The sequence below is a fragment of the Cryptomeria japonica genome, chromosome 1 (genome assembly GCF_030272615.1).
Source record: "Cryptomeria japonica chromosome 1, Sugi_1.0, whole genome shotgun sequence".
Classification (NCBI taxonomy): Eukaryota; Viridiplantae; Streptophyta; class Pinopsida; order Cupressales; family Cupressaceae; genus Cryptomeria; species Cryptomeria japonica.
In genome coordinates this window covers 586,616,117-586,688,205 of record NC_081405.1, presented here as the reverse complement: position 1 = coordinate 586,688,205, position 72,089 = coordinate 586,616,117, and the positions used below count along the sequence as shown (strand labels likewise).

Here is a 72,089-nt window from a genome sequence, read left to right as displayed (position 1 = left end):
TATAGGGTTTTGCCTTAGTCAAACCCCGCTTTGGTGATTTCCACTTCCATGAATAGCCAAGTTGTATTGTAAAAGTAGTGTGTGTGCAGACCTTGTGTGTGTGCAAGATCCTAAAATGCAAGTAAGCAAACTAGAGCAACCTAGAAAGTAAACCCTAATTGCTTGTAAATGATAATGTAAATGCTCCAAATCAAGATGCAAAGTGATCTAAAGCATGAATACAAATGATATAATGAGGCTTATGCAAAGACATGAAAACAACATGAAATCATACCCAACCCTAAGGGAGGGGTACAAGCCAATCTTCAGTCGGTGATCTCTTCTTGCTCTTCAATGTCTTCAAAGCCCTAAATGGATGAATTCTTGATGGGTGGATGTTGAATGTTGTTGAAGATTTCAAAGATCTTCTCTTTCGCTACATAGAAGGTCCTTGAAACCAAAATTCTCCTCCTTTCAAATGAAGAAAGAGAGCTCTTATATATGAAAACCTAGGTCTTAATTTCAACTTTTGGCCGACCTAGAGATTGAATCTCCTGCCAATTTCTTAGGGTTAAGCTTTATTTTATGATTGGATCGCGCTCCTAAAATTTCGGGAAAAATGTCTGGGACCGTGTGCACTCTGGGCACCATGGTCCCTACAACTTTTCACCAAATTTTCAGGGCCGTTAGATATGATGATTTTAGAGAGAATCCCGAAGTTATAAGTGATTTTGAGATGTTTTGACCCCCGAAATCAAGCCCCGAAGTTCAAAATAGGACCTAATTAGGGTTTTTGATTAAATGATGTATTGGAGGAATAAAATGAAAGGGGCACACTTTAATGAAAGGGCCCAACTTTATGATGTGGAAGATGATGAAATAGGACCTTAGACCTAATTAATTTAATTAATTAAGTGCTAAAGGGGAAATGCAATGCAAAATGCAAAATGTGCCAAGGCAGGTGCTAAACTAGGTGTGAAATTGTACCACCCTAGCAAGTGCATACAATTTATGATGCTACACAACTAATACTCTAACCAGTACTGAGAGGGGGTGAATCAGTACAAATAAAAACTTGCTTCAATATTTTGACACTCTTTGAACATAGATAACGAATTGTCTATATCATTGTACTTAACCATAGAAATGTCAGTTAGCAGAAATATTTCAGACAACTAAACCAGTAAAACAAAATTACTTCAAATAACATCCAAATTTTTTCAAATCTAGATAGCTATTTTACTAGTTTGATCATGCATGAGTTGCATTAGTAATATCACAACCATTAGCTCTGCATACATATACAATTGAATAAAAACTACTCAATCATCACATGAAAAATACACAACCCATGACACAAAGATTTTTCATGTGAAAACCGAAATGGGAAAAACCACGGTAGGCATGAATACCCTCAAGCTTGTTTTGAACTTTTTTGAAATCCACTCGATTAGGAGCCTAGTCCAGTTAAAAACTTTGCAATAAGGTTCTATTAGGAATCGATCTTGTTAGGGATCACCTGGTTAAGAGATGGCTATAAAACCTGTTAAAGGTTACCTCGCTAGAGGATTTAAAGAACTCAATGAGCTTGAGTCACCTGGTTAGAGGATTTGTAACAAGCTTGTTTAAGCTACCCAGTCAAGGGATTTTCCTTCTATTGAAAGGGATAGAAGACAAGAGGTAAGACTCTGATCTGATAACAACACTACTTTGCTAAGGTAGATCCTTTTCAGTTCCTCTCTTCTGCAATCATACTCTGCAGACTCCTCACCCTGGTTTGGCAAGTATCAAAACATGCGGACACACACACAAATTTTGCCAACACAAACTGTAGTCACATAAATCTATCCACTTAATTAAATGAATACTTAGTATTTATTTGATTATTTAACCATCAATTAATAATTAATTAAATTAATATTTAATTAATTCATCTTAACCCTCTTCTCCTATTAATTAAATAAATTATTCAATTTATTTGATTTAATTCACTTAACCAAATTCAGACCATTAATTAAATAAATAAATCATATTTGTTTAATTAAATCTTCTCTCACATTTAAATAAATCAATATTTATTTAAATCCCCCAAAATCCCACCTCTCACATTTAAATAAATTAACATTTATTTAGATCACCTTTATCCTCTACCCACTTGTATTTTCCTACAAAAGCAAGTTGCACAATTATTTTAAATAAATAATTTATTTAAATCACCTTTATCCTCTATCCACTTGTATTTTCCTACAAAAGCAAGTTGCACAACTATTTTAAATAAATTATTTATTTAAAATCCTATTTATCCTCACCCACTTGAAACCTTTAATGGTTTCCCTTAAAGTATTCAAACTTGATGGCTTTAAAGTCTTCAAACTTGATGGCTTCCTTCTATAGTCTTCTTAAAACTTTAATGGTTTTCCTTAAAGTCTTCAAGCCTTTAATGGTTTCCCTCAAAGTCTTCAAGCATATTAATGCTTTATCTTCATTTTTCTCATTTAAATAAATTAATATTTATTTGAATATTTATCCAAATGCAAATTACACCATTTAATTGAAATAAATGATTTTATTTTAATTGAAAATACCAAAATTTCTCCCACTTACATTTTCCTACAAAATCCACTTGCATGCCTAAACCCCTTCTAGAATTTTCTAATCACTTCTAAATAACCTAACCCCTTCTCTAAACTTTGTCACATTCCTAACCAAAAGGGAAGTCACTTCTCAAACCCTCAAAGTCTTTGATAACCATTAAAGGCTTTCAACCTTCAACCACTAAATGGCTCAAAGTCTTTGATAACCATTGAAGGCTCTCAATCTTCAACCACTTAATCCCCAAAGTCTCCAATAACCATTAATGGTTACCTCAAACCCTCCCACATGGTTAAAACATTTGTTTTGACTCAACCTCTACCCAACCCAAAGGTCTCATCAAGCCATTAATTCTTTGACCATGATTATCTCTTAAACATTTGCACAAAGGTTTATCCTTAGATTAACTCTTAATCTAGTGGGTAATCTTAATTTGGACTTGACCCTTAGCCTCTAGATAACCATGAGGTCTTCTCAGGCCTTTAATGCCTCCAACCTCTTCTCTCAACCCAATCCTATGTTGACACTTGTCACCATTTTATTGGTGCCAATTGTGCACATGGATCCCCAACTTTCAAACTTGGCCCTTGATTAAACCATTCAATCTTAACCCTTCATTTTCCCATTTCTTCTATAAATAGAACCCTTCTCCTCAAGCAAAAAAGAGAAGCATTAGAGTATTGTTGTTATACTAGCATTAGCATAGAGCTTTCTCATAGCATCACTATCTACACTTGCATAGCATTTTCTTATCATATTCAACTATCTTGAATCTCCATATGGCATCCATGGCTAGTGCTAAAAGCTGAGAGCTACACTCATTTGGGACTTGGAGAGGAGAGGAACAAGGGACGAGAAACTATGAGCATCTTGATTAGCTATTTTATTCTATGTTTATATGCTTTCTATTTCATGCTTAAGATCTCTCTTGATATGCCTGTTTAGGATAATCTTTTGTTGCTAACACTAACGTTCGTTTCTTGTGCTCTTGTGTGTGTTGCCATCAAACAGATTTTCTAATCCTTTTTGCAGAGCATCATTTGGTGAACCCGATGTGAATCCAAACACTAAAAAGATCAATTTTTTTAATTTTTTTTAAACCAATAACATGTTTGAATGTTGAAAATGTCACACAGGTTGCGCTTTTGACACTGTTTTGGTGCGTTTGACATTATTTTGGCACTATTCACCCTGTTTCAGTGCTTTTGCCTTCTCTGTCTTTCCCTTTCTTTTAGTGCGTTTGTGTTAAATAGCGCCTCCGTTCAAATGCAGACTAGTGCTATTATAACAAAACGTTGTACAAATCACCTTGTAACCAAAAAAACAAAACAAAAAACAAATTAGGCTTGTAGAAACCCACCAAATAGGCGGATTTTACTAACTATTTTTCTCTTTTGTGCAGATTTAAATTAGATTAAAAAGTAGATTTATATTTTTTACTAACTTGTTTTTGAAGTTGGTTTTAAAAATGAATTCACTTTTTATTTTGGTTTAAAATTAACTTCACATTTCAAATTTGGGCTTTTAAAAAAAAGAATCACACATTTGTTTGGGGCTCTTAAAAAGAATTTCATTGTTCCAAGGTAAAAAGAACCTCAAACTTATACAAAAACAACTTTATTTTTTTGCAAGTTAGGAAACAAACTTCATTTTGGTGCTTAAAATCAACAAGGCAAATTTTATTTCTTGCATCAAGATAAAACTCACAATCCACACTTCCATTTTTGGTGCAAATAAAATTCACAATCAACTTGTCTCATTTTTAAAGCAATTTTACTTCATGCAAACGTGTTTTTCATTAAGTTGACCAGGATTTTCAAATTCTAGTTTACTCAAACAATTGCCTTTGAAAATTAAAAAGAACACCATGATTGCTGGAGCAACATCTCCAAATAGTTAGATCACATTGCAATGATAGATTAAAAAGAACAAGTGTTTTTCGTGCTTGGCACACTTGTGCAAAGAGTTGGTCGAGTGGTCCTACTTCTAACACACACTATCCTCTCCCTTGGCTTTCGTGGTCCTAGGTGCAAGAGAAAAGTGTTAGTAACACTCAAAATTTTATCTTTTTAAGAGAGGCCTGCCAAGAGACACATCACTCTTGGGAATGACCTTGAGTGGTAAATCCTTCAAGCCGCTATAGCAATCCGGTGTGAGTGAAAGCTGTAGCCTTGGGTATAGCTGTTCCTACAGTGTAACTGGCCGAAAGGACAAATGGGCCCCACGACCAGTTACAAGGCTCTTAAGTGAGTCACTGCAGAATGAACTTATGTCCAAAAACATCGAACATGACTAAACACATTTAAGTAGTAGCCCACCCGTCCTATTGATTAAGGATATTTGTGATATAATTTAGTGCAAGAGCATAGATGGTTTTTCTCCCAATATACTCACCATACATATTTCCTTGAGTAGAAACATAGCTTTTTGAAAAGCCACTTGTGGCTTGATAAAAGTGGTGACTCCCCCATCATAGGGATCATCTATTTGTTATGCTCATGCAAGACTTAGTATATCACATCCTTACCTGCCACGGCGGGATTCATAAGGTATGTAGTACCAAAGTCGAAGAAATATCAAGATGTGGGCTAAATTTATCACAACTGGCCATTTGACCTTAGGGATAAAAAGTGTTTGAAGTGTGTTCATTTTAAAGACCAAGTGCAAATTGAGCTGACTTCAGGCTTTGGAAATACACCTTAAAATACATCTAAAGGAAGGGTCATATACAAGTCCAAGGATTGGGTTAATCTAGACCCATACTCATTTGTGCCTTTTAGGCAACATTCTTGTGTTTGTGAGCTTTCTTTGTTTTCTTGTCAAAGAAAAATCAGAAAATCACTTCCCAAAAACAAAGTATTCATCCAACCAAACATCTATCAAAACAACCACAAAACATCAAAAACAAGGTACAAACAACAAAGAGACAACTTTTATGACCATTCTTCACATCTTGCGAAAGAAGAAGTGTCATCAGAATATCAACTTGAAAAGAAGACCATTAAGCTCAAAGGCTTTGATCAAAAGGAGGAAATTTTTCTATATCAATCGACAAATCTTTGTCTCCCATAGAGTCTTTCTACATCGCATGCGTCTCTACCTTCAAGGCAAAACAAATGAATTTGATTCAGAATCCTTGAACCGTAGAGCTTTTATGCAATATAGAGCTCTGAGTTATCACAAAAATCAAGGAGGAAAGATTAATCCCAACTTTTTCCCCAACATCTACATCACCTACAACACAGCTTGAGAAATACCTCCAACACCTGAAAGAGAAGAGGTAGAGTTCGTCCCATTTGTGACACAAAGTTTTTATTGAAGTTGAAAACATTTTTCATCCATCATCTCACTCATACATCATCACTTCATCATCAATCCATCCCAACTCTCAAAACATTAAGAGGTTCTTGTCCCAAGTTCTCTTTTAGATATTGCTTGAAATCAAACACATCACATCACTTTTTAGATTGTTTCTACATCTAGGATAAGCTCATCCTAAGAGACACATCTACGCAGGTTAAAACTAGTTCATGAGTGAATCCTCTCATTACTAGGTAGTTAAATCTGTAACACATCTAAGATTTCTCTACACCTTATCACATCAAATCTTATCAAACAAGCAAGCAATTCAAAGAAGGAATTTCGGTAACATCTACCTTAAAAGTGTTAGAGATCCACGTGCAACACAATTCACCAAATCATCAATCTCTCATTTCATCAAACACTCATCATCATTTTCACACAATTTCAACAAAGACTCATAAACAAAATGGCTCAAACCCGATCACAGTCAAGACAACGAGAAATAGAAAGAGAAGAAGAAGAAGAGGAAAATCTCAATGAATTTCAAGAAGCACTTGGAGGAAATGCAGATGATGAAAACCCAAGTACTCCCACTCCTGCAACAATAGAAAGGGCTCAGCATAACCCTCTCTTTATCAGATTGTTTGATGAAATACTCAGGAGCAATGCGGATGCTCACTTCTTAAGACTCGCTCGAGAAGGAGCAAAACTACCCTCTGACTTTGATCTTGCCCAATTAAGACAAGCATCAGAAAGACAAAGTCGTCATGAAGAGGAAAGAGGTAGAGATCCCATCAGATATAACATTCCTCGAGGTAACCCACCACCTCCTCCTCCAAATGATATGGAAATGTTGTGGCAACAAATCAAGACTCTCGCCCAACAACTTCATAGTGGTGTCAAGATTAACCAATTCTCCCTCAATGACATCTATCCCTATCCTTTTGATAGGAATCTTTACATGCCACCATTTCCACGAGGATTCGAAACACCCAAATTTGAAAAATATAAAGGAAAGGGGGATCCCCGCGATCATGTCTGAGAATTTCATTCTGCTTGTCTCGAAGTAGCATATGAAGATACATACCTAATGCGCCTTTTCCCCCAAATCTTGGGAGGAACAACCACATCATGGTTTTCCCAACTACTAGGTGGCATTAGAACATTTGAGGAACTCATCCAGAAGTTTCTAGCTCATTACTCTCATAACATTGAACGCGACATTACCATGGCTGATCTGTGCAACACTAAACAAAAACCAGGTGAACTATTCTCAGTATTCCTGCAACGATGGCACCAAATGTCTAACAGACGTTCTCTTCAGTTACCTGAACAAGAACTAGTGGAAATATTCATTTCCAACTTAAACGAAGAAATGGAATTTCACCTGGATGTCAAAGACACAGACTCTTTTAATGATATGATCACCAAGGGTTTGAAATGTGAAAGGGCACTTATCAAGAAAGGACTCATCAAAATCTTTAATGAACCAAAAGATGGTCCTCGCCCACGCTTCAATAGTGATAAACCAAGCTTCTAGAATAAAAACAAGAATATCGTCAATGATGGGGTTGTGGATGCTAGGACTATACAAGATGCACAACCTATGGTTCGGTTTGCAGGACAGAATCCTCCACCTCAGAACAACACAAATGGTCCTACAAATCAAGGTTGCATCACATCTCACGATGAACCAAGACCTCGTCAGCAAAAACAAAAATGCACATACACTCCCTTAGGGGAACCCATTGAAACATCATTGCGACAACTCATTTCTCAAAATTTGGTCACTTTGCCTAAGCTATAAAACTATGAGCCTCAAGTCAAACTAGCATGGTGGAGAGATACTGAACATTGTGAATTCCATCAAGGAAGAGGGCACAAGACAAGTAATTGTCACCGATTGAAAGATCTCATTCAGGATCTTATTGATCGAGGAGAAATTGAAATTGAAGGACATAACCCTAAAACAACCAATAATGATCATTTAATGTTCAAAAATCCACTTCCATCACAAGATCAAAGGGATCCTTCCACTTCCAGGCGAGGCACTAATACCACTGATTATACGCAGGATGCGTATAATTACACTGTAAATCATGTGTATGATGCCAATGAACAAGTTGCAACTATAACCTTCAAAAATCCCAACTCAAATTGCAATGTTGTTACACGCCGCGGCAAAGTTACCATAAAGGCAGCTCCACAAGGCACCACCTCCATCCCAAAGCAGTACAATCTTGTGGAACAATTAGACAAAACCCCTACGCTTATATCCATTTTGGAGATTTTGCGTCTATCACCCTCTCATAAAACTATCTTGGATCAAGCACTCCAAGAGGCATCAGTCCCTACAAATCTGAATACGGACCAATTTCAAGCCATGGTTGGAAGTCTAAAGTCATCACCTTGTCTCACTTTTTCCGAAAGTGACAATTCTTCCTTCCAACAACCACATAATGCCTCACTCCACATCGAAGGATTTATTAACCAGCATAGGATCAAGCGAGTCTTGATAGATAACGGAGCAGGCCTGAACATTTGTACACTACAGTTGGTCACAACATTGGGCTATGTAGTAGAATCAGTGGATCCTCGTAAGAAGATCACAATCAAGGCCTATGACGATGCAGAGCGGTCATCCAAAGGAGCTGTGGTACTACCAATCCGAGTAGGCCCTGTGATAAAGCACATCATTTGTCAGGTTCTGGACCTTCCTCTGCCATATAATCTATTATTAGGAAGACCTTGGATACATGCCATGCAAGCCATTCCATCTACCTACCATCAATGTATCAAGTTCCCACATAACGGTATAGAGATCACAATTTTGGGTGATGCAAATTCCTTTGCATATTGCCATAATATCAACCATCAACCAGAGATTACCATTCCTAATAATAGAGAAGCCATTTCCTCCACATCATATATAAGTCCCGCCTCTCTTGCCCATTCAAACACCATTATACCCAAGCAAGAAAAGCTTATGATGAAGATAGCAGAGGAAGGTCCTGGGGAATACAACTTGATTCAACTCTTTTGTGTGGGACAAATGCCCACTTCTCCTAGAACTCATGGTAAACCACAGCAGGTACTCCAGCAACCACTAAACAAACCAGCATGTGCCTTGACGCCTTTCGTTCTTGGAAAGAGTCAAGAGGAGGAAACACAAGATGAGGACCTAGTGGAATGGATCTATAAGGATCCCATCACCACTGACATACCGCGAGTTACACTTCCTACAGACCAGTATGGCAAAGGCCTCTTCATTATGCAAAGAATGGGGTATGATGGTCAGAGTGCTTTGGGATATTGCAAACAAGGACGACATGAACCTCTACTGCCAGAATTCAAGCCCAAAGGAAATACAGGCCTCGGCTTTGAAAAAGAGATCTTCCCTAAATTAAAATTCAAAGGAAAACCCAACAAACCATTATGTCAGCCTACTGCCAAAAGGCCACCTTTCATTATCAAAGCGGCATCAAGAACCATCCCAACTGCCCCATCAAGGCTCAGAATCCCAACACAGCCATCACCAATGCCACTCATCCCACCAAACAAACCAGTAATCCCATCAGCAACACCATTAGCAGCAGCAACTGTATCAAAACCCACAATAGCATCTATGGCACCAATAGTCCCAGCAGAAGCAACAGAGTCAATATTACCGATACTTCCTGTACTAGATTCCTTGATCCCCATCAATCTTCCTACAGCACCGATCATTACAAAGGTACGTCACCCAATCACACCTGCAGTATTTAACTCAAAGGACATCCCAGTATGGTATAGTAATCGGATGCTGGAAAGTGATTCAGAGACCAACTCACATGAATGGGAATTTGATTCGGTATAGCTTAATACTTTAGATGAGGGAGACACATCACCACCTCCACCATGCAAAGACATCCCTGTTTATGGAGAAGCACAGATAAAGACCACTTGGGTTCCTGCACTGGAAACGTCTTCCACAGACCCTACGTCTCATCCTACGCCTGATTCTGACAGGGAGAGTACCATCAACGACCTTCACCATAACGTCTTAACCCTCACTGATACCTCTAACACACTTAACCTAATCGATAAAGTAATGCCCATTGTCCACCCTGGACTCATCGAATGGAACCAACCAAATCCCCCATGTCTTGACTTCTTCCAAAACGATGAGGCTATCATTGACTTTTTGGAATTAAGGGATAACCTACCAAGCGGGGATCACAAAGCTGGATTCGCCATTGAACTTAATAGCGCAGCATACTTCGGGGCAGATGCCAAACCTTTCAGCTCCAAAAATATAACACTAAAACATGGATCTTCCAGTGAAAACCACACTGTGGCACTGTTTGATCTGACAAAAGTAAAAAGAAAGAGCGTATCCAATAGTGAAAACCTCTTTGAGGTGCCTGAGGATGAAGGGTTTGACATTCTCCCTGATAATACACAATAGGAACGATCAACAATTCTCATCAAGGAAACCAAAGAGTACAATGTGGGGACTCCTAAAAATCCTCATATCATACATCTGGCATCTCTTCTCACTCTAGAGGAACAGCCTAAATTTATAGAGTTCTTCCAGAAGCGTCAGATCAACTTCGCATGGTAATATGCAGACATGCTTGGGCTTGTTCCTGATTTAGTCATGCATCACCTCACCATTGCAAAAGGAGCCAAACCTGTCAAGCAGAAGCTTCGTAAGATGCATCCCCAGATTGTAGTGCTAGTCAAAACAGAACTCAAGAAACTCCTAGATGTTGGTTTCATTAGACCAATTGATTATGCAGAATGGATCTCCAATATTGTGCTAGTTGGCAAACCAAAAGGGGGCATCTGCATTTGTACTGACTTCAGCGATCTAAATAAGGCCTATCCTAAGGATGACTTCCCCCTACCAAATATCGACATCATAGTGGATCTAACAGCGGGACATGCCATGCTTTCACTCATGGATGGCTTTTCAAGATACAATCAGATAAAGATCGCACAAGAAGATCAACATAAGACAGCCTTCACATGTCCATGGGGCATATATTGCTGGAATGTAATGCCTTTCGGCCTCAAGAATGCAGGAGCAACCTATCAAAGAGCAATGACCACCATCTTCCATGACATGATGCATACCATGATGGAAGATTATGTGGATGACTTACTAGAAAAATCACTCACCAGAAAAGGACATCTCCACATCTTAGATAAAATCTTTGATAGACTGGAACAATATCATGTTCGACTCAACCCAAAGAAATGTGTCTTTGGAGTAACCTCCGGGAAGCTTCTAGGATACATTGTCTCAAGCAAAGGTATTGAGGTCGACCCAGCAAAGGTAAAAGCAATCATGGACATGCCACCTCCAAAGAATATCAGTCAGCTAAGGACACTACAAGGACGGCTTCAATCCATCTAAAGATTCATTGCACAACTGGCTGATAAGTGTCACCCATTTACACACCTGCTACACAAGAACATCCGCTTTCAGTGGGATGCCTGATGCCAGCAAGCATTTCAGACACTTAAAAACTATCTCATGAATCCACCATTGCTGATCCCACCAGATCCAAGTAGACCATTGTTACTCTATATCTCAGCAACCAGTACAGCATTGGGTGTACTACTGGCACAACATAATGCAGAAGGAAAAGAGTGTGCTGTTTACTACGTCTCTCGCACACTGGTGGGCTATGAACTCAATTACACGCCTATTGAGCGAGCTTGCCTAGCAGTAATCTTAGCAGCCACTAAACTGAGGCATTATCTGTTAACACACAAAGTACAACTCATTGCAAAGATTGATCCACTCAAGTATTTACTCAGCAAAGCAGCATTGATAGGTCGCTTAGCCAAATGGGTGATGATTCTAAGTGAATTTGACATCGAGTATGTGGACCGTAAAGCTATCAAAGGGCAGGTCATTGCAGATCAGTTGGTCGATGCACCTCTCATAGGTGATCATCCTCTCATTTCCAATTTTCTAGATGAAGAGATATTCATGATCACAACAGCACAACCATGGAAACTATATTTTGATGGTTCATACACTAGGCACGGCTCGGGGGCAGGCATTCTGTTTATCACACCTCAAGGTGATAGCATCCCGAAGTCTTACAGGCTCACATTTCCATGCACAAACAACATAGCAGAGTATGAGGCCTTGATCACAAGACTCAGGTTAGCCGTACAATGGAAATTACAAGAACTACATGGTGATTCCCAACTAGTCATTCGACAAGCAACAGATGAATATCAGACCAAAGATGATAAACTCATGCCATATAAACAAATGGTGGACAAACTAAAGACATCATTTACTACTATTACTTTTGAGCAGATACCAAGAGATTAGAATCAAGCTGCTGACGCTATGGCTACCATCGCATCTCTCCTAGATCTTCCACAGAATTCAACACGCTATGAGTTCTTGGTAGAATAGCTTTGGATCCCCGCTTATGATATCCCCGAATTTGAAATGATATGTCACCTTGTCGGTTTTGAATCCCCATGGTACGGTGAATTCTACACCCACCTCCACGATCACACCCTTCCTCCCAACCAATCAAATAACCAACGTAAAACCTTCATTCGCCAAACTACTCGATATACCATTATTGCCGAAACCCTATACCGACGTGGTCTTGATGGTACTCTCCTTCGATGTTTGGAACAAGGTGAGATAACAAAGGCTTTGGAAGAGGTCCATGAAGGAATTTGTGGGACTCACTCAAGTGGTCCATCACTAGCCAAGAAACTCCTACACAATGGATACTATTGGCCATCTATGGAAAAGGATTCCTACTACTTTGTCAGAAAATGCAAGAAATGTCAAGTTCATGGTGACCTGATGCATGCACCAGTCCAGGAACTACAACCAATCACAACACCATGGCCTTTTTGTCAATGGGGCCTTGACCTTGTGGGTAAGATTCATCCATCTTCATCCAATGACCATAAATTCATTATTACCACCACCGAATATTTCACAAAGTGGATCGAAGCTGTTCCACTTACCCAAGTCACTGGCAAGCAGATCGCCTCATTCATCCTCAACTACATCATCTACCAGTATGGTGTGCCCATGTCCATCATCACAGATAATGGTCTTCCTTTCAAAAATCAGGATGTCTGTGAACTTTGTGAGAAATTTCATATCCAACACTGCTTTTCCACTCCCTATTACCCACAAGGCAATGGTCAGGCCGAAGCATCCAATAAAAACATATTGAGGATCCTAAAGAAGACAGTCAATGATGTCGGCCATGATTGGCATGTTCAACTAAATCTAGCGCTATGGGCATATCGAACTAGCATTCGAACCCCTACAGGTGCAACTCCTTATTCATTGGTCTATGGTGCAGAAGCTATCTTGCCTATTGAGGTCGAGATACCATCATTATAGGTTTCCTTGCACAATCTCATCGATGATGAAGCCTACAGAGTATCTTGTCTTCAGGACTTAGAGTTACTTGATGAGAAATGACAAGCTGCATACAATCACCTCAAAGCCTATCAGCAGCGCATGAGCAGAAGCTACAATCACCGAGTTAGACCTCGTACATTTGAGGTAGGTGATCTTGTTCTTTGAGAGAATCCTCGCAACCAACCAAACAGAGAACATCAGGGCAAGTTTGAATCAAACTGGCTGGGCCCATAGGTTGTCACTACTGTGTTCGGGTCCGGGGCATATCAGTTGGCTACATCAGAAGGAGAACCGCTCACAGATCCAATTAACAGCATGCACCTCAAATGGTTTTATACCTAAGCTGTATAGAGCATAAGGCTCCCCTGCATACCAGAAAATACCAAAAACATTCAGAACAATGTCCTGAAGAAAATACAAAAACATTCAAAAAAGTAAAGGAAAATCATGCATCCAAATGGTGAACAACCACTCCGGTGGCACCTTGGGTAAGTACGGTGGTGAAAACTTGGAAAACAGGTACCATTTGTAAAGGCTATGGCTCCATTGTCTTTCAGACTTGTTGCGATCACATCTACTTCATACATACATCCATCCATCCAAAAAACATGGCTTGTTATTCCTCTGCAATTATGATAGTACTCCATACATCTTGCATCCCACTTTTTCATAGTCATGTCTAAAACTGGGGGCAATGCCTTTAACCTATTGATGGAAGTGGATTCTACATTGTCTTATGATTCATTAAGTTCTTCATTCAAACAATCATCAAAAATCCAAAAACATTCAAAAAAAAATATCTCGCAAAAATCCAAAAACATTCAAAAATGTCTCAACAAAAATACCAAAAACATTCAAAACAATTCAAAATCCAAAAACATCGACAAACCATTGAAAAATCCAACAAAAACATGGCAACACATTGTACATACCCATCTGAGCAGATCCCAAACAAACATTGCGACATACTTAACAAAATGACCATTTATCAATCAAACCAATCAACATCAAATAATCAAACTATCTTCAACAAGGATGCATCATTCCTTACCAAAACAAAGACAAAAGTGACATTTTCTTTGACAAGAAAATTATGTTAAGCTATCAAATACTTGGTTGATTTGTGAGTACAATCATTCATTTATCTGTATCGGGATCTTTCAGCATTGTTTTGTATCGTTTGCACATTACTTTCGATGAAGTTCTGGGGCATGTACTAATGGTGTCTACGTGGGAAGTTCACTAAGCTATGTGATCATAAGCAAAAATACAGTCATAGATCACTACGGCTTGCTGACTACAGTGTATACCTCGACCATATGAGCATGAACCATTCCCAAGGATCCATATTCTTTATTCTTTATGTATATACTGTTTATTTGCAGGTACAATGCTTTTTCTTTGGTTCCTCCTACCTCATCCAAACTGGATAAAGGTTTTATCTCTTATTATGGTATGCACTTGTCTCAGGATATGATCAGCCTAAGATCAAGGAGGATGATCCAAGTCATGCATGAAAGGAGATAATCCTTGCCTGTTCTGCAAGCAATACTCAGGTCAACTTGATCCATTATATCAAGTTGCTTGTATTAACTTGCTATATCAAAATCCATGTAAGAAATACTCTGGTCATCTTGAATCTTTATGTCAAGTTGCTTGTATTTTCTTACAACATTTTAAAGCTCAATGATGAAAAATAAAGCACCATGGATCATCATTCCATCTCATTTTTATATATTGCATTCCGTTGCATTCCATCCATCCATACATTCATAAATAGCTGCATATCATTCATACATAGTAATGAAAATGGATACTCTATTTTCCTCTTCTTCCATAGGAATGTAATAGGTCCTCCATTTCTTCTATTTAACATTGAACCCCCCCCCACCCTCCCCATCTCGATAATCACCATCACATACCCTTCATTGTGTCCCAATCAACCTAATCAAGCCACGTTCATCACCATCCATCTCTAAATAGGAGGGATTGTGTTTCCTATCCTAAGTCATCCAATAAGTCAAGAAAGTTACTCTATCTGCATAGATACATCGACTTCCACACACCTAGACTATCAACAGATACTTTGATCAAGTATCTTCGGGTCTCAACAGGTAATCGATCATGGTAAAATTAGACTACAACAGGGATTTATCATAATGACCTAGTCTCAACGGGGTTGCCATGATTTCCCACAACCATCCATCACACGCACACACTATCAATTGATCAACCAATCAAACACCATCCAACAAACAATTACATCAATTGTCTATGTCTCAACGAGTATTTTGCTTCATATACCTTGACTTCATCGGGCAATTACATCAATTGTCTAAGTCACATCAGGTCACTTTGATTCACTTACTCAGACTTTATCATGTCCAAGCGACCAACTGACATCAACTGTCATGCTTTGACTTGACTGGGGCAATTAAACCAATTGCACTAGATTGTCCAACCAATTTTGATCAATTGTATAGCATCAATCCAAACCCCACACTACATCTGCTATGTATCTCTTACATGACCTCAGGGTACTCGCTGGCTTGTTGTTTCTTCATATTCACTCCATTTTCTCCCATTCTTTCATCATTAGTTCTAATTTCTTCTATTCTACCTCCCCTCCACTTTTCATTCTTTTTCGAGAGATCATCAGATTTTTCAAAAAAAAAAATTGGCCCATCTCTCGAGGGGGCATACCACCCATTAAATTTACATTTTATGGGGCATTTCTTCACACCTATTTTTCTTTCTTTGAAACGACGTGATAAACCGCACCGTCTCAAAGAGGGGCAAATGTAGTCACATAAATCTGTCCACTTAATTAAATGAATACTTAGTATTTATTTGATTATTTAACCATCAATTAATAATTAATTAAATTAATATTTAATTCATTCATCTTAACCCTCTTCTCCTATTAATTCAATAAATTATTCAATTTATTTGATTTAATTCACTTAACCAAATTTAGACCATTAATTAAATAAATAAATCATATTTGTTTAATTAAATCTTCTCTCACATTTAAATAAATTAATATCTATTTAAATCCCCCAAAATCCCACCTCTCACATTTAAATAAATTAACATTTATTTAAATCACCTTTATCCTCTACCCACTTGTATTTTCCTACAAAAGCAAGTTGCACAATTATTTTAAATAAATAATTTATTTAAATCACCTTTATCCTCCACCCACTTGTATTTTCCTACAAAAGCAAGTTGCACAACTATTTTAAATAAATTATTTATTTAAAATCCTATTTATCCTCACCCACTTGAAACCTTTAATGGTTTCCCTTAAAGTATTCAAACTTGATGGCTTTAAAGTCTTCAAACTTGATGGCTTCCTTCTATAGTCTTCTTAAGACTTTAATGATTTTCCTCAAAGTCTTCAAGCCTTTAATGGTTTCCCTCAAAGTCTTCAAGCATTTTAATGCTTTATCTTCATTTTTCTCATTTAAATAAATTAATATTTATTTGAATATTTATCCAAATGCAAATTACACCATTTAATTGAAATAAATGATTTTATTTTAATTGAAAATACAAAAATTTCTCCGACTTGCATTTTCCTACAAAATCCACTTGCATGCCTAAACCCCTTCTAGAATTTTCTAATCACTTCTAAATAACCTAACCCCTTCTCTAAACTTTGTCACATTCCTAACCAAAAGGGAAGTCACTTCTCAAACCCTCAAAGTCTTTGATAACCATTAAAGGCTTTCAACCTTCAACCACTAAATGGCTCAAAGTCTTTGATAACCATTGAAGGCTTTCAACCTTGAACCACTTAATCCCCAAAGTCTCCAATAACCATTAATGGTTACCTCAAACCCTCCCACATGGTTAAAACATTTGTTTTGACTCAACCTCTACCCAACCCAAAGGTCTCATCAGGCCATTAATGCTTTGACCATGATTATCTCTTAAACATTTGCACAAAGGTTTATCCTTGGATTAACTCTTAATCCAGTGGGTAATCTTAATTTGGACTTGACCCTTAGCCTCTAGATAACCATGAGGTCTTCTCAGGCCTTTAATGCCTCCAACCTCTTCTCTCAACCCAATCCTATGTTGACACTTGTCACCATTTTATTGGTGCCAATTGTGCACATGGATCCCCAACTTTCAAACTTGGCCCTTGATTAAACCATTCAATCTTAACCCTTCATTTCCCCATTTCTTCTATAAATAGAACCCTTCTCCTCAAGGAAAAAAGAGAAGCATTAGAGTATTGTTGTTATACTAGCATTAGCATAGAGCTTTCTCATAGCATCACTATCTACACTTGCATAGCATTTGCTTATCATATTCAACTATCTTGAATCTCCATATGGCATCCATGGCTAGTGCTAAAAGCTGAGAGCTACACTCATTTGGGACTTGGAGAGGAGAGGAACAAGGGACGAGAAACTATGAGCATCTTGATTAGCTATTTTATTCTATGTTTATATGCTTTCTATTTCATGCTTAATATCTCTTTTGATATGCCTGTTTAGGATAATCTTTTGTTGCTAACACTAACGTTCATTTCTTGTGCTCTTGTGTGTGTTGCCATCAAACAGATTTTCTAATCCTTTTTGCAGAGCATCACAAACAATAACAAACATCATCGACCTTATAGATAACAATTACGTCGGTAGCATAAACCCTAAACCCTAAACATTGAGGTTTTCAGTTACAAGCGGTCTGATATTGATCGTTAAAATGCATTGCATAGAATAAGATAATCTAAGAATGATCTCAAGTCATTATGCGTCGTCCAATCCTTACCGCATCTAGAAAATAGTAACCCATCATGTGTTTTTCACATACCTCTAAGAAAAATGCACATTCCCAAGGCAGACATTCAATGCATTCGATCTTCACTCACAAGATCGTCAAAGAGATTCTTCACATGCACATAGCTAACGTGGCATCTCGATCTCATCCTTATCTCTTAACTAACTCATCATAGAATGTCATAGGTTACACTACACAAGTCAGATCTCCAAACTGGAAACCCTCATGCTGAACTGAGACTACAAACCGGTAGTCAAACTGTGAACCCCAACACTGGTTCACTCCAACTCTGTTGACTATAGTCATTTCCAGTCTTCACATCGATTCATACCGATTCACTTATTGACATGAATGACAACATACATTATCACCGCTTCATCATATGCCAACAATCTCCCCCTTTGGCTTTGATGGCAATACTCAGTGAATCATTGCTCAGTAAAATATATACACCGGTTGAAACTATACCTATGCAACTTAAAAGGTCACCATCACCTGAACTGATCAGTGTATAGATGCTCAACATCTTCTCCCCAAATAATATATCTTCTCCCTCTTTGACAACAATTCCAAAGTGAAGGCATAAGCTTCCAAGCTCCACCATGCTGCTCCCCCTATGGAGTAGCATCCTTCAACACATCAATCCTATAAGATTAGTCACTACAATACCTGACTGATGTGGAGCACACATCTTTAATGTATTTCATGAAGGAGCAGAACCCCTAATTCACCTCTCAAATAGGTAAATGTAGTCTTCGGTAAGGGCTTAGTGAATATGTCTGCTAGCTGCTCCTTACTAGAAACAAGTTCTAATACAACCTCTTTATTCTAAACTTTTTCTCTCAAGAAATGACACTTGAGCTCAATGTGCTTCATCCTATCATGCAATACCATATTTTTGGAAATATTGATTGCACTAGTATTATCACAAAAAATACTCACTGGTTTAGATACAGTCACTTTGAAGCTGTCCAGTACATGCTTCATCTAGATTGCCTGAGTGCAGTTCATAAATGCAGCCACATAGTCCACTTCAGCTATAGACTGGAAAATATAGCTATGCTTCTTGCTTGTCCATGAGACTAGTCTTCCACCAAGGAAGAATGCACCACCGGTTGTGCTCTTTCGGTCATCCACATTACTTGCCCAATCTGCATCGATAAACACTTTGAGATCAGAGTCACCATTATATGAATACCACAATCCATAATCAACTATTCCCTTCAGATATCTAAGAATCCTCTTTACCGCTACCAATTGGGATTCTCTTGTGCTCTTCTGAAAATGGGCCAGTATGCTTATTGCATGAGCAATATCCGATCTGATGTGCACCACATAGTGCATCTTACCGGTGATTGGCTTGTACTTCTTCTCATTCACCAACATTGAATCATACTCATTAGTCAGCTTGCAGTCGGTCACCATTGGTGTACTAACTAGTTTTCTCTCCTCCATGCCAAAGGTCTTTAATACCTTTTTGATATACTTGGACTGGGTAATGAAGATACCCTCCATCTGCTGAATCTGTAGACCAATGAATAATTTTATCTCTCCAATCAGAGACATCTCAAACTCTTTCTTCATTTCATCTGCAAATACATGACTCATTTTATCATCTCCTTCGAAGATTATGTCATCTACAAATACTTCACAGATCAGTATCTAATCACCTTCAAATTTTAGGTAGATTTTGTTGTCCTCACTTGTTCTCTGAAATCCTATCTTCACAAGATAAGAGTATAACCATTCATACCATGCCCTTGGTGCTTGTGTCAATCTATACAAGGCCTTGTGTAATCTACACACCATGTCACTATCCTCTAACAAAGCAAACCCATTTGGTTGCTCAATATACACTTCTTCTTCTCGGATTCCATTCAAGCATGCAGACTTCACATCCATCTGGTATACCTGGAATCCTTTGAATGCTGCAAATGCAAGTAGCATTCAGACACCTTCCAGTCTAGCCACTGGGGTAAAGGTTTCTCCATAGTCTTCTCCTTCTTATTAAGCACATCCTTTGCATAGAAGTCTTGCCTTGTTTCTTACCACTATGCCTTCTTCATTCAGCTTATTCTTGAAGACCCATTTGGTACCTATGAAATTCTTATGTTTCAGTCTAGGTACCGAGGACCATGTTGCATTCTTCTCTATCTAGTCTAGCTCGTCTTCCATTGCCTTTATCTAGTCTTCATCAATAAGTGCCTCTCTAGTGGTCTTAGGCTCAAATTTTGAAATCATGCAGGAGTTTTCTTTCACCTTTCTCCTTTTGAGTATCCTTGCATCTTTGTCTCCAATGATCTTCTTCAAATCATGATGCAATTTTACATACCTAGGAATGATCCTAGCTAGTTCTTCTTTCTTTTCCTCTTCTTCTTCCACTTCATCTTCTTCTTCTCCTACTGCAGCTTCTACCAGTATACAAACACTGAAGCCTTTCTGGTGTTTGCAACTTATTTCCTTCTCAATCAGTTCCTAGAAGACTACACCCAGTTCATCTTTCTCTTTCTTGTTGTTGGTTTCATCAAGTTCCTCAGGGGATTCATCAACCATGATATTTGATACTCTCAACAATTTTCTGAGTCCTCATGTTGTAGCACTTGAGAGCTTTTCTTTTAGTGGAATATCCTAGAAAGATTCCTTCATCACTCTTAGCATCAAACTTGCTCAGATGCTCACCTCTCCTAATATAGCACTTGCTGCCAAATACTTTGAAATAACTTACATTAGGAGTTCTCCCATTCTAGTACTCATAGGGAGTTTTGTCTTTTCCTTTCTTGATGAGTACCCAGTTCATAGTATAGACTATAGTGCTTACCACTTCTCTCCAAAATGTGTGAGCTACCTTTCCTTGGATCAACATAGTTCTAGTTGCTTCCACTATAGTCCTGTTATTCCTCTTTGCTATGCCTTTCTGTTGTGTTGTCCTTGGGGCAGACAACTACCTCTTGATGTTGTTCTCTTCACAATACTTGTTGAATTCATTAGAAGTGAATTCACCTCCCTAATCAGTTCTAAGTCATTTTATTCTTTTTCTGCTCTCCTTCTCAACCAATGCTCTAAGGCTTTGAACTTTCCAAATGCCTGAGACTTGTCTTTCAAGAATGTGACCCACATCATTCTTCAGAATTCATCGGCAAGAATCATGAAATACTGATCTCTCCCTGAATACTTCTTGTTTTCATCATACCACACAGATCGGTGTGTACTAGATCAAGTAAGTTCTCTGCTAAAAAACACTTACATTTGAATGTTGAGGAAGACATCTTCTCATGTTGACATTCTCTGCACAAAGCATTCTCTGGTTTGTTTAGCAAAGGCCATCCCCTTACTGCCTTGATCTTACTAACCTTTACTATATTATCAAAGTTTATATGATAGAGTCTCCTATAACATATCCAACTGTCATCAAACATCACCATTAGACATTGACTGATCTGGGTATTCAGCTGAAACAGGTTTCCTTTGGTCTGTTTCTCGATGGCAATAAGTTCACCACTCTTTCTGATTATTTTGTAGACCCCACCTTTGAACTCCAGAATATAAGTCCTTTGTCTTTCAACTGAGTAACCCTCAAAATCTTGTGCTTATGGCCTTCCACCTAGTAGACATCATCCACACTTCTCTTTCCATTCAGTGAGATGGACCCTTTTCCTTTTACCATGCAAGGTGCATCATTGCCAAATGGAACAACAGCTCCATCATATTCTTCTAGAGTCAGAAACTTTCTCTGGTCACCAGTCATGTAGTGAGAACACCCGCTATCAATGATCCACTCATTAGAGTTGTCAACATGAGAGACAAGGGCTTTCTGGTCAGACACCTCTTCCTTGATAGCTACAAACACTATGTCCTCACTCTCTTCATCCTCAGATTCTTCATCGATAACACCTTTATCCACTGCAACAAGATAATTTCTCCTACCTCCTCCCTTATATTTTCTAAACCTTTTTGGTTTATCCTTATTGTCATTGTTAGGACAGTTAACAATTATATGTCCTATCTTAATGCAGGAAAAACACTTCAAAGGAAGCTTACCTCTGTATTTTTCGGTGCCTTTTGGAAGTCTCTTTGCAAGAAGAGCTTCAAACTCTACGAGAATCTCCTCATCATCCATATCTCTTCTTGGCCTAGATTCATAACTAGTGCTAACCTCTTTTCATCTCCTGGTAAGTACGGAGGAAGAAGATGCTCTAAAGGCTGACTCAGTCTTTTGAATGCTACCATCATAGCCATTCAATTCATATGCAGTCAATTTAGCAATAATAGAGTCTAAGGATACCTTTTTTTTGTTGATAGACCTTATCTCTTGGATAGCAGCAACCCTGATTGCATAAACTGGTAACAATGATCTCAGAACTTTACTGACAATTGTGGCATCATTAATTGTTCCACCATTTCTCTTGATATCTCCAACCATAGTCTTGATCCTTATGCCATATTGTTGAATGGTCTCACCTTCAACCATCCTCGTGTCTTCAAATTTTACTCTGAGGCTTTCTTCCTTAGCCTTCTTGACAAGCTCATCAACACCATAAATGGCTTCCAGTGTGTCCTAAACATCCTTAGGACTGTCCTTATCTTTTACATCAATAAACTCAATATCGGACAGGCTGCTAATAAGGGCTTCCATGACTTGCCCATTTTCTTGAATCCCTCTTTTCTGATCATTGATCAAAGTGCCAGTAGGGATTACATAGACATTCTCAACATAGCTCCAGTGTTGAGCACCCAAAATCTTGATATAAATCTTCATTATGTCCTTCCATATTTTGAAATTGTCCCTATTGAACTTCGGACCTTCCCTCTTCATCATTAAAGAAGGATATTTTGCCTCAAGTGATTAAGCTTATGTCACTGAGGACCTGGAGGGGATCTAATACCAATTGATGAATAATGATTAATAGCTAATACTCTAACCAGTACTGAGAAGTGGGGTGAATTAGTACAAACAAAAACTTGCTTCAATATTTTAACACTCTCTGAACATAGAAACCCGGTTGTTTTATATCAATGTACTTAACCATAGCATACCAGTTAACAGAAATACTTCAGACAACTAGGTATGTGCAAGATCATGGGGGACCAAAAAGTGGCAATAGAAAAAAAAAGCATTTTAAACCTTTCCAAACACGCCAAAAGCTGCTTTGACTTTTTGTTTGGGTCGGCCAAAATTTGAATTTGGTTTGGTAATACCAAACCAAATTGGATATCCATTAATATTGGTTATCCGATATTATTGGATATCCAGTTTGTGATGTCATACTTTTTTGAAATCGGATATCTGATTTCAAATTGGATATCCGTTTTTCTCAACATAAAAAATATAGTTTAGTAAAATGGACATAACATTTGTATTTCTTATCAAAATTTTGATTTTTTATAGGCATCGGAAAGGTAATTCAGAGACCTACTAGATGGATGAGGTATTTTGATGATATTATAAAAAAAAAAAAAAATCATTTTAGGTTAGTCCTTCAATTTTAAAACTTTAAATACTCATAAATTTTGCATACAAAGTCTCATTTTTTTCCTATCACATCCTTTATCTATCACGTGTCTATCTATACTTATATAATATATTTTATCTATCTCTTTCTTCTCTACTTATGTCACTTGTTTTCTCATCCCATATCGCTAAATAGATTCCCAAGTTACATTCATCTTTGCATATATCTCCATCTTTCTATTCCTATCTCTTCCTCTCCCACTCCATCATTGTCGCTCCTTATTTCTATATTTCTCTCTAATAATCTCTCTTCTCTCTATTTATCTCCCTCCTCTACCTTATCCAACTTATTCTTATATATTACTTGTCCTATCACCTCATTTCTCTCCCTATCTTGTCCCCTCTATCTCTATATCCCTATAGATCCGTCTTCATGTATATTTATATCTCATTATCTCTAAATATCACTTATTCACTCCATCTCTCCCTCCATTTGTCTTACTCTCTCTATCACTTTATATCCATATCTATCTCTATCTCCATCTTCACATCTCCATCTCTTTCCCTATCAATCTCTCTTTTTATATGTTCCTCTATCTTTATATATCTTCCTCTATACATGATTAATCTACTTCTTTGTCTCTTCCTCTATCGCCCTCTTAAAAAATATTTCCCTTTCTCTACCTATATCTCTTTATTTGCTCCATCTTTATATATCTCTGACTCTCTCCCGACATCCTTCTCTATAGTGCCTTTATATATCTGTATATCTTCCTCTTTCTCTCTCTCCCTCTCTATCTATCCCTATCTATAATCTCTATCTCTCTTTCTCACTCTCTTGCCCTATCTATATCTCTCTATCTATCGACATTTCTCTTTTCTTATATCTCTCTATCTCTTCCTTTTTTATCTCTCTCTTTACCCCTCTCTATCCTTTTTTCTCCATCTCTTAATATATTTATCTTTGTCTTTACCTCTCTCTTTCTCTATATCTATTCATCCCCCTCTCCCTTTATCTTCATTTTTTATCTCTATCGTCCTCTCTCCTTTTTAATATCTAGACATGTCTACCTCTTTCTATCCATCCTTGTCCTTTAGTTTTTTGTGCTCTAACTTCATACTCCTTAATATCTATATCTCTATTTATGTCCTTTTTCTTTAGTTCATTTCCCTCTCTTTAGTTCCTCATCTCTCTTCACCCTTATATCTCTCCTTATTTGAAACTTAGTATATATGGTCTTCTAATGGGTTATATCATGCCCTAATGGGTAATAGAACATCATATGACCCCTTAGGACACAATATGACCCCTAATGACACCATATGGTCTCCTAAGGGGTCATATGGTATCCTAAGGGGTCATAAAACACCATATCACCCCTTAAGACACAATAAGACCCCTAATGGCACCATATGGTGTCCTAAGGGGTCCTAAGACACCAAGTGACCCCTTAGGACACCATATGACCCCTAATGACACAATGTGGCATCCTAAAGGGTCATATAGTGTCCTAAGGGGTCATAGGATATCATATGACCCCTTAGGACACCATACAACCCATAATACAATATAGTGTCCCAAGGGGTCATATGGTGTCCTAGGGGGTCATAGAATGCCATATGACCCATTAGGACACAATACGACCCATGACAACACCTAAGGGGTCATATAGTGTCATAAAGGGTCATAGGACACAATATGACCCCTTAGAACACCATATGACCCCTTACGACACCATATGCTATCCTAAGGGGTCATATGGTATCCTAAGGGGTCATATAACACCATATGACCCTTTATAACACAAGAAGACCCATAATGACATGATATGGTGTCCTAAGGGGTCATATGGTGTTAGGAGACACCATATGATCCCATAGGAGACAATATTACCCCTAACAATACCTAAGGGGTAATATGGTGTCCTAAGGGGTTATATGATGTCCTAGGAACCTTTAGGACACAAGATGACCCCTTATCACACCACACAACCCCTAACGACACCATATGGTGTCCTAAGGGGTTGTAGGACACCATATTCCCCTTTAGGACATAATATGACCCCTAACAACACCTAAGGGGTTATATTGTGTCACTATATGGTGTCTTCAGGGGTCATATTATGTCCTAAAGGGTCATAAGATACCATATAACCACTAACAACACAAAATGATAGCTAATGATACCTAAGGGATCATATGGTGTTCTAACGGGTCATAGGATACCATTTAACCCCTTAGCACACAAGAAGACCCATATGACCCCTTAGAACACAAGAAGACCCATAACAACACAATATGGTGTCCTAAGGGGTCATATGGTGTCCTGAGACACCATATGACTCCTTAGGACACAATATGGCCCCTAATGATACCTAAGAGGTCATATGGTGTCCTAAGGGGTTATATGGTGTCCTAGGAACCTTTAGACACAATATGACCCCTTAACACACCATACAAGCCCTAACGACACCATATGGTGTCCTAAGGGGTCGTAGGACACCATATAACCCGTTAGGACACAATATGACCCCTAACAACACCTAAGGGGTCATATTATGTCCTAAGGGGTCATAAGGCACCATATGACCCCTAAGGGCACTGTATGGTGTACTAAGGGGTCATATTGTGTCCTAAGGGGTCAGAGGACACCATATGACCCCTTAGCACACAATACGACCCCTAACACCACCATATGGTGTCGTAAGGGATCATATGGTGTCCTAAGGGGTCATATAGCACCATATGACCCCTTAGGACACCATACGACACATAATGACTCCCTATGACCCCTTAGGAGACCATACAACCCATAACAACATAATATGGTGTCCTAGAGGGTGATAAAGCACCATATGACCCCTTAGAACACCATGCAACCCATAACAAAACCATGTAGTGTCCTAAAGGGTCATAAGACACAATATGACCCCTAACGACGTCATATAATGTCCTAAGGGGTCATACAAAACCATATGACAGCATAGAACACCATATGACCCCTTAAAACACCATATGACCCTTTGCGACACCATATAGTGTCCTTAGGGGTGATATGGTATCCTAAGGAGTCATATAATACCATATGACCCCTTAGAACACCATATGGCCCCTTAGAACATAAGAAGACCCATAATGACATGATATGGTGTCCTAAGGGGTCATATGGTGTCACTAGACACCACGTGACCCCTTAGGACACAATATGACCCCTAACGATATCTAAGGGGTCATATGATGTCCTGAGAGGTTATATGATGTCCTAGGAATCTTTAGGACATAATATGACCCCTTAGCACACCATACAATCCCAAAGGACACCATATGGTGTCCTAAGGGGTCGTAGGACACTATATTACCCGTTAGGACAAATTATGACCCTTAACAACACCTATGGGGTCATATTGTGTCCTAAGGGGTCATAGAACACCATATGACCCCTAACGACACAAAATGAAACGTAACGATACCTAAGGGGTCATATGGTGTTCTAAAGGTTCATAGGACACCATATGACCCCTTAGCACACCATACGACCCTTAATGCCACCATATGGTGTCCTAAGGGGTCATAGAACACCATGACCCCTTAGGACACCATACAATGCATAATGAAACCATATGGTGTCTTAAGGGGTCATAGGAAACCTTATGACCCCTTAGAAGACCATACGACCCATAACAACATAAAAATGGTGTCCTAAGGGGTCATAGAACACCATATGACCCCTTAACACACCATACAACCCATAACGACACCATGTGGTGTCCTAAGGGGCCATAAGACACAATATGACCCCTTAGGACATAATATGACCCCTAATGACGTCATATAGTGTCTTAAGGGGTCATAGGACACCATATGATCCCATAGGACACAATACGATCACTTAGGACATAAAAGAAACCCTAATGACATATAAGGGGTCATAGGACACCATACGACACATAACAACACCAAATGGTATCTTAAAGACTCATATGGTGTCCTAAGGTATCATAGGACACCATATGACCCCTTAAGACACCATATGACCCATAGCACCATTAATTCTCCCAATCATATGGTGTCCTAAGGGGTCATACAACACCATATGACCAATTAGGATAGAATAAGACCCCTGATGACACCTAATGGGTCATATAGTGTCCTAAGGGTTCATAGGACACCATATGACCCCTTAGGACACTATACGACTCCTTGTGACATGATATGGTGTTCCAAGGGGTCATATGGTATCTTAAGGGGTCATATAATGTCCTAAGGGGTCATATAATGTCCTAAGGGGTTATAAAACACCATATGACCCCTTAGGACATCACCAGACCCATAACGACACCATATGATGTCCTAAGGGGTCATATAGTGTCTTAAAGGGTCATGGGACACCATATGACCTCTTAGGACATAGAATGAGTACTAACAAAACCTAATGGACCATATGCTGTCTAAGGGGTCATACGATGTCTTGTGACCCCTTAGGACACAATATGACCCCTTAGCACACCATACAACCCCCAATGACACCATATGGTGTCCTAAGGGGTCACAAGACACCATATGACCCATTCGGACACAATATGACCCCTAACAATACCTAAGGGGTCATATGGTGTCCTAACAATATGACCCCTTAACACACCATACGATCCCTAACGACACTGTATGGTGTCCTAAAGGCTCATAGAACACCATATGACCCCTTAAGACTCTAGAAGACTTATAAAAACATTGCATGGTGTCCTAAGGTGTCATATGGTGTCCTAAAGGTTCATGAGACACCATATGACCCTTTAGGACACCATACGATGCATAATGACACCATATGGTGTCCTAAGGCATCATATGGTGTCCTAAGCGGTCATAGGACACCATATGACCCCTTAGGAGACCATACGACCCATAACAACATATTATGGTATTCTAAGGGGTCATATAACACCATATGACCCCTTAGAACACTACACGACCCATAACGACACCATGTGGTGTCCTAAGGGGCCATAAGACACAATATGACCCCTAACGACATCATATAGTGTCCTAAGGGGTCATAGGACACCATATAACCCCATAGGACACAATACGACCCCTTAGGACATAAAATAAACCCCAATGACACCTAAGACGTTATAGGACACCATATGACTCCTTAGCACAACATACAACCCCTAACAACACCATAGGGTGTCCTAAGGGGTCATATGGTATCCTAAGGGTTCATAGAACATCATATGACCCCTTAGGACACCATACGACACATAACAACTCCAAATGGTGTCCTAAGGGGCATAGGACACCATATGACCCCTTAGGACAACATACGACCCATAGCACCATATAGTGTCCCAAGGGGTCATATGGTGTCCTAAGGGGTCATGGGACACCATATGACCCATTAGAACACAATACGACCCCAAAAGGAACCTAAGGGCTCATATAGTATCCTAAAGGGTCATATAGTATCCTAAGGGGTCATAGGACACCATATGACCCCTTAGGACACCATACAACCCCTTACGACACCATATGGTGTCCTAAGAGGTTATATGGTATCCTAAGGGATCATATAACACCGTATGACCCCTTAGAACACAAGAAGACCCACAATGACACGATATGGTGTTCTAAGGGGTCACATGATGTCACGAGTCACCATATGAACCCTTAGGACACAATATGGCCCCTAATGATACCTAAGGGGTCATATGGTGTTGGAAGGGGTTATATGATGTTATATAAAGGGGTCGTATGGTGTCCTAAGGGGTCATAGTACACCATATGACCCCGTAGGACACCATACAATCCATGATGACACCATATTGTGTCCTAAGGGGTCATATGATACCATACATGACCCCTTAGGAAACAATATGACCCCTAACGACAACTTAGGGGTCATATGGTATCCTCAATGGTCATATGATATCTTATGACCCCTTAGCACACCATACAAACCCTAACGACATTATATGGTGTCCTAAGGGGTCATAGGATACCATATGACCCCTTAGGACACCATATGACCCATAACGACACCATAGAGTGTTTTAAGGAGTCAAATGGTGTCTTAAGAGGTCATAGGACACCATATGACCCTTTAAGACACAATATGAACCCTTAGCACAACATATGACCCCTAACAACATCATATGGTGTCCTAAAGGTTCGTAGAACACCATATGACTCATTAGGACACAATATGACCCCTAACAACACCTAAGGGGTCATATGGTAAAGTTGGAGGTAAGGATAGGTATGATAGAAAGATGACATTTGGGGAAGAGGGAATTAGAGAGAGTTGGGGGTAATTAGGTGGTGGGAGGAGAGGGGGGATGGGAAAGTATCAACAAAGGGAGAGAGGTTCAAAGAGAGAGGTCTAGAGAGAATGTAATTAGGGGAAGGGGAGGGGGGAGAGAGAGGGAGGGAGTATCAACAAAGGAAGAGGGGGGAGAGATGGAGAGAGAGCCCCCTGATTACCCTCTCTCTAGTCCATCTCTTTGTTAATACTTCCCTCTTCCCCTCTACTCCTGCTAATTATCCTCTCTATCACTCTCTTCACCTCTCTCCACATCTCTCCCTCTCTCCTTTTTTTGATAATCACTCTTCTCCCTCTCTTCTTATCCGATAATTATGCCCAATTCTCTCATATTATTTCTTTCCCTCAATTACCCTTGATCACCTCTCTCCTCCTATGGGTTTATAGATGCTTCCCTCTCCCCCTCTCCCCACCCCCTAATTACTCTCTATGTCTCTCTTCACCTCTATCCCCATCTCTCTTCTCTCTTTGTTGATACTTTCCCCTCCCCCCCTCTCCTCCTACCCCCTAATAATCTCAAACTCTCCCTCTCAGTCTCACTTCACCTCAATCACCCCCTCCCTCTCTCTCTTCGCCTTCCACCTAATTACATATAGCTCTCTCTCTCACACTCTCGCTTCCCCCCAATTAATCTCTCCTTCTCACCTCTCTCCCCCTCTCCTTTTTTTGATACTTCCCTATGCCACTCCTTGTCCCCTCTGAATTTTGTTTCTAGAGATGAGAACAAAATGCAGAGAGACTAGTCTAGATCTTAGGGAAGAGAGAGTGACATAGAGGAGAAAATTATGAAGAGGTAGAAATATAATAACCTTGTGGAGCTTGATAGATTGAATGAGGTATTTATTTATAGTTAGAGATATAGGTATAAAGAGAGATGTATAAATATGGACAAAAGAGAGGGAGGAAGAAACAAATAGGTGGAGTGATAGGTTGAGGAGAGAGAGGTGGAGAAAGGAACAAACATAGATAACATGGTTTATCAAAATTTATCGAACTCAATAAAATTCATAAATTTTCTATTATTAATTAATTACTTATCTAGTTTATTTTGAGATGATTGTTACAAAAATTTATGCAATAGGGAAATCATATGAAAAATTCATGAGTTTTTTATGTTTTAAAAATGAAGGATGAATTTAAATGAATTATAATTATTTTTTAAAACAAATAATTTAAAATCTACCTATTCCATATCATAGAGCTCTGAATTACCTTTCCAATGTCTATAAAAAATCAAAATTTTGATATAAAATGCAAAAGTTATGGCCAATTTACTAAAATATATTTTTTTATTTTTCCAAAAATGGATATCCGATTTTAACAGATAAATTTTTACCTCCATATTTTTGGTTTGAGTTTTCTTTGGGATTTGGCTTGGAAGTGACAAGTTGTGAAAGTCAACTGAAAAAACGTGTTTTTCAATATTCCTTGATTTTCCAGACTTTACACAGGTGGTTGACGACTTTTTTATAGCCAAAATTGATAAAACAAAAATGGTTTTTTAAGGACATTCTCAGCTTTCCAACAATATAAGGCTTGTCTTAATTTACTTTAATAAATAATGATTATTTATTTTCTAATTGAATTTTTGATAAAAGTCTTGATTGATAGACCGATTGAAAAATACTCATAACATTCAAACCGCATAACTTTTTTTGAATCTGAAACATGCCTCACATCCTATGCTTTGTCTAATATTGGTAAAAATTAAAAAAAAAACTAATTTCATATGGTTTTGACCAAGTTAAGGTGGTCAGACATAGGAGTTTCTGAATTTCAGAAAAGTTGTAGTAAAAAAATCATAAATAATTATTTACTTTATAAAAAATTATAAAAAAATATGTGTCAAATCCGGACATGAGTCTAATACTTATATTATAATTTTTATAAAAAAATATTATGATTTGATTGTGATTAGGGTGGTCAGACATACACCTACTTCTTATCTTTTTCCTGAAATTTTTGTACCACTAGATGAAAATTTGAAATTTTCATCAAATAGGATTTCTTTTTTCAAAAAAAATTAGTAGCTTAGAAACTACATTCAATTTTCTATAGATTCTCTTCTTACATATTTTAAAAATAATATTCATAACCTATTCAGTTTTTCATGTCAAGTTTCATAACTTTGATTTTCTGAAATTTCATTGCCACTTAAGGGCCTGTTTTGGCACACCATGATCCTGCACATACCCAGCTAAACCGGTAAAACAAAAGTACTTCAAATAGAATCCAACAATTTTCAAATCTAGATGGCTATTTTACCAGTTTGATCATGCATGAGTTGCATTTGTAATATGACAACCATTAGCTCTGCATGCATATACAACTGAACAAAAACTACTCAATCATCACATGAAAAATACACAGCCCGTGACACATAGATTTTTCACATGGAAACCCAAATGGGAAAAACCACGGTGGGGATGAATACCCATAAGCTTGTTTTGAACTTTTTTGAAGTCCACTCCGTTAGGAGCCTAGTCTGGTTAAAGAATTTACAATAAGGTTCCTATTAGGAACCGATCCTGTTAGGGATCACCCAGTTAAGGGATGGCTATAAACCCTGTTAAAGGTTACCTTGCTAGAGGATTTAAAGAACTCAATGAGCTTGAGTCACCTAGTTAGAGGATTTGCAACAAGCCTGTTAAGGGTACCTAGTCAGGGGATTTTCCTTGTCTTGAAATGGTTAGAAGACAATAGGTAAGACTCCAATTTGATAACAACACTACTTTGCTAAGGTAGATCCTTTTCAGTTCCTCTCTTCTACAATCACACTTTGCAGACTCCTCACTCTAGTTTGACAAGTATCAAAACATGCAAACACACACACAACTTTTGCCAACACAAACAATAACAAACATCATCGACCTTATAGACAATAATTAGGTCGATAGCATAAACCCTAAACCCCAAACATTTAGATTTTCAGTTACAAGCAGTCCGATCTTGACCGTTAAAATGTATTGCATAGAAAAAAACAATCTAAGAAAGATCTCAAGTCATTCTGCATCATCCAATCTTCATTGCAACTGAAAAACAATAACTCATCATGTGCTTTTCGTATACCTCTAAAAAAAACACACATTCTCGAGGTAGACATTCAATGCATTCGATATTCACTCGCAAGATCCTCAAAGAGATTCTTCAAATGTACATAGCTGAAGTGGAATCTTGATCTCATCCTTATCTCTTAACTAACTCATCACAGAATGTCATTGGTTGCATTGCACAAGTCAGATCACCAAACCGGAAACCCTCGAGCTGAATTGAGACTACAAACCGGTAGTCAAACTGTGAACCCTGACACTAGTTCACTCCAACCCGATTGACTATATCTGCTTCCAGTCTTCACACCTATTCATATCGGTTAACTTATTGACATCAATGACAACATACATTATCACCGCTTCATCATATGCCAACACTAGTAACCCAATAACCTCTAACGACAACCATTTCCATGTAAAGTGGGAACATGGATTTCACATTCACGACAGAAAAATATCTATCAATTATTTTCCATTTAACCATGCCATAGACAATGTGAGATAAAGTCCTATAAAAATGCTCAATGTGAGAGTCATCATATGGGTTGTATGATTGAGCAAGCTCAATCATATGCATCACCTCATCCCTAATACATTCTAATTTATCTCTATTAGCCAGCACAAATATGTTATTTAAAGTCCATTGTAAATGTGCTAGAGAGGACTACATTCTCAAAATAGTCTCAGTACTAGCAGTCTCTGAATTCTCAAGAGTACTCTCAAGAGTCTCAGACCTACGTGAGGTCTGTTGAGGATCAGGATGCACACTCTGCTCAGAAGAAAAATGATGTGAACCACTAAAATCCATATCTAGACGTGATGTGAAATGTATGAATGTGTGTGTGTGTGTGTGTGTGTGTGTGTGTGTGAATCTGTGTGTATACATTAAATTGAATTACAAACAAGTTCATATACAATGTATGCCACAAACTAGATGAAACATTGCACAAATATGCACTTGATTTAAAATTTTTAAACAAAATGAATCAAATAAAATGCGACCTATAGACATTGCAAAACAAATTACATGAACATACACATGAACTTACTTAATATAAAAACTATTATATGCATATGTGACTACACCATTATAGATAATGATTATGAGATCATTTTATCAAACTAGAAAGTTACACCAAATATCATGTTAATAATAATCATTATAGCATAATTGTACTTCAAATGTAAAATTTTGTAATAGGTATATAATGTTGGAGTAAAATAGACAATCACCTAATTTATTAATAAATCATTAATTACATTCGTTTTACTTTATCTAGGGTTTTCATTTTGCTTTTATAAAAAATTCATTATTGTAAAATTTTATCTAGTTAATCTAGTTTAACCAAAGATCACACAAAAGGATTGAACCAAAGATCAAAGGACCAAAAATATTTAGGAAATGTCAATGAAGCTATTAAAATATTCTAATAATTCTAATCAAAATAATTATTAATGGGAGGGAACCAACATTTAGAATCATGATCTGGGGGTAGAACTTGAGAGAAGTAGGGGATATATGGAGCCAAGACTTAAATAGCTAAAGTTATAATTAGAAGTTGAAATGATGAAATAGATATAGTATTTATTGCACCAAAGGGTTCTAGGATCTCAAAAGGTTCCACAAAGTGATATGCAAGTTTAGAAGACAAAAATTAGTCAAGTTGTTCGGTGGCTAATTTATTAGAAACACTCTCTTTGATACATGACTATTTTGATGTATATATTTTTGTCATTTATAAATTTTCTAAAAATCCACTATATTTCCCAATTGCTAATCAATCTAAGTTTGGTCTTTCATCTTTTTTAGTTCATTTGGATCCACAACTACCATGTCCGAGCCTAGTTTTTAAGCATACAATACTTGACCTTACAAACCTCCAATGAAGAAATGAGAAGTGCGTCTATGGTTAGTGTTATCATATTCAAACTCAATTAATGGTAAGTAAGTTCCCATATTTTGTTCACAAGTCCTCAAGAATTTGGTTCACTCTGTTTTTGTTGATCAATCTTAAGGTGATGAGTTGATGTATAGTCCAATTTACTTCGCAATTATATGTATTTTTTTTCGAAACCTTGACATTATCCAGGTGTTTCAAATATGATCTTATCAAACTTTCCTTTATTAAATATGATATTCTTTGGTACTCCATGAAACTAAAAGATCTCCTAAACTCTTGGAAGGTATACATGGATGCCTGAATGTAATTAGATAGATTGTTTTTGTATTATATTCTATTATATTATTTGTAATTATATGTTTTTTGGGTTGTATATGTTTTGGTTGTATATGTTTTTAATTATATGTAATTAAAATAATATATATACAAATATTATTATTAAAATAACTAAACAATTAAAAATCTATACATATAAATTACTAAAACAATTAAAAAATTAAAAACAAAAAACAAAAAAAAGCCTTTTGGCCCTACCTTGCTCGGCCGAAAGTCTTCTTAGCCTCCCTCCCGCTCCAGCTATTTTAGATTGTGCAAATGGGGGGCTAAGTGCAGTCAGTTGGTATATGTAGGGCAGGGTAGTACTCGGTTGACTATACCTCGCCACCCATCTTCCACATAGGCACCATGTGGCACCACGTAGACTTGATCAAGTCCTACTCGGCCGACTAGGATTTGATCAAGTCCCACTCGGCCGACTAGGTTATTATATTTTGAGAACTGTTCTAGAATGCATGTGCATTCCCCATTATAACATTTACACATACTACTACAGAGTATCATCTTACTATGTGTAGGTTCCCATCGTGATTTTTCCCTTAAAGGGGTTTTCCACTTCAAAATATTGGTGTTATGTGTGTTGTTGTTATTGTGCTTATCTTTGTTCTTGTTCCAATTGAGCTGATAAAAACTTGTGCTTAAATTGTTTGATATAGTGAAAATTGATTCAACCTCTCCCCCTCTCACGTTTCCTTCATTGTTGTTTAATCTGATGAAAACTAATTCACCCCCTCTTAGTTTTCCTTCATTGTTGTTGCCAATAATTGGTATTCGAGCTAGATCCTTCAGAAGAAGCTTGACCAATTGGGGAAGATTTAAGATGGTAACCTATGTTTCAAGAAAGAGAGTTTGATATTTGATGGAAGCAGTTACATTGTTTGGAAGGACCTGATGGAGTGTCATTTGAAGTGTCTTGGAGATGACTATTGAAAGATTACACAGAATACCTAAAATGTTCCTTGAAATGGTCTGGTTACTCCAAATGAGATCAAGGATGTTGAATATAACATAAGAGCTAAATAGGTATTCTTGAGTGTCCTAACTGATACAGAGATGAGTAATGCGATGAGATTGCAGACTGCACATGAGATCTGGGATAATTCAGAGACCTTATATTAAGGGATAAACATGTCAAAGTTGCTAAATTGTAGTTTGAAAAGAAAGTATGAGATGCTAAAGATGGGAGAAGATAACAACATATCGTCCTTTATGGCTAAAGTGAATGAACTATCATAAACATTGGATGTGCAGGTGGAACTCTTGAAGAAGATGAGATTGTTGCTAAAGTGTTGAGATCCTTGTCTCTTGATTACAAATCTAAAGTCGCTTCTATTGGTGAGATCCGGACTATGACCACTATGACAAGAGACATGTTGGTTAGTAAACTTGCTAAATTTAAGTTGAGTAAATTTGGAGAATCACATTGTAAATCTGAAACTCCATTTAAAGCCTCTGTATCCAAGAAGTAGAAGTATGATCTCGGAGAAAGTTCATCTAGGGTTTCCATATATGAAAGAGAAATGAGAGAGATACAAGAACATGAAAGAGATTTGAATGAGCTTGAAGCACTTATTGCTCGGAGATTGTCTAAGGGAGTTGGTAAGTATGATGGAAATTTTCCTTTGAAATGTTTCTCTTCTAATAAGATAGGAAATTTTGCTTCTAGGTGTCCTAAAAGAATGTCAAAGTATGATAGGCATGATAAATTTGATAAGCATGATAGATATGAGAAGGACGATAAGTATGATAATTCCTATAAGCCTAACCGGAAGTACAAATATCAGAAGAAATATTATTATGTTATTGATGAAGGTGTGACAGATGAAGATCCTAAGAATGGAATTCAAAAGATGAATTTGTATTTATTACTATCAAGGAAGATAATCCGTTCCTAGTGGATTCTACAAACTGCATTGTTGAGAAAGCTTTGGCTACTAATATTGAAGAGAAAGATGAATGGTTTTTTGAGAGCGGTTGTTCACATCATATGATAGGTGATATAAGTAAATTTGTGAATATGGAGAGGTATGATGGTGGTATAGTAATATTTAGAGATGATAAAGCTTGTGTAATTCATGGTAGAGGTGTTATTTCTCTTGATGTTAAGCATAATATTGATGATATCTTATATCTATTGAAGTTTTGAAGCATAATCTTTTAAGTATTGGATAGATGGTTGATAAGGGATATGACTTGCAATTAAAGAATGGTAAATGGAATATTTTGAATGCATCTAGTATGGAGATTTCATCAAGAACTAAGACTAAAGGTAATATCTTTCATTTGAATGCAGGAGAGAAAAGTTATTTGATTGCTCAGATAGATGAAATTTTTTTGTGGCATAGAAGGAAGTGTCATATTAATTTTGAATGCATGATTAAGATAAGTTCTACTCAAGTTGTTAGAGATTTGTCTAAGATTGTGAAACCTTCTAATCTGGTATGTAAAGAATGTCAGTTGGGAAATCAAACAAGAATTTAATTCAAAAATAAGTTGTATACATTGAATGGATTATTTGATCTTGTGCATACTGATTTGTGTGGTCCTATAAGAGTGAGAAGTATGTAGGTTGACATGTATTTCATGTTGTTGATTGATGACTATTCTAGAATAATGTTAGATACCTTTTTAAGGGAGTAATGAAAAGCATTGGTTAAATTCAAGATATTCAAAGATAAGGTGGAGAAAGAGTCAAGATTGAAGCTAAAATGTCTGAGATCTGACAGAGGAGGAGAATTCACATCCGATGAGTTTGATTCATTTTGTGAAAATGATGGAATTAGAAAATAGTTATTTTCTCCTAGAACCCCTCAGTAGAATGAAGTTGTTGAAAGGAAGAACAAAACTATTTTGGATGTTGCCAAGACTATGTTCATTGAAGGGAATGTTTAGCATACCTTCTGGAGAGAAGTTGCTAGCATTGTTGTATACACATTCAATGGGGTGCATGTATCAAGTGATTCTGGTAAGAGTCCTTATGAGTTATGCTTTGGTCATGTTCCTACAATTAGATATTTCAAAATTTTTAGAAGCAAATATTATATCAAAAGAGATGAGTTTATAGGAAATTTTGATGCAAGATGTGATAAAGGAATCTTCTTGGGTTATTCTACTAAGAGAAGGGCCTACCAGTGTTACAATAAGAGGTTGAGAAAGATAGTGGAAAGTGAAAATGCAAAGGTTGATGAATGTCATGGAAAGTAGATCAGAGCATGCGAATATGAGTTTCATGATCACGATGTTATTTCAAAGCAAGTGCATACTGAGATCCTAAAGTAGAATGATTTTGTAGAGAAAGCTAATCTATATATTGCTGCTGTCGGTGAAGAAGTTCAAGAACCTAAGAGTTAGAATAATCAAAAGACTCCGAAGTATGTGCAATACAATCATTCAGAAAAACATGTTATTGGTGATAAAAATAAATGTGTGATGACTAGGAGAAGGATTGTTTCTGAAGAAATATGTTTGATTTCTAAGATTGAACCTAAAGAAGTTGTTGAAGCTTGTAAAGACGAGAATTGGATAAAAGCTATGAAAGAAGAGTTGAATTTGATTGAGAAGAACAATGCATGGGAACTTGTTCCAAGACCTAAAGATAAGAATGTGATTGGTACAAAATGGATGTTTCAGAATAAATTGAATGAAGTCAATGAAGTAGTTAGAAACTAAGAAAGATTGGTATGTAATGGATATTCACATATGGAAGGTATTGATTATGAGGAGACTTTTTCTCTGGTAGCTAGGATTGAAGCTATTAGATTACTTCTTGCATATGCTACTTATAAAAATTTCATGGTATATCAGATGGATGTAAAGTCAGCCCTTTTGAATGGTGATTTGGAAGAGGAAGTCTACATTGAGCAACCAGATGGGTTTTCATTATCAAGTGAAGGAGACATGGTATGTAGATTGAAGAAAGACCATATGAACTTAAACAAGCCACTAGAGCTTGAAATGCTAGATTGGATGGGTATTTGATTAAGTTGGGATTCTCTAAAGGTATTGTTGATAGTAATTTATACTTTAAGGTTGACAATGATAACATTTTGATTGTTGAATTTTTTTTTTATGACATTATTTTTGGAGGAGATGATGATTTGAGTAAGAAGTTTTTTGATGATATGCAAAAAGAGTTTGAGATGTCTATAATAGGTGAGATAAAAATAATTCTTAGGATTGCAGATTACATAGACTAATAAAGGCATTTTCATTTTGTCAATCTAAGTATGTAAAGGAATAATTGAAGAAGTTTGGGTTAGCTAATTCCAAACCTATTGGAACTCCTATGGTGACCAGATGCAAGTTGTCTAAGCATGATGAATCTCTGAAAGTTAATCAGACCTTGTATAGATCTATGGTTGGTAGATTGCTATAATTGTCTTAGACTAGACTAGATATTATGCATGTTGTTTATCTTTATGTAAGATTTGAAGTTGATCCTAAAGAAATTCATGTTACTGATGCGAAGAGGATTTTCAAATACTTGAAGGGGACAATTGACTATGGTTTGTGGTATCTAAAGAATGATGACTTCATGTAATGTTCTTATACTGATACCGATTGGGCAGGTGATGTTGATGACCAGAAGAGAACTATCGGTGGAGCATTATTTTTGGGAAAGTAAGAAGCAAGATTCTATTTCTCTATCTATTGCAGAAGCTGAATACATTGTTGTTGCTAGAAACTATACTCAGGTAGTTTGGATGAAGCAGATGCTGAAATACATTAGAGTTATTTATGATGAACCTACTATTATAGATTTTGATAATTCAAGTGCAATTAATATTTCCAAGAATCTGGTACTACATTCTAAAACAAAACATATATCAATCAAGTATCATTTATTAAGGGAGAAAGTCAGTGAGGAAGAAGTCAAATTGGAGTAGGTATCTATAAAGGATCAAATTGCAGATATTTTTACTAAACCTTTGCCTGCAAATAAATTTGTATATATGAGAGGTAAGCTAGGGGTCTCTATCCCTCTTGATGAGAATTAGATGTAGTGACATGCATAAATGTAGTGGAATTCATAGTATTATATTCTTATCTAGATTGATGAGTGGGTGTTGCTGCTTAGGGGGAGTAGTCAATGTGTGATGTTCATATTTGTGAGTTTATCCTAAGGGGGAGTGATTATTTCTTAAAGGGGGAGAGAATAATGATTTGTATGTGAATTTGGCATTGTTTTCGAAAGGGAAGAGAAGCATGTGAAAAACAACCTTATATCATGGAAGCTTTGTGTGCATGATCTCAAGGGTAGATTGCTAGTGTTGATTTATTTTTTTGCATTGATTGTTTTTAACATCCATATGTTACTATCAATGCCAAAGGGGGAGATTATTTTTTATAAAGATAAACAAGTTTTATAGGGACCCAAAACACAAAGTTTTATAGACCAAGGCCAACAACCAAACAAACAATAAATAAAAGCAAAACATGGGACAAACCCCACACAGACCCAAAGCTAAAAACAACATGAAAAGCCCCAAAAAATAAGAAAAAACACTCAATTGATAGAGTACACCAGTTCATAATTCTTCTGAATAATATTCATGTTGATTTTCTCCAAATCCTCCATGATGAATCTAGAGATACCCTGGTCTTGGCTTCGGCTCCTGGTCCTAGTACAGGGACCTAAAATAGTCTTCCCTCCAGCAGCACTCTCACCACCCTCCGAAGCATTCTTTTTTTATTTTTCCCCCAAGGGAGAATCATTGGATATGGGTCGGGTTCTATAGTCTACAATCATGGCATTGATTTTTTTCAAACCCTCAGCATTGTTCCTCATTATTTCCCTGCTAATTTCCACTAGATTATTCAGGTTGTCTTTGACATCAACCACATACTCTTCTAGCTTATCAATTTTGTGCTCGTGGTTGAACTTCGTAGTTTCGACATCATGAGCTTCTCAGTTTTATTAGGCCTAGGGGAATTCATGAAAGTATCAATACAATCCTTAATCCCATCTTTCAGGGTTCCAATTTCCTTACCGACCCACCTCCAGCATCTCTCCTAGCCCGTAGTGACCTCCAAAATCAGGTCTTCCAGCACCTTCTCCCCCTTTTGACCACCTTCATTTTATTTATTCATGGTCCCCTATTCCTCGTTATCCACATTGATGGGGATGTCTAGCATAATCTCATTGTTCTTGTCTTTGGACCTACTCGACTTGGTTAATTTTGTTTTCTTCCTGATGGGTGGCTCCACGTCTTGGATTTTCCTGCTACTAGACTTAAACTTGCCTGCTACCCACCTTGGAGGATTGATTTTCCTACTATTGTTAGTTTTAGGGGTCACCATAGGCTCCCCTTATTTCTCTATTCTATACTTAGGGTCCTCTAAATCCTTAATATCATGCCAATCAAGGGCATTGCCACTATCCTCCTCATCCATCTTCGTCTCAAAAACTAACTACACCTAAGGGTTAGAGGAAGAAATATGGGTTTTATCCATGGGGGAAGGTTTCACTTCATGAGCTTTTTCATACTCCATGATTACCATGATAAACCCCTCATGAAGCACCAGATTATCCTAGTTCTCAGCATGTTTAGCTAAACTATTTTCCAAGGGTGAAACCAAGTAGAACAGGATGGAGATAATTATACCATGTCTAAAATGGTTTAAAATTGTAAAATGATACAAGAAAATACTAGCGAATCTACCATCAAGAGTGATATACATGATGATGAATTCCACCATGTCAACCGAGAGAGAATTCAGATCTTTCTATTGTAGCCATCATCTGCCAGTTTAGTCACCCTCTGTCATTCCTTTTCCTTGTCAAAAAAAGAAGCGATGGCCTCCTCACCACACTTCCTCTCTCTATAAAATTTCATTCCCTTAGTACCAAGTCCAATAACAGTGGCAACTAGGGTTTTGTCAACATAGAATTACACTCCATAAACAACCAACACACCCTTTTCCCACACATTGACAAATATTTCAATAACCCGGTGGGAGATACCATGTAATCTCTATAGATAGGGAACAATCCCACCGTTAGATATTTCCTCCCAAACCTCCTTATTCTTTCACCACTTATCATAGGTCATAGGTTAATGACTACTCTTGTCACCACCCATTCAGTTACACAAGCAATCCAGACAACTACAAACCGGGCACAAACCCAGAAAAAAAAACTAAACTAAAGTTTCTTAAGCTTCTCAAAGTGGTAATAATTTGAAATACCTACCTAATGGAACCCATCCCATCATAATCTCTCATCATTAAATTCATTTTTAAAGCCAAAGATATCAACATCATTTCTCGCCAGGTCACATAGAGTTTTTGGGAAGGTTTCCCTACCTCTCCATGATCTAATTGCCACGTTTTCAATAGCTAGGTTGGCAACATGGTCCTCTGGTTTATTTCCTTCCCGAAAAACATGTGAAATCTTGAACTCCTCTAGACTGGCAATCATTTCAAGACAATCCTTAATCAAGTTCAAAATAGTCCAACTTGTCTCTGTACTACCCCTGATGAATTTCACAATGTTGAGAGAGTCACTTTCCCACAAGACCCTTCTAAAGCCTTCCTTGCTCACCATTTGTAGCCCTATATAGGCAGTGTTGGCCTCGGCATAATGGTTACTCTGGGTGCCCAAAGGGAGAACTACCATAGAGACCAGCAAACCCAAGTGATTCCTTGCCACTCACCCACAACTTGTCAGCCTAGGATTTCTCTTGGCCGCCCCATCGATATTGATTTTGATCCACCCTAGAGGAGGTAGATGCCATAAAACATTCACTCTTCTATGTTTTATTCTATAGACTAGAACAAAGACATTCCAACAAATTTTCCATCTTTTGATAGTGTCTCATTCCTCCTAGTTAGAATCAAGTGGAGGGTCATTTTTCCTACTAGGGCAATAATTGAGAAAATTTTCCTTAATAACATTCCTTATTCTGATCGCCACCACTTGAGCCGTGGAATCCATATCTCTGAAATTCCTATTATTCCTTTCCTTCTATATACCCCAAACAATATGGGGTAGGGAGATGATCCACAAAATACCAAGTGCATGGTTACCAAAGGGGCACTTCCATTAGCACCAAAAGTGGAGATTGTTGGATATTGTCGCTGCTAGGATATGTTATTGTCATTGATGTCAACATATTCCTATTTTTTGGTGTTTTAGTGATTGCAGAGAATTGAGTTGGTTGGTTTATCTGTCTGATAACTTGAAGTAACTAGAGATACATGATTCAGTGTGGGTTTCATGATGCTAAGTTGTGATTTGATTGAGTTATGGATTTTGGTATAAGGATTGGTTTTTCGGTATCTAGTATTGAAGTGTTCTAGGATTTGATTTATTATGCTCGAGAATGATTATATCTTGAGTTGTGGATTTGGGAGAGTGTTTAGGATATTCATATGTATCTTCAATTTAGATGGTTTGTGATTTGGTGCTCCGCAAGTTATCTTTCTAATGCCAGTTGTTGTTGTTGAGTGTTCTTGAGTATCAACATGTTGATCAATGGAGATTTGATTAAATTGTGTTGGGTCAACCATTGCGGATGTTTCTAACATGCTTGTTGATGTTTCCTAATCATGTCCTATTTGTTTTTTTGGTCCACATTGATCATTGTGTGCGTTATTGAGGATCCTATGGTTCCGGTGATGTTCTTCATGTTATACGATATTTTCGGTGGTGTGGCATGTTGCAGATGATCTTTGCAAAAAATTTGGTGGTGTTACGTGTTCGAGGATTTTATTTGGGTCCATGCTATGTCATCATGGTATTGTATTGGTTCAATGGTTGATCTATGTATCGTGTGATGTAATTTTGAAGTTAGGTCTTAAGGGTTTATTCGACCTTGTAGTCAATGTTGATGATTTCTATAAATAGGTGTTATATTCATGTAATTTGGTGATAGGTGTTGTGTCTGCATTAAATGAGAGTAGTGTATGTGCAAATAAGTGATTCATCTTTTGGTGAGAAGTGTAGAGAAGATAGTGTTGCAGAGTAGACGCATGTGCTTAACTGGAACTGTCATCAGGAATTTGGAGATGCTATTCTTTTAGTTCATGTAAATCGGATCATTTTTTGAATGTTCTTGTAAGGTAGTGAACCTTCTTTAAGGGTTGTATCCTTCTAAGTTATTATATTTTAAGCAATGAGCTATAGGAAGTGTGCCTGAATGTATGTGCATTCCCCATTGTAACATTTATACATACTATTGCAGAGTATCATCTTACTATTGGTAGGTTCCCACTATGGTTTTTCTCGTAACTAGGTTTTCCACGTCAAAATATTGGTGTTATGTGTGTTGTTGTTATTGTGCTTATCTTTGTTCTTGCTGCAATTGATCTAATAAGAATTTTTCCTTAAATTGTTTAATCTAGTGAAAACTGATTCAGAACCCCCCTGCCCCTCCTTAGTTTTCCTTCATTGTTGTTGCCAACAAATATGTTATGATGGAAAATTATGTCATTCATTGATATGCTAGAAATCTAGGCATAACTAGGCAAATTCCTTAGGGAAAACTCATTGTTTATAATAATGCTTCACTTAAATGACTATGGGGTGATCATGTAAATAAAGATTTATTATATACAAATGCATTTCTCTTCTACTTATGTAAATTTTATCTATATAGTTTCTTTTGATTTTTCTCTTAGGTTGTCGTGATTTAGAGATCCTCTTTTTTGTAAGAACTCGATTGTGTATAATTAAGGGTAGTTATTGATACGGGATATTCTCTCATTGATCAAACCTTATCAAATGAAAACAATTTAAATATTGTGGAAGGCAATTGGAAAGAACGCAAGAGATTCTCCAGATTTTTTAGTAATGAATATCTCATTTTAATGCTTCTTGAGTTATGATGCAATTAAGTTGAAGAGTTAATTGGTGATATATATATTGAATTATTTGGCAAACAAAACTAGGTTAATCCTTAAATATAACTCCAACAATGGCAAACAAAAAGTTTCACAATTTTAGTTAGCATGTAACAATTAATTGGAGAGGTAAAGATGACTCCCAATTTAAATTTATAAACCATTACGGTTTTGTTCAATTCCACAAATAACACAATTGACCTAAGCCACTTGCAGAAATCGTAGAACTAAAAGTTAGTGAGAAATGCATAAAATTAAGTATTAGGACTAGTCCCTTGAAGTCATTACAAACAAAATAAAATTAAGTTCAAAATTAAGTGTCTATTATTCACTTAAATTGTATTTTATATACAATCATTGCATCAACAATAAGAAATTGAAAATGATCTCAAAATGAAGAAGAAAGATGAAAGGAGTGTGATATCCACCATTACATTTAAGTAGGATATAAATATAAATGATTTGATAATGCAAATGAGAATCTATCTATTGAACAATAATATACATAAATCTTAAAAATATTGCTTTTTCTCTATTCCATTCTATTTTTCTAGATTTTTATCAACAATCTAATAAATCTAAATTCATAGTGGAAGAAAAATAGACAATATTAATTCATCTTACAACATAGAACTCTCTGTAAGGAAAGCACAGTGCGGAAGATGCTCTCCTAATGTCAATTTGCAAGGAAATAAAGCAAGTATGTATTAAATTCAATTTACAGAACTTAGAGATGTGCATAGAAAAGTGGATAAAAAACTAAACACATAAAATACAACAGAGAAAGAACACAAGAGTTACATGGGAGAACCCTTACGGGAAAAAAACCCACCACCTAAAAGAGATCACTTTATTTCAGTAAACATATGATTTCAATAAAGTTTTAGATCTTTCCTTTCAAACATTCACTCTCAGAACTCTTTTCACAAACTCATAGAACAAAACCAGTATGCCATTCAAAATGTAGAATGCACCAAATAGCCAACCCACAACAAATGGTTTCCTCTAGGAACATATACTTCTAAAATGATCTTTGTCTATTCAACTTTCTATTCGTTCAACCATCGGAAAGCTCAACTGTTTGTCCATTCATGAACTCGTGAGAATGTATTATCCTACATTCACTAGGAGGCAAGTCGGTTCGTATTCTTATACACTGGTGCAAGCACATTAACTGTCCACATGATAAAACTTTTTACCATTGACCTATGTGGATATTTGTAGTAAGTCATCGCTCATCGAGAGAACTCCCTCTATCAGCAAGACCAATTTTGACCTACTCCAATCCCTGATGAACAAGCAATGTGGCTCAATCAGCAGAAGACACACCATCGAAAGAAAACCCTCAACGGTTACCCTGATCGCTAATAGGTGACTTCATTATCATAACGCCCGCTATCAGGAAAACCTCCATAGAGCTACTCTGATCCCTGATGAACAAACAATGCAGCTCAATCAACAGAAGACACACCATCGGAAGAACACCCTCAACGGTTACCCTGATCGCCAATAGGCAACTTCATTGGCATAATGCCTGCTATCGAGCAAACCTCCATAGAGCTACTGTGATCCCCGATGAACAAACAATGTGGCTCCATCGACATATGTTACTTTGATTAGCATGAAAAAAGGTGAAGTGAATTCGAGGAACTTTTCCAGCAAACTCCCACTTGATGAGAAATTCACTGGACTGCTTAATGTTTTCAGACGTTGCTGAGAACCATGGGTACTAAGACCCATAGAGCTAGAACACCACTTGTACTTGTAAGTGCTTACTAGTTTTGTTAAGGCATCTGCAACATTTTCCAGAGTGTCTATCTAGTTCAGATTTACTTTTCCATCTTCCACCATGTCACGAACAAAGTGATATTGGACATCAATATGTTTAGACCTGGCATGGAATGTAGGATTCTTTGCCAAATAAATGGCACTCTGACTGTCACAACAAACTTCAATTTTCCCTTCATCAAAACCAATATAAGAACTCAAATGCCTAAGCCAAACAACTTCTTTAAAAGCATGTGTGGTAGCCATGTATTCTGCAGCTATAGTGGACAAAGCGACTACAGGTTGCCCCTTGCTCATCCATCTGATAGCACCACCATTAAACATGAATATATATCCATTGGTGGATCTCCTACTATCAATGTCCCCTGCCCAATCAAAATTCACATATCCTTGAATGCTAATAGTCCTCTGTGAGCCAACCAAATGTCCATGGCAACACAAAGCATATTGAGAAGTACCTCTCAAGTATCTAAACACTCTCTTCACAGCATCCCAATGTGGCCTTCCTGGATTTTTCATAAATCTACAAAGTACTCCCGCTGGTTGGGAAATGTCTGGTGTGGTAAAAACCATCACATACATAAGACTGCCAATAGCCCTTGCATATGGTACATTCTTCATGTCATCAATCTCCTTTTGAGATTTGGGACTGGCATGCACAAATAACTTTGTTCCTTGTAGGATCTAACCAACTTGTTTTTTACAGTTAGACATATTAAACCAATCAAGAACATTAGTAATATATTTTCTCTAAATGAGCTAAAGCTTTCTCTTAGATATGTCCCTTTAAATTTCCATTCCCAGAATGTACTTTGCTGCCCCCAAGTCTTTCATTTCAAATTTCAAGGACAACTAAGATTTGAAATCTGAGATCATACTTTTACCATTTCCAATGAATAACATGTCACCTATGTACAAAGAAATGATAAGAATCCTATCACCTTCAGTTTTTTAGTACACACAATGATCAACTTTGGATCTCACAAATCCTAAAGATAATACATAGGTATCATATTTCTGATACCACATTCTGGGAGATTGTTTCAAACCATAAAGAGACTTTTTGAGTTTACATACCAAATGTTCTTTACCTTTTTCCACAAAGTTCTTTGGCTGGGATATATAAATTTCTTCTTCAAGATAAACATGAAGAAAAGTTGTCTTTACATCCATCTTCTCAACTTCCCAATCATACGCTGTTGCAGGTGACATAAGAAATCTAATAGATGTCAGCTTAGCTAAATGAGAGAATATTTCTCCATAGTCAATACCTTCCTTTCGAGAGTACCAATTAGCAACTAGTCTCGCCTTGTACTTATCAATGCTACCATCTGGAACATACTTCTTAAAAACCCACTTACATCCCACAGGCTTCCTGCCTTTAGGCAATGGTACCAGATCCCAAGTTCCATTCTTTCCTATTGATGTCATTTCATCATTCATGGCTTCCAACCAAGAATCTAAATCAGACATGTTGATAGCCTCTTTCATAGTCCTTGGCTCATCAGCATTCATAAGCAAAGCATAGGCAAAATTAACATTCAACATTGAGTAGTTAATCCTTTCCGATGAATAACCGTACCTATTAGGTTATCGTCTCTCTCGTGTGACTCTCCTTTCTACCTGTGGTGAGACTTCATGAGATTCAATGTTAGGAGGTTCATCATCATGTTCTTCTTCTAAACTTTCAGATCTGCTTGAACTCTCTACATTTTCAGGTACATTTGGAGTTTGTACTTCCTCTCTTAGTGGAATTTCAACCACATCTTTTTCTTTCTTTTCTATTTGTCGATCTATTGACATAGGTTTTAGCTCATGGAATATTACACTTCTGCTATACAAAAACTTTCCAGTCACAGGATTCCAAAGCTTGTATCCTTTCACACCAATACTATAGCCAATGAAAATATATTTGACTGCTTTGTTATCCAACATAGATCTATTTACTTTAGGCACATGTGCATATGCCTCTTAACAAGAAACATGAATGTGTCTTAAAGAAGGCTTCTTACCAGACCATGCTTCCATAGGTGTCTTGTCTACCAATGCTGAAGTAGGAGAATGATTCAACAGGTAGCATGTTGTAGCAACCACTTCAGCGCAAAAATTTTGTTCCAAACCAACACTACTCAACATGCTTCTTTCTTTCTCCATTAGAGACCGATTCAAGCTTTCAGCAACTCCATTTTGTTGTGGAGTGTAAGGTGTAGTCATATGCCTCTTTATTCCATGATCTTTGCAATATTGTTCAAAGTTTGCAAAATAGAACTCACCACCATTATCAGTCCTTAAGCATTTAATTTTCCTGTCAGTCTGATTTTCAACCAAGTTTTTAAACTCCTTAAATCGACTGAACACTTCCGATTTACTTTTCAAAAAATATACAAATGCCCTTCTCGAATAATCATCTATGAAAGAAACATAATATCCAAACTTCGATAATGAAGGAACATTTACTGGACCAAATACATCAGAGTGGATATAATCCAACAAACTAGAAGACCTATGAGGACTAGAATAAAAAGTGACACGGTGTTGCTTTCCATATATGCAATGTTAACAAAATTCGAACTCAAAATTACAATCATCAAGCCCTTCTACCATATTCTTATTTTCAGAGATTTTAAGCCCTTCTCTCCAATGTGACCTAGCCTATGATGCCATAACATTGTTTTCTCTGCAGGAAGTTTAACTTCCATAGAGTTTACATCATGTGTTAACACAATAGTTTTTTCATATTTTACAGAGACATTATAACAGCACACAGGTTTAGAATTTAACTTATACAGAGTTACAATGCGTTCACCCTTAGCCAATAAAATAGACTATCTAGTCATCTTGCAACCACCAGACACAAAAGTTACCTGAACTCCAACATCATTCAACTTACTAACAGAGAGTAAATTTCTAGCCAAACCTAGTATATGAAGAACTCCATCGATTCCCTTTATTCTACCATCAGGGAACTAGATTCTTACTCTACCTCTCCCTACGATCTCTAGTGTTGAATCACTTGCTAGGAATACCTTTCCACCAGCATACGGTTCATACTTTTAGAACCATTCTTTGTGAGATATCATACGGAATGATGCCCCTAAATCAACCAACCATACATCATCAGATGCAGGCACTGCCAGGGCTGCTAAAAAGGCATTTGCTTTGCTCTGAGAAGACCTAGTATCAGAAGTATTCTTCTTCTTCTTCTTCTCCTCTTTGCAATCCTTTTGGATATGGCCTTTCTGTCCATAGCTCTAGCATTTCACCTTGGACTTCTTTCCAGGAGACTTTGACCTCTCTTGTGACTTGGCTTTGGACTTTTTGTCTTTCTTTTTGTCTTTCTCCTTTGACCTGCCTCGAACAGAGAGAGCCTCTTTGGCCACCTCAGAATATCTCCTTCTCATCTCTTCTAACAAAAGAGAAGTAACCACCTCATCCATTTAAAACTTGACAGTGGTACTCCCAATGGTCATTACCAAGTGGTATCACATGTTAGGCAAGGAACACAATAATAGCATACAACGATCTTCTTCTATAATTGTATCTCTCACAAAAGTTAACTGTGCAAGGACCATGTTGAATGCATTCAAATGATCTTCTATAGATGTCCCTCTAGCCATCTTTAAAGAGTATAACTTCTTTCTCAAGAAAATTTTATTCACCAAGGATTTGCCCTGATAAATATCTACCAATTTCTTCCACAGAAGAGAAGGAGTCTTCTCCTCATGAATGTTCAAAATAATAGAATCTGCAAGGCTTAATCTTATCAGTCCTCTGGCCTTTCGATCTACTAAGTCCCAATCCTCTTGCTTCATGCCTGAAGGTTTCTGTCCAGACACAACAACCCAAAGATCGCGGTCAACTAGCAAATCTTCAACTTTAAATTTCCACAACTCAAAGTTTGAGCCATTGAACTTCTCAAGATCCATTGGCCCAGAAGTACTCGCCATCTCAATCTGCAAATAGAACAATTAGACTCTCTGCTAGACTCCCACTGAAACAAAATTGACACAAAAAAATGACCCAACCTAACAATGATAGCACAACTGGCCAGACTCTGATGCCACTTGTAAGGAAAGCACAATGTGGAAGATGCTCTCCTAATGTCAATTTGCAAGGAAATAAAGCAAGTATGTATTAAATTCAATTTAGAGAACTCAGAGATGTGTACATAAAAGTGGATAAAAAACTAAACAGACAAAACACGACAGAGAAAGAACATAACAGTTATGTGGGAAAACACTTATCAGAAAAAAACCCACCACCTAAAAGAGATCACTTTATTTCAGTAAACATATGATTACAATAAAGTTTCAGATCATTTCTTTCAGACATTCACTCTCATAACTCTTTTCATATACTCATAGAACAAAACCAGTATGCCATTCAAAATGCAGAATGCAACAAATAACCAACCCACAACAAACGGTTTCCTCTGGGAACATATACTTCTAAAATGATCTCTGTCTGTTAAATTGTCTATTCGTTCAACCGTCAGGAATCTCAACTGTTTGTCCATTCATGAACTCATGAGAATGTATTATCCCACATTCACCAGGAGGCAAGTCGGTTTGTATTCTTATACACCGGTGCAACCACATTAACTGTCCACATGATAAAACTTTTGACCATTGACCCGTGTGGACATTTGTGGTAAGTCATTGCTCATCAGGAGAACTCCCTCTATTGGCAAGACTAGTTTCGACTTACTTTGATCCCAGATGAACAAGCAATGCAGCTCCATCAGCAAAAGACACACCATCGGAAGAACACCCTCAACGGTTACCCTGATCGCCAATAGGCGACTTCATCGGCATAACTCGTTCTATCGGACAAACCTCCATCGAGCAACTCTGATCCCCAATGAACAAGCAATGCAGCTCCATCAGCATAGGTTACTCCGATCAGCATGAAAAAAGGTCTGAATTCGAGGCACTTTTCCAACACTCTCATCAAATAAGAAGCAAGACTACTTTAAGTACAAAACGAATTGAGATGTTTAATTATTTTTTCATTACTCCCTCGAGTGGATATAGATTACAAAATCATTAAATAGATTGTTTGAACAACTTCATAACAACCCCAAATTTGCTAACATTTTTTCGTTTCAATACACAATTCTACAAATAGTCTTCAACGGAAAGGGTTCCCAACATTCTGCAGGGATTGCACTTAATTATCAGCCATATTTTTCCCATTCTTTGCTTCTGCCATCTTATCGTAGTCGACTTTGAAAGCATCATCGATTTGCTCTCCAAATGAAGAAGATGGGTGATTCCTGTAACACCATGGCCCACCACCTACATTGTTGGAGAAAGTGCTGAAATCATTAATGGCGGTGAGACCATTATACCATTACTTATTTGCTTGAAATTCTGCATTGGTTCTACTGCGTTATCATAGTAAACTGTGAAAGCATCTTTGATTTTATCTCCGCATGAATGAATTTGGATGTCACACTTTGCTCTTAACATTGTGCTGCATAATTGCATATAGCTCTCACTCCCCGCAAGATTCTCAGCAATGTTGATATTCTCTTTTCTGTTCTCATACCCTGCTGAAGTGTCCGTCGTAGAAATGAATTGTGGTGGGAAGTTGCACGGCATGGTCATCGAAGAAGATGGGCGATTCCGTAAGAGCATGGCGCACCACCCACAATGTTGAAGACATTGCGGAAATTCTGCATGGGCTCTACAGAGCCTTGGGAAGTGTATCCTCTCGCACTGTAAACTTCTTCAATTTGAGAAATTGGGAATCCATTATTTCCCTGAGAGCTTGGCTGTCTATGAGCAGGCTGGATTTTGGTCGCTTCAACTCTTTTGCTCAAATGAGAGTTCCAGTGATTTTTAATCTCATTGTCCATTCTACCAGGAATGCAGCCTGCTATCAACGACCACCTACGTTTCATGAAACAAATTTTCCTTAACGACAGCTCCATTGTCGAGAATTTGGTTCTTAAGAGAAAGCAAAGCAGAGTTCACTGAAAATATTGAACATCTAATCTAGTGGAAAAGGAAAGAACTTAAGCAATTGTGAGCGCTCTAGTTAAACATTACACAGCGGTAATGTGCAGAACATGAGAAACAGTTATTTTATCATTAAGATATTAATTTAAATGAGTTTTACAGACTCTCACATTTACTGCTACAGTACGGTTTCCAAATTAAAAAGTCGAGAGTTCAATCACATTTGATATCTATGGGAGACACACAAACAACTCTACAAAACAAATAACTAGCGAAAAAGTACTGACTCTATTGCCAACCAACTTGTGAAGTCTTAAGATGAAGTCCTCTTCATCTGCTGAAATATGGCCACACTTAATGTCAGGACGAAGATAATTCATCCAACGCAGCCTGCACGCCTTTCCACAACGCAGCAACCCTTTCAAATCACACAGTACGATATAGAAATTACCAACCTGCCATTTTTTATACTGTTCATTCTTACTTTTGAGCAAAACTATGGACTCCAGGACTCAAGTTACTGACAGAGCTGCCCACCTGCCACACCTGATTAATACTGGTTTGGTTAGAATTAAGCACCAAGGAGGCAAAGATTGTTATCTTCCCACTGCTACTCTCATACACAGTTCTCTTGTTGGTCACAGTGAGGCTAATAGGTGTTGAGAACTGATGCTACTCGAGCATGCACCCCTATGCATACCTATATTCTTTGCATCCACCGCTATGCTGGCTCAGTCCAAGTTCCACTGCCAAACTCCAGCATGCATGCACGTAGCTAAATTTTATGAGGATCGAATATTATTTTAGTTTAGTTAATATTTTTTTATTGTTCAATCAAATAAAACATGCTGTGCATGCAGTTATTTATTTTTAGGATAGCTGCTCGAATAAGATCTAGGAATAATGCATGTAGTAAATTCTTGTTTGTAGCAGTAAACTCCAGTTTGTTTTTTCCCATCATAGAGGTTGTAATGCTACTGATTATGCATGTAAATTCTTGTTTGTAGCAGTAAACTCCAGTTTGTTTTTTCCCATCATAGAGGTTGTAATGCTACTGATTATGCATGTAGTTTAGTGAATGGTAGTCTAAATTAAGAGATATAGTGTGGATTGATTGTTTGAAAGGTAGTCAGCTTCTTTGTAATTTTTTGAGCTGCAATAATAAGAGTATGCTGCTGTAATAAAATTTTGTGTCCAGTTCTGAAACAGGGGCACTTCTAATTTATTTATTCTGGATTGTGTTATCTATATTTCTGCAATAAGATAATTGTTGTTATATGTTTCTTGGTTTATCAGCTGGCTTAAAGAACAAGGTCATTTCAAATTCTACAAGTGGTATTAGAGCAGGTAAAATTGTTTTGGGTTAAAGTTTTATTGTTAGAATTTCATCAAAGTTAATCATGTCAAATTCTAACAATATGCCCGTTCCAGAATTTGATGGGAATGATTATGATTATTGATGTATTAAGATGCTGACCTTTTTGATTGAAAAAGATTTTTGGGAGAATATTGAATCAGGTTATGAGGAGTCGGCTGATTGGAATGCCCTTACAGCCAATGAAAGAACAACAAGAAAGGAAGCAAGGAAAAAGAATGCTCAAACTTTGTTTCACATTCAGATAGCTCTTGATAAGAGCTTATTTCCAAGAATATCAGGGGTAACAACTGCCAAATATGCCTGGAAGACTCTACAAGAAGCTTACCAGGGTAGTGGTCAAGTTAAAGTGGTCCAGCTTCAGACATTGAAGCGAGATTTTGAGAATTTGAAGATGCAAGATGCTGAAATTATAAGTGATTATTGTGTCAGAATCAAAGATGTGGTCAATAAAATGGCTACACTTGGGGAAATTGTAACCAATGAAGTTTTGATAAAAAAGCTGTTTAGATTTTTGACACCCAGATGGAATCATATAGTAATAATCATAGAAGAAAGCAAGGATTTGACAAAACTACAGTTTGATCATCTGGTTGGATCCCTAATGTCTCATGAAGAAAGGTTGAAAGATTCTTTTGAAGGTGTAGAGAAAGCATTTTCCTCTAAATTGCTAATTACAAAAAATGAAGATGCAAGCAACAGTAGTGCCAAAATCAATCAAGGCCAAGGTAAAGGGCAAAGCCAAAATTATTCAAGAGGTAGAGGTAGAGGTGGCTCAAGAGAAAGAGGTGGTTTCAAAGGAAGAGGTAGAGGCAGATTTGATAAGAGAAATGTTCAATGCTACCATTGTAACAGGTATGGCCACTTAAAAAAAGAATGCAAATTGAAAGAAGGTAAAAGTGCTAACTATGCTCAAGAAAGTAGTGAGAATCCTCTTGATCACTTATTTTTATCTTATGCCAATGGTGAAAATACTAGTAAAGATGTTTGGTACCTAGATTCTGGATGCTCTAACCATATGACAGTGAATGAGAAGTTGTTCTCAACAAAGGATGGAAGTTTCAAATCCAAGATCCAGCTTGGTGATGATAAATCATTGGAGGTTGCTGCCAAAGGAGCTATGGAGGTCCAAACAAAAGAAGGTATAAAGAGTATTCATGATATTTATTATACTCCACAATTGAAGCACAATTTGTTAAGTGTTGGGCAGCTATGTGAGAAAAATTATAAAGTAGTCTTTGAGAATAAGACTTGTACTATCTATGATAGGAATAAGGATAATAGGGTGATCATTGTTGTTCCTATGACAAGAAATAGGATGTTCCCCTTGAGGTTTGGTGAACATAACAACAGTTTGGCAAATATGGCTTATGAGGATTCAAGTTGGTTATGGCATCTCAGGTATGGGCATTTAAATTTTCATAGTTTGAAGTTTCTAACCTCACATGCATTTAGTTTCTGGTTTGCTCAAGGTTGAGGAACACAAGGAGGTTTGTGAAGGTTGTGCTAAAGGAAAGCATGCAAGGGAAAAGTTTCCAAAGGGCAATGTATGGAGGGCTCATCACCCACTTCAGCTTGTTCATTCAGATATATGTGGTCCTATGCAGACTAAGAGTTTGGGTAAGTCATCATATTTCATCACTTGTATTGATGATTACTCATGAAATTGTTGGGTATATTTTTTGAAGGCCAAGGATGAAGCCCTAGATACATTCAAGAAGATTAAAACCCTTGTGGAAAATGAGAAAGGATGCAAGATCAAGTGTTTAAGGACTGATCGTGGATGAGAATTTTTCTCAAAGGTTTTCCAGAGTTATTGTGATCTTAATGGTATCAAGAGGCAACTCACAACTGCATACACACCTCAACAGAATGGAGTCGCTGAAAGGAAAAATCATACTATGGTTGAAATGGCAAGGTGCATGTTATAGACCAAAGGATTGAGCAATTCTTATTGGGGAGATGCACTTGCTATAGCGGTATACATCCTCAATCGTATCCCCACCAGTGCACTAGAAAAGATGACTCCTTATGAAGCTTGGTATGGTAAAAGGCCTAATGTTAATCATTTCAAAGTTTTTGGTTGTTTGGCTTATGTGCATGTACCTAATCAGAATAGCCAAAAGTTAGATGCAAATAGTGAGTCATGTATTTTTATTGGGTATAGTGAGAAAAGAAAGGCTTATAGATTGTATAATCCCACCACTAATAAGTTTATTGTCTCAAGAGATGTAATTTTTGATGAAGGGGGAGTTTATGGTCATTTAAAAGGCCATGTTGAGAAGCTAAAATCTGTTTTGAATGATGATATAATTGTTGATATTGATCATGATCAGCCAAATAATGCTTTTATATCCAATGGTTTAACTCCACCAAGCATCTCTTCATCAAGTTCTTCAGTACCAAGTTCAAGTCCAACTTATTCTCCAAGTCCTACAAGGAAGGTAAGGAGATTGAGTGATATCTACTAGAGGAGTGGAAATCAATTACATGAAGAAAACCCAATAGGTGAGATGATGAATTTTGCTTTATTATCCAAGGCTGTTTTTGAACCATCATGTTTTGAAGATGCATGTACTAATGAGGTTTGGGTGCAAGCCATGGAAGAAGAGATGGATTCCATGCATAGGAATGACACTTGGGAGTTGACAGAGCTTTCGCATGACAAGAAAAAGATTGGGACTAAGTGGGTCTACAAAACCAAGTTTAACAGTGATGGGAGTGTTGAAAGACACAAGGCAAGATTAGTTGCTAAAGGCTTCACACAAAAGTATGGAATTGATTATGAAGAGACATTTGCACCATTAGCAAGATAAGAGACCATAAGAATGTTGATTTCATTAAGCTCAGAAGAAGTGGAGCATACATCATATGGACGTGAAAAGTGCATTTTTGAATGGGTACTTAGAAGAGGAAGTATATGTGGAGCAACCATAAGGTTTTGAAGTGGAAGGAAAAGAGAATCATGTCTATAGGTTGAAGAAAGATTTTTATGGCCTGAAGCAAGCACCAAGAGTGTGGTATGCCAGGATTGATGGATACTTTCAGGAGAATGGCTTCCAGAGAAGTAAGAGTGATCCTACCATTTACTACAAACAAGAAGGTACTGATATTCTAATCATAAGTTTGTATGTTGATGATTTATTATATATGGGTAGTAGTTCTAAGATGAGAGATGAATTCAAAGATGCTATGATGAAAGAATTTGAGATGAAAGATCTTGGTCTGATGAAATATTTTCTAGGAATGGAAGTTTTTCAAAGTAAGGATGAGATTTTCATTTGTCAAAAAAAATATGCACATGATATGCTGAAGAAATTTAATATGACTGATTGTAACCCTGCCTCCACTCCAAGTGCTCATGGAGTTTTGTTATGTAGAGATGATGGTGCTGATTTAGTTGATGAGACAACTTACAGAAGTACTGTGGGGAGCTTGATGTTTCTAACCCACACGAGGCTTGATATTGCCTATTTAGTTTTACTTGTTTCAAGGTATATGACAAATCCATCTGAAATACATATGAAGGCAGCCAAAAGGATTTTGAGGTATGTGAAAGGGAATTTAAGTTTTGGTATTCATTACTACTCCTCTACAAAGTTCAATCTTGTAGGCTTTAATGATTCAGATTGGGAAGGTAGTATGGATGACCATAGATCTACATCTGGAAATTGTTTTTCTTTTAGTTATATATTAATTACTTGGAGCTTGAAAAAACAAAGCATTGTTGCCCTCTCATGTATAGAGGCAAAGTATGTTGCAATTACCTCAGTAGGTACAGAACCTCTTTTGCTCAAAAAGGTTTTGGAAGAAATTGGAGAAAAGAAAATTCAGCCTACAGTGATATATTGTGACAATGTGAGTGCCATCAAGTTAGCGAAGAATTTGGTTCATCACAGTAGGACAAAGCATTTTGATATGAAATATCACTTCATATGAGATTTGGTGGAGAAGAAGGATGTTGAATTGAAGCACATCAACACCCAAGATCAACTAGCGGATATATTCACCAAGGCAGTTGCAAAATCTCAGTTTTTGATACTACGATATAAGATAGTAAGCTCTCTCAACATCAAGGGGGAGTATGTTGAGAACTGATGCTGCTCGAGCATGCAGCCCCATGCATACCTATATTCTTTGCATCCACCGCTATGCTAGCTCACTCCAAGTTCCACCGCTAAACTCTAGCATGCATGCACGTAGATAAATTTATGAGGATCGAATATTATTCTAGTTTACTTAATATTTTTTATTTCTCAATCAAATAAAGCATGATGTGCATGCAGTTATTTTTTTTTAGGATAGCTAATCGAATAAAATCTAGGAATAATGCATGTAATAAGTTCTTGTTTGTAGCAATAAACTCTAGTTTTCTTTTTCCCATCGTAGAGGTTGTAATGCTACTAATTATGCATGTAGTTTAGTGAATAGTAGTCTAAATTAAGAGATATAGTGTGGATTGATTTTTTGAAAGGCTGTGAACTCATTAAATAGCCACCCTTTTAAAAAAAATTTGAACTATAATAATAAGAGTATGCTGCTGTAATAAAATTATGTGTGCAGTTCTGAAACAGGGGCACTTTTGATTTATTTATTCTAGATTGTGTTATCTATATTTCTGCAATAAGATAATTGTTGTTATGTGTTTATTTCTGTCATAATTATCTTGGTTTATTAGCTGGCTTAAAGAACAAGGTCATTTCAGATTCTACAATAGGTGAGGGAGTCATAGTAGATTTAGATTCCACATCATATGTGCCCACCACAGTTGATCCATTACTTGATTGAAAGGTAATCAAAGCTTGTGTGCCAATCATTTGTATCCCTTGTGGGGTTATACCCCATGCAGAAGGTTTGGCCTGGAAAGCTATGTGTAATGATCCATTCTCTACATGGTAGATATATGATAGAGTAGCTCCTAATGCATTTATCTTGCTACAATATTGGAAAGTTTTGGTCTCACCTACTATGAATTTCAAAGGACAACTTCAATTTGAAGTCTATGCAGCTGCATCCCAACCAAACAGCAGCATAATGACTCCTAATGCCAAGAACACAAGACTCCCCATCATTCAAGTTTTACCCAATTTTCTCTCCTTAAATTCTAGTCTTGAATGAAGGGAAGTATGATTGTTGGGAAAATTCAAAAACTAGACTACATAATATAGGCAGAATCAGTGGTATAGTTAGAAACACGTGAATCTATGAAGAAATTTATGTAGCGTAACATGTGGAAATTGAAAACAAGTGAGTGATGGAGGACTAATGGATGCATAAACCATTCAACTCCTTCTAAACATTTCGTTCTTTCATTCTTTGACTTGACTTATAGAACAACTAATTATTATTCCAAGCACCGAATGTATAGATTATATTAGGGGAACAATAGTCATGAAGACTAATTTCATCAACATGTAATTCTCACATTAAATTTCTTAAAACATTCATTTTTTACAATCTGACGGTTCTCACAGAAGCATGCAAGATGGTCCCAATAGATTTTGTCCTTTTTTCCCCCCTGTCTCGCTCAAGCCTATTTCCAACAACTTGCAGCACTGAAACTGTATTATCAACAATTGATCATCTTGTCATTGCTTCCATCAATCTGTCTTCCCTTTCACGTTTCTCTGAAATAGTCATTACCATCATTTCCATTTATGTGTGAACACTATCTATAGACATAGGGTCTTTTCCGATGATTTTTTTACTTTGTTCTTTGAGTTATAGTATTTTATGGTAAAAATTTTAGAGCCCGAATTTGTTTCGATTGTAAAAATTGTAGAGGTGTCATATGGTTTGTAATATAATTTATGTTTTCCTCGCATATGTTTCTTAATGACAGGTCACAGGGGTGCCAATGATTCAACAAATGGATGATAGATGTTCCCAAGTCAAGGCTGGAAGCATTTCATAGACAAACATAGTTGAGTCTTGGAGTCCATAGTTGAGTGGCAGGTGGGCATCTTAAAAGCAAAAAGAAACAACATGCAACAAAACAAAGCATAGACAAACACTCAATTCAGTGAGTGCACCAGCTCCTTGTTCTTTTGGATGATAACCTTGTTGATGTCCTCCAAGTCCTCCATAATGAACCTAGATGTACCCTTATAGCTGCTCTTACTTCTGGTCCTAGAACTAGGGCCCGTAGTTTTATTGCCACCCATAGCAGAGTCTTCACCGCCTAGTTCTTTCTTTTTGTTACTGTCACTAGGATAATCACTATCAATAATATTGTATTTGTACTCCACCACCATGGTATTGATCTTTTCTAGCCCTTCCATACTATTTCCCATGGCCTCCTTGCTTATGTCTACCACATTCTTAAGGTTATTGTTGATCTCCTCCATAGACTGCTCAACCTTCTCAATTCTTTCCTCATGATTATATTTCATAACCTCCACATCATGGGAAAACTTCTGGGTCATGATCGTGAACTTCTCCATTTTATTAGGCTTAGGCGAATCAGTGAAGATATCAATTATCTCCTTAATCCCCTCTTTGAAGGTATCAATCTCCTTCACCACCCACTTCCATCAATTCTCCTGGCTTATAGTCGCTTTCATAACCAAATTCATTAGAGTACTTTCCTTTTGTAAGCCACTATCCACATCTTTAGGCAGAGTCCCCTGCTTCTCCTTTAGGACATGAAGAGGAATGTCCAATTTGATTTCTTGGTCCAAGGTCTTGGGACCATAGTCTTTAGCAACCAACTTCTTCTTTTTGGAATAAGGCTCAGTTTGAGAAACCATCTAGCCGATCAATTTACATGTAGCCCATCTGGGGGGGTTCTTGCTGTTATGGGTTCCAAGAGTCACTAACATCTCACCCTCTTCAACTCACTTGTAATTAGGGTCAACAAGAGGTTTGGCGCTCCCACTATCCTCCATCTCCATATCCATATCAGAGACATCTTGAAAATCAGTATTAGGGATTTGGCCTTTCTCAGAGAGAGAGGGCACAACTTCATGGACTTTGGTGTACTCCATAATGAGCACAATAAGCCCTTTATGGAGGACCGGATTATTCGGATTCTCAGCATGTTTTTCTAGACTATTCTCGAAAGAAGAAACCAGATAGAAGGGTCAGTGCAAGAAGATGAGTCCACTTTTTGGCCAAAAAGTGGAAGTGTTTTCCCTGTTTTTCAGATTTTGTCTCACTTGAGCTTAAATTTTGAAACACTTAGAGATTGAATCTTGACAAAAGTCAGTAATATAAAAGATAGCTCTCTGAGTGTAATTTTCAAATATGTAATTTATTTTAATACCCACATAATAAAAAATAACTTTTTGAATGAAGTTCTAAAAACTATGTTTTAAAAATGCCTGTTTCAGGACCATACCATGCATGTGTATGACCCACACTTTTTGACACAATTAAAATTATTTTCTCAAACCATTTTGGGAAATGGTTTGTAACACACTGAAGATTGATGAGCATATTTTTCTGTATTTTTTTTTCAAATATTTTTTTTTAAATTAATTTTTTAATGACCGTAATTATCTTTTTAAAAATTTGATGTGTACGACCCACATAATTTGACGTAAACTTAGTATTTTTTGAATTTTTTTTTTTTTAAATTGAAAAGAATTTTGTGTAGATTGATGACATATAATTTTTTTTTCAAAATTCATTAAAATAAATAAGTTATTAAATTAAGAAAATTAGTTAATATTTCAAATTTATGACCCTGATTTAGTATAAATTAAATGAAAAATAGTTAAAATAATCAATTTTTAAATTAATTTACATATTTAGAATCTAGACAGTATAATCTGAAATGGGTTTCAATTTCGTATAAAAATTTTTTGATTAGAGGCACGTAAACTATTTCATTTCATCATATTTGTGCTTTTATTCATGGAGCTTTGAATTTGCAGGTTCATGTCTCAGGTGTGGCCATCCCAGGCCTATCCCGGGCCTAATCCCGAGGCAAGTGGTGGGTTGTGAATTCAAATTTTACATAACGGGCCCCCGTTTAATAAACGGGGGCCCGTTTCATTTTCTGCCCGTTGGATTTAACAACGGGCCCCCGTTTTAATAACGGGCCCTCGTTATTTAAATAACGGGCCCCCGTTTTGAAAACGGGGGCCCGTTGTTAAAATAACGGGGGCCCGTTATTAAAATAACCGTTGCTGTAAAAAAAAAAATAGATTGCATCGATTTACTACACTATCATTGAAATCCGTACTGACAAAGATTTTTTACATCATTTGGCAGTACTTTTTAATATTTTTTACGCGATTTTTTGAAGACAAGTTTGTAAAAATGGGTTCTAAGCAACGTCAAAAGAAAAAAAAGAGGACAATGATAGTGGACGAAATTCAAGCACAAAGAGAGAAGGAGGCAAAACATCAAAGAGATCGAAGATCACAACAACGGCAATTGAATAACACTTTTGAAGCATCTAGTTCAGTGCCCGTTGTAGATGAGACCATTGAAGACATCATGATGGATGCAAGAAATATAGAACCACACACGGGTATGATTGTTGATACAAATGTTGATGTGGATGCAAATCCTGGTATGTTTTTAAATCCTGATGACTATGATGCCAATCAAATTGCTGATTTAAATGAAGCTGGATATAAATTTCATACACCAATACGAAAAGAAATAAAAATTGAAAATATTACACCACCATCTCTAAAAGAAAATGAATGTAATTTGTTTACTATTGATAGCAATGTGCTAGATAATCTTAATGGGTTAGTTTCTTGGAGACAAATCAGAACACATGCAAACAGATTATATAAACAATTTTTCTATAATAAAAAGTTAGGATTCCAATGTCAATTAATGCTACAATTAATAAAAATGTTAAAAATGCGTAAAGTCATGAAAAAAATAGGTATTTATGCAAAACCAAAAAGAAAAGATGAATCATATAAGCAAGTTGTATCTACTGTTGCCAGTGCCATTGATTCTATAGGAAAAACAAGTCGATCTAAAGATAAGAATGCAGCACGTAGAGTTATAATGACTGCTATAGTTGACAAAATGATTGTTAATAAAAGAATGTTAAGTGATATAAGTGGCTATTTGAACTTACATCGTAGAACCTTGTCAAGAGCGGCCAAAAGAAGAGACACAATTGAAATTGATCCACTAAACCATTGTTGGAGTTTTAGTGGTAGACTTCAAAGGTCGGACATGAAATTAAATGATGAAACTAAACAATTAATTACAAAATTTTGGCATGATAACACTAGAGTTTCATCAAATGTTAGAGATGTTTTAAAGTTAAGGGTGGGATCGAAAATTCGTGATCCTCATCCAAAACATCTTCTTGACATGACTCAAACTGAATTCTTTAAAAAATTTAGTGATGAATCTGTGTTAATGAATTTATGAATTAGTCAAAGATCATTTGAAAAATGCAAACCCTGGTATGTTAAAATCAATAAACAAAGAATATCTTGTTGTTGTAAAACTCATGTCCAGTTTCGTTACTATTATGATGTTTTTCGATATATTCGTTGTCTGTTGCATGGTAATGATCTTGTGCAGGATTGTGGTGTTTATGTTCCACCTGAAACTATAAAAGATTTTATTGGAAGTTTATTTTGTAAACCACCTAATGAACAATTATTTCTTTCTAGTTCATGCATTTATGGTCTTTGCAATTTATGTGGGAACTATTCTTCGATAGGTGAATGTTTGCATGAACATGTTTCATCTGAGTTTGGACAAAAAATGGTTGATGTTAGGAGATTTAAAAATATAGAATACCCTCTAAAGGATGGAAAGATGGGGAAACGTTTAGAATTGATTACAGAACAGAATAGTGTGAATGCATTTATTAGTGAGTTTAAAACTCATATTGTTCCAAAATATGTGAAACATTCCCAACATGCCCGATGGCTTGATGGACAGTTTTGCATATGCAAGAACACATTTCCAATTGGAACAATAGTATCAGTTGTGGATTTTGCAGAAAATTATACTCTAAAACCACAAGAGGAAACTCAATCACAATACTACAACTCAGTGCAAGTGGCCATATTTGTGCACATTATATATAGACATGACCATGACAGTACAGAAGATAACAGAAAATTTTTGAGGGAGTATCATTTCTATGTTAGTGATAATCGATTACACTCTTCAGAGTTTGTCCAACATTGTTTCGAGGTATTTTATGATAATCTTAAGGAAAGAGAAATTGACATGAAACTGATGCCCTCCTAAATGGCACAAGATTAGTCTAAGATCAATCAACACAAAACACAGAAAACATTAGTGTTAGTCAATCGAAAACTAATCTAAAAAGGCATACCAAAAGAGAGACTATAAGCATGCAAGCATATTTAACTATCAAAGCAAACATGATGAGGCATCTCCAAATACCTCCTAACATACTCTTAGTTCCTTCTCCCTTGTTCCTCTCCTCTCCAAGTTCCAAAATAGTGTAGCTCTCAGCAGCTTTTTGCACTATGGATGCTTATGGAGGATTGAGATTTATAGAATAGCTCTAAATATGAAATGAAAAACTATTTTAATGCTAAAATGAAGTATTTTAACCAAAAAGACAAGATTTAGTTATGCTATGCTAAAATGCTCTCTAAAATGGCTATAGTCTAAATGCTTACAAGTTTTCAGGATCTGGATTATGAAGGAATGGGCTCTATTTATAGGAAAAATGGAGCAATGGATGGCTAGGATTGAATGGTTTAATCAAGGGTCAAGCTTGAAAGTTGGGAATCCATGTGCACAATTGGCACCAATAAAATAGTGACAAGTGTCAACACAGGATTGGGTTGAAAGAAGAGGTTGGAGGCATTAAAGGCCTGAGAAGACCTCATGGTTATCTAAAGGCTAAGGGTCAAGCCTAAATTAGGATTACCCACTGAATTAGGAGTTAATCCCAGGATAAACCTTTGTGCAAATGATTAAGAGATAATCATGGTCAAAGTATTAAATGCTTGATGAGACCTTTGTGGTTGGGTAGAGGTTGAGTCAAACAAATGTTTTAACCATGTGGGAGGGTTGAATTAACCATTAATGGTTATTGGAGACTTTGGGGAATTAAGTGGTTGAAAGTTGGAAGCCTTTAATGGTTTTCAAAGACTTTGGGGTTTTTGGTGGTTGAAGGTTGAAAACCTTCAATGGTTATCCAAGACTTTGGGCCATTTGAGAAGTGACTCCATTTTGCTTAGGAATGTGACAATATTTAGGAAATGGTTTAGGCTAATTAGGAAGGGTTTAGAAGAATCTAGAAGGGGATTAGATTTTGCAAGTGGATTTGGTGGGTGAGGGAAAATAGGATTTTATTGAAATAAAAATTCATTTATTTCAATAATGTGTGCAAGTTGCATTTGTAGGAAAATGCAAGTGGGGTGGGGATAATGATTTAAATAAATGTTTTATTTAATTTATTTAAAAGAGGAAAAGGGGATTTAATTAAATAAATTGATTTTATTTATTTAATTGATTTGTATTGGATTTAATGAATTAATTAAAATAAATTCAATAATTTATTTAATTAATAGAAGAATGTTTGGGGATGAATTAATTAAATATTAATTTAATTAATTGATGGCTAGTGGATTTTTAATCAAATAAATACGAAATATTCATTTAATTAAAATGGACAGATTTATGTGACTACATTTGCCCCTCTTTGAGATGGTGCGGTTTATCGCATCATTTCAAAGAAAGAAAAACTGGTGTGAAGAAATGCCCCATTAAAATGTTAATTTAATGGGTGGTATGCCCCCTCGAGAGATGGGTCGAAAATTTTTGAAAAATCGGGCGATCTCTCGAAAAAGAATTGGCAGGGTGGTGGAATAGAAGAAATTAGGTATACTAGAGAAAAATAGAAGAAATTGGGGGAAACATGGAGAAATGGGGGGCTCGGGAAGTTCACGGGGACCACGGCGATGAGCACGGCGAAGTTACGGTGACGTCGGGGGGTATAAATGGGGTGAAAGGGGTGAAAATAGGATCATTTGTGACCGCGACCAGTTGAAAACAATAACTCTGACAGTGACATTTGGAAGAGCAAGGAGGAGCGACGATGCCGTTTCTGATCACCGAGCACCGATTTGAGCGAGTCCGCCGGTACCAGCGCCCAGCCGACTATGGACCAGCGGTACGCAAATTCGAAAACTTCCTTTTTATGCATTTTTAATACGTTTTTAACTGAGTCCAAGTCAAGTCGGAGCAAGAGCGCTGGAACTAGGTTTTTAGCGCTTTTGCTCCATGAATTAGCGCTATTGTGCCGCAATAGCGCTTTTGTAGGCTATTTTTAGCGCTTTTGAGTTTATTTAGCGCTTTTGTAGGCAAGTTTGAGCGCTTTTGATAAATTAGCGTTACGGTAGGGTCAAGTGAGCGCTATTGATGTTGAGTAGCGCTATTGCATAGCGGATTTAGCACTTTTGATAAATGGGCGCTATGGTGTGGTTAATTGAGCGCTATTGACAGGAATAGCGCTATTGTGTAGCTGTTTGAGCGCCTTTGTTTTGGTAGCGCTGTTGTAGGGCTTTTTGAGCGCTATTGTTGTTGTTGTAGCGCTATTGTTAAGAAGGAGCGCTTTTGTAGGTTAAATAGCGCTTTTGCTTTAGGATACAAGATGCCCCAGTTTCGGACAAAATAAAACTCCGGATGCCTAACGATTGATGGATGGTGAGGTGAAGTGGGAGTTGTTTTGAACCATAGCAGCCCGATGAGACTTAGGTCATTTGTTAGGAGAAATGTCTGTTGAAGTCTAGGCGGCCATGATTGCTTACCTGTTAAGACCCGAAGATACTTGATCAAAGTATCTGATGATAGTCTAGGTTTAAACTTAAGAAAGTTTGATAACAAAACAACTGATGGTGGTTTGATGAATGTCTATGTGCAGGAGGATCTACGCGTGTTGCAGTTACGCGAGCGCCACCTCGCGACACAGGGGTTGCGAGATCGTTTGACTCAGATCGAGATAGATTGTATTGTGGCTACTGGGCTTTATGAGGTGATGCATATGCCCGTGATTCGGATGAATCACGGCCTGATTACAGCTTTAGCAGAGCGATGGCACAGTGAGACATGCACGTTCCATCTGGCTCAGGGCGAGATGACGGTGACTTTGGAGGATGTGTGGCGTATTCTTTGGATTCCGATTCGAGGGCAGCTGGTGACGTATGATCGATCCTGGGGGACAGTGTCTTGCCAGAGGATTTTTGATGAGGACGTATTCATTGATGATGGGTCGATTGCCTGGGAGGATATAGCGGCACTATATGAGCCCCTTCCAGCAATATTGTCAGGGATCGTGGGAGGGCTTCTGTGTCCAGACAGGCGGTCACATGGATTGGCGGTTGGATGGGGATAGGTGATAGAGATGATGGTGACAGAGGGGACCCGATATGCCTGGGGGCCGTGCGTATTAGCGCACATGTACCAGGAGTTACATGAGGTAGTGTACCGGGGGAGAGGTTCGCTTACAGTAGGCATGACGCTGCTGCATGTGTGGGCATGGGAGCATCTACCAGTGACTCGACCAGTGAGTCTGAGATTCCGAGCCGTGGATCAGCCCTATATGTTTATGTATAGTGGGATGATGAGCCAGCCCCACTTGGGGAAGCTAGAGTGGTGGCGGCGGGCATTAGATGATTTGGATGCAGTGATCTGGCAGCCATACTTGGAGTGTGAGCCATGGGATGATGATGCTGAGGCACTGCCGTATTGTTTTATGACCCGATTCCTCAATGGGAGGACCTCTTATCACGTAGAGAGACAGGTGCCAGGACGGGTGATGAGGCAGTTTGGACGGTAGTAGGGACTGCCGAGCGGATCAGGAGAGTATGCTCGAGTGATTCGAGAGCGGTATGCATGGGGTCCAGTGCTACCGTATGATCAGGCATTGGCAGAGTTCCGGACACTGCAGGCGAGGCCATGGGACTTACGACCGAGGGTCGTTGATGCAGGGGTTACAGCAGAGTATACACAGTATCGGGCGGCGCACCCGATCCGACGGATATCAGACCCAGCTGAGCCGATCCTAGCGTTTGAGGATGAGAGGGGACGAGGACGGAGAGGAGGAGGTCAAGGAGGAGGTGGTGGTAGAGGAGGAGGAGGAGGAGGAGGAAAAGGAGGAGGAGGAGGTGGTGGTGGTGGTGGTGGAGGAGGTGGAGTAGGGATGGGGATGTCGAGACAGCGGAGAGGGAGAGGTGGACTACCTCTGCAGATATCACAGGGACCGTTGATGCAGGGAGGAGTGCAGCTGAGTGGGAGGGGGATGGAGAGAGAGATCCCGATGGATACAGGTGTAGGAGAGGGTGGTGCAGGGGAGTGTGGTGGAGGGGAGTGTGGTGCAGGGGAGGGACCTAATGGAGGGGGTGATACAGGTGCAGCAGCCATGGATATAGGGGATCTGCGGGAGCATATGATAGGTTATTTGCAGACTCGGGTAGAGAGATTAGAGGCGGAGGTAGCAGCTAGAGATGTGCAGCTATTTGCACGTGAGTCAGAGCTGACAGTGGTGCTGCAGGAGAGAGATACTGCGGTGGAGAGATTGGCAGAGTTGCAGGAGAGAGTGCGGACTGGTGCACAGGGGCCTTCAGGAGAGGTTATGAGGGAGATACGGCAAGCACAGGCGGAGATAGAGTACTGGCGGGGGTTATATGAGCAGGTGGTACCGATTAGCCAGCGAGCTCTCAGTTACTCACAGATGCGGCAGGCCAGATCCGAGCGATCACAGAGGATGCAGAGCAGTGGGGGAGTGATGGGTCCTTTGCGGCAGGATAGATCAGGAGATGCAGGATGGAGTGGGGGTTCGATGAGGCCTCCACGGAGAGATGGATCAGGTGGTGCCGGTACCAGCGGTGGAGCAGGTAGGGGTGGGGCAGGTACAGCATCTGGCCAGAGCAGCATCTGAGAGAGCATTTTTGCATACATGTATTGTATCATTGTCTATGTTTTGGACTGTATCTTGGATGGCTCTTTGGTAGCCGATTTTGTAGACTTCATTGTACTCTGATATATGAGATGATATATATGAGGAGATCCCATTTTGTGATGATATGCATGTGATGATGTATGGATGTTTATGCATGTTTGTGATTTTATTGCTTTGATGTATATGTGGACATGTATGCATTTGATGAGAGGTTTCTTTTATGCATGTTTTTATGATGAGTTATGATGTGAGATACTGACATATGAATGCAGGATGATATGTTCTTGAGTTATGTAATGCTTCATGTATGGAACGCTATGATGATAATATGCGTATGCTGGATTTTATGAACAGGATTTTGATGGTTGCCTATTGCAATGTAATGATGAGATGATTTATGTGATGATATCAATGCAATGGTTGAATAAATGATGTTATGTATAAATATACTAGGATGATATATGCTTATGTTTTTGATGGATGAACAAGATTGTATGATGTTTCCTTTTGCGATGTAATGATGAGATGATTTATGTGATGATGTCAATGCAATGGTTAGATGAATGATTTTATGTATGGATATGCATCTAGATGTGTTTAGATGAATGTAATATGGATAAACAAAATGTTAAGTGAATGCATGTGGATAAACAAAAGGTAAAGTTCAAATGTTTATATGATGATGCCGAAATGAATGCAGATGGATAAACAAATGTAAAGTACAAGTGTTTATATGATAATGCCTAAATGAATGATTCTAAATGCGTTTTAAATATGTTGGTAAGTGCAAATGATAATGGGATGATATGATAACTAATGGGGATAATAACTGCACCTTAATGTAATGATAATAAATGCAATGTAAATGAATCCTATAATGAACATTTATAAGATACTTAGTAATAAATGAATGCATCTTTTATCTATAAAGAAATGAATGCAAAGGATAAATGATGAAAAGTTTAATAAAATGATAATGGATAATTGATATAAGATGAATGCTTATTAAATGATTTAATACAATCAAAGAAAATTTAATCCCATGAATGGATCTAATTATTTATGATTGATGAAAATGATTGTTAAATGATTTTAATGAAAACTAATGTCAACAATGAACTATATGCAATGTTTAAGTTTTTAACATGACATAAATGGACGTAATGCAAGATGCACCTAAATGTAATGATGATATGATCATGAAGAATGCAAGATCTTGTAAGACTTTGCATGATGCATTGATGATGTATCAGAGTACTCGGTCGTGATTGTATCCAAGACCAGTTTTTAGTAGTCATTTTTGCATGTAAAAGCCTACATATGAATGGATGGGTGATATGCAACAGAATGCAATATATAAACAGATGAGGTGAAATGACGATCCATAGTGCTCTATTTTCATCATTGAGCTTTAAAATGTTGGAAGAGAATACAAGCATCTTGACATAATGATTCAAGATGACTTGAGTATTTCTTTCATGGTTTTTAATATAGCAAGCTAATACAAACGACTTGATATAAGGGTCAAGTCGACCAGAGTATTGCTTGCGGAACAGATAAGGATAATCTCCTTTTATGCATGACTTGGATCGTCCTCCTTGATCTTAGGCTGATCATATCCTGAGACAAGTTCATACCGTACTAAGAAAATAAAACCTTTATCCAATTTGGAGGAAGAGGAACCAAAGAATGAGTATTGTACCTGCAAATAAACAGCATATATATACATAAAGAATAAAGAATATGGATCCTTGGTAATGGCTCATGCCCATATGGTTGAGGTATACGCTGTAGTCAGCAAGCCATAGTGATCTATGACTACTTTTGCCTATGATCACATAACTTAGTGAACTTCCCACGTAGACACCATTAGTACATGCCCCAGAACTTCATCGGAAATGATGCGCAAACAAAACAAAACAATGCTAAAAGATTCCGATACAGATAAACAAACAATTGAACTCACAAATCAACCAAGTATTTGATAGCTTAACAGAATTTTCTTGTCAAATAAAATGTCATCTTGTCTTTGTTTTGGTACGGAAGGATGCATCCTTGTTGAAAAGACAGTTCGATTGTTGATTTTGATTGTTTTGGTCGAGTGATAAGTGGTCATTTGTGTGAGTATTTGTCAATGTTTATTTTGTATCTGATCGGATAAATATGTACAAGGTGTTGCCATGTTTTTGTGTGATTTTTCCATGGTTTTTCAATGTTTTTTGGATTTTTGTGAGTCATTTTTGAATGTTTTTGGATTTTGTGAGTCATTTTTGAATGTTTTTTTGATTTTGTGAGACATTTTTTTGAATGTTTTTGGTATTTTTGTGTTGAGACATTTTTGAATGTTTTTAGATTTTGTGTTGAGACATTTTTGAATGTTTTTAGATTTTGTGTTGAGACATTTTTGAATGTTTTTAGATTTTGTGTTGAGACATTTTTGAATGTTTTTGGTATTTTTGTGTTGAGACATTTTTGAATGTTTTTAGATTTTGTGTTGAGACATTTTTGAATGTTTTTTTGGTATTTTCTGATGATTGCCTGAATGAAGAGCGTAATGATATATAAGACAATGTAGAATCCACTTCCATCATGAGGGTAAGGGTATTGCCCCCAGTTTGTAGACCTGACTATGAAAAGGTGGGATGCTGGACGCATGGAGTACTTTCTTAATTGCAGATCAAATAACAAGCCATGGTTGGGATGGATGGATGTATGTGTGCATTGAATGTGATCACAACAAGCCTGAAAGATACTAGAGCCATTGCCTGTACGAGTGGCACCTGTTTGCCAGGTTTTCACCATCGCACTTACCCAAGGTGCCACCGGAGTGGTTGTTCACCATTTGGATGCATGATTTTTCTTTACTTTTTTGAATGTTTTTGTATTTTCTTCAGGAATTTTCTGAATGTTTTTGGTATTTTTCTGATATGTAGGGGAGCTTGATGCTCTGTACACCTTAGGTATAAAACTGTTTGAGGTGCATGCTGTTGATTGGATCTGCGAGCGGTTCTCCTTCTGGTGTAGCCAACTGATATGCCCCGGATCCGAACACAGTAGTGACAACGTATGGGCCCAGCCAGTTTGATTCAAACTTGCCTTGATGTTCTCTATTTG

The 72,089-nt window shown here is 37.4% G+C and overlaps 1 protein-coding gene across 1 annotated transcript; it reads right to left on the bottom strand.

Moving 5' to 3' along the window:
• Positions 1 to 52,364: 52,364 nt before the first annotated feature.
• On the bottom strand, positions 52,365 to 60,522 carry LOC131858139 (transcription factor MYB65-like). The gene is made up of 3 exons (XM_059211181.1): positions 60,130 to 60,522; positions 53,026 to 53,177; positions 52,365 to 52,653 (listed from the first exon to the last, which is right to left on the bottom strand). Exons 1-3 carry the CDS (start codon positions 60,520 to 60,522, stop codon positions 52,365 to 52,367), a joined length of 834 nt encoding a protein of 277 aa, XP_059067164.1.
• Between the last annotated feature and the right edge of the window lie 11,567 nt (positions 60,523 to 72,089).

What these genes read in the sequence shown, in the direction of transcription:
- LOC131858139 (XM_059211181.1), bottom strand. Translation starts at nt 60,522, where the DNA reads ATGACCCAGAAGTTTTCCCATGATGTGGAGGTTATGAAATATAATCAT. An exon ending in TCCAAAAGAACAAGGAGCTG is followed by an intron (nt 53,178 to 60,129) that starts GTGCACTCACTG and finishes AAAAAATGGCAG; the next exon opens with GTTGGTAATTTCTATATCGT. An exon ending in TTCATCTTAAGACTTCACAA is followed by an intron (nt 52,654 to 53,025) that starts GTTGGTTGGCAA and finishes CATGAAACGTAG; the next exon opens with GTGGTCGTTGATAGCAGGCT.